Source organism: Pan paniscus, chromosome 11 (genome assembly GCF_029289425.2).
Source record: "Pan paniscus chromosome 11, NHGRI_mPanPan1-v2.0_pri, whole genome shotgun sequence".
Lineage (NCBI taxonomy): Eukaryota > Metazoa > Chordata > Mammalia > Primates > Hominidae > Pan > Pan paniscus.
The window spans coordinates 89,842,107-89,906,885 of record NC_073260.2 but is presented as its reverse complement, the minus strand read 5'-3'; the positions used below and the strand labels follow the sequence as shown (position 1 = coordinate 89,906,885).

The 64,779-nt window shown below is 44.2% G+C and overlaps 2 protein-coding genes and 1 long non-coding RNA gene across 3 annotated transcripts; 1 reads left to right on the top strand and 2 right to left on the bottom strand.

Moving 5' to 3' along the window:
• The first annotated feature begins 4,233 nt into the window (after window positions 1–4,233).
• On the top strand, window positions 4,234–35,720 carry LOC134728581 (uncharacterized). Its single transcript, XR_010109154.1, has 3 exons — window positions 4,234–4,332; window positions 5,731–5,815; window positions 34,334–35,720. It is a non-coding gene; the product is annotated as an uncharacterized LOC134728581 (long non-coding RNA).
• Window positions 11,789–20,636, bottom strand: CCL21 (C-C motif chemokine ligand 21). The gene is made up of 4 exons (XM_003829814.4): window positions 12,784–20,636; window positions 12,561–12,681; window positions 12,284–12,466; window positions 11,789–12,211 (listed from the first exon to the last, which is right to left on the bottom strand). The coding sequence occupies exons 1-4, from the start codon at window positions 12,848–12,850 to the stop codon at window positions 12,178–12,180; spliced, it is 405 nt and encodes a 134-aa protein (XP_003829862.1). The 5' UTR covers window positions 12,851–20,636; the 3' UTR covers window positions 11,789–12,177.
• On the bottom strand, window positions 24,336–34,322 carry LOC100978883 (SPATA31 subfamily F member 1). The gene is made up of 4 exons (XM_008955201.4): window positions 31,732–34,322; window positions 31,058–31,103; window positions 30,471–30,531; window positions 24,336–29,437 (listed from the first exon to the last, which is right to left on the bottom strand). The coding sequence occupies exons 1-4, from the start codon at window positions 31,873–31,875 to the stop codon at window positions 25,681–25,683; spliced, it is 4,008 nt and encodes a 1,335-aa protein (XP_008953449.3). The 5' UTR covers window positions 31,876–34,322; the 3' UTR covers window positions 24,336–25,680.
• Window positions 35,721–64,779: the final 29,059 nt, after the last annotated feature.

Here is a 64,779-nt window from a genome sequence, read left to right as displayed (position 1 = left end):
AATGTGTGCATGATTCGCCTAGGAGAATCTTATTAAACTGTAGATTCTATTCAGTAGGTCTGTAGTGAAGCCCAGGATGTTTCATGTTTCACATTCACAAATTTTTTTTTTTTGAGGTGGAGTCTTGCTCTGTCACCCAGGCTGGAGTGCAATGGCACGATCTCTGCTCACTGCGACCTCCACCTCCCGGGTTCAAGCGATTCTCTTGCCTCAGCCTCCCAAGTAGCTGGGATTACAGGCACACACCATCATGCCCGGCTGACTTTTGTATTTTTAGTAGAGATGGGGTTTCATCATGTTGGCCAGGCTGGTCTTGAACTCCTGACCTCAGACGATCCACCTGCCTCGGCCTCCCAAAGTACTGGGATTACAGGCCTGAGCCACCGCACCCAGCCTTCACGTTTCACAAACTTTTAAATGATGCTGATGCTGTGGTCCTTGGACTATACCTTGAATAGTAAAGTAGAGGAAGAGGTTCAAAGGTTAGAAATAAATGTTGAAATTACCTATTTTGTACACCTCCGAGGGGCCCAGAAAGATTCTTCTTCAAGGCACAAGAACACATTAGTGAGGGGAACGCCAACTCTTTGAAAAGCACTGTCTGGCTTCTTTAATAGGCTAGACATGAGGTTGTGAGATGCTCTCTTGGGACTGGGCAGCCTTATTTCAAGGTGAATGATGGAATTCTTGCGTGGTAGAGGACAGATGTTACCACCTAACCATGAGTGATAAGGTGAGTGAAATTACTATGAAATCTGTAGGGATGAGTGGTAATCATGTGCTTTGCCCCATAGGAATATGTGGTGGTAGCTAATTAATCATGGTGTTCCTAGTAATGAAATAGATGGACAGCTTACTAATGTTCTACTCGACCCATACAAGTGGAAAAATTCTAGACCTTGTAAACAGAAACTTGATTTTCAGGTTATATTAAGGATTTACAGTCTTACCCAGTTTTTGACTTAAGCCAGTTTCCCAGAACTGAATCCTCTTGATTGGGTGGGGGGCTGGGGGATCCTGGATCTCTTTCACAGGCGGATTCTATAAATCTTCCTCCTAGTCAGTGTTTTTCAAGATGTGGTGAAATTTCCAGGCTATGGAGATGGGGACAAGCTGAAAAATAGTCATCTAGGGCATAACGTTCCAGAGCATTTTGGGTTTTAGAGGCAATATATACTGTATTTATATGTACTACTGCAAAATGTACTGCAAAATGTACTACTGCAAAATGGCTGGATTATTGCATAAAGGCTCATAAAGATGACAGTTTGTTTTTGTTGTTCTTTTTTGAGACGGAGTTTCACTCTTGTTTGCCCAGGCTGGAGTGCAATCGCGCGATCTCGGCTCCCAGGTTCAAGTGGTTCTCCTGCCTCAGCCTCCTGAGTAGCTAGGACTGCGGGCATGCACCACCACACCTGGCTAATTTTGTCTTTTTAGTAGAGATGGGGTTTCTTCATGTTGGTTAGGCTGGTCTTGAACTCCTGACCTCCAGTGATCCACCTGCCTCGGCCTCCCAAAGTGCTGGGATTACAGGTGTGAGCCACCGTGCCCAGCCAAAGCCGATAGTTTTGAATGAGGTCCAGGCTCCAGGGAAAGTTGCCCTGCTGCTCTGGCTGAATGACCCACAAATCCAGTGAACTTCATGTCGTCTGTGGCAGATAAGGGTGTGCTGTAGGAGCCCTAGTAGGAGAGTTAAAGCAAAGAATCTTAGTGTAGTGGAGTAAGGCCATGCTTCTTCTGCTAACAGTTCTTTTCTATTTGAAAAGCAGCTCTTGATAGGCCTTGGGGCCCTGGTCTAAAACTCAGATTATAGTTCATCCAGTGACAACGTGACCTAAGGGTGCTATCTAAGCAAATCATATAGTTGGATGTGCACAGCAGCATTCATTATGAAATGAATTGTATATATGAGACCAGACCTTAGAAGTTTCAGAAGGTATGAATAAAGCATGGCCAGATGGCTTGGACTCCTACTTGTGTTGTTTTCTGCTTCTTCTTCTGATCACACTTACAGCTTCATGGAGATGTTCTCTACAAACAGTTAACAGAGGATCTGTAAGGTATGCTGGCATTAGCTGGAAGAGACAGCTGATTACAGCCCCAACCAGGGATGGTCCTGAAATACAGTGGTTAAGGGAAGTCCTCTCAGTGGGCAGAATTTGGGGCAGTACATTTAGTGTACACTTTGCCTAGAAGAAGAGATGGTCTGAGGTTTGGAGCTATACTAATTCATGTGCAGTGGCTGCCTGCAACAACCCTGCTCTCACCTCTGTAAGTGGTCCCTTCACTAAATTCTTTTCCATTAACCCTTTTTGAGCATGCCATTTGTTTCCTGCCAAGATCCTAAATGACACAATCGTATAGTGCAAAGCTGGCGGAGAGGTTTTAATTCAATTTCAATACCATCTGCCTGGAATGCCTGTTGGGAAGGACCCTGAGAATCAGCAGGAAAGGGTGAAATAATGAAATAATAATAAACAAGGCATCTGTTACACATTCATTCAATAAATATTTATTGAGGGCCTCCTATGTGCCAGACACCGTTCTTGGCACTGAGATACAGCAGTAAGCACAACAGGTACACGTTCCTGCTCTTGCAGAGTTGTTATGCTAATGAAAGAGACAAACAATAAGCAAACAAGAAAAATCTATACTATCTCAGATGGCAATAAGTGCTATGAAGAAAAATAAAGAAGGCAAGAGGGATAGGGAGTATTGAGGGAGGGGGTTATTTTAAATAAGGCAGTCAGGAAAACCTTTACTAATAACATTTGAGCAGAGAGCTGACCTGATGAAGGTGAGGGAGAAATCCATGCAGAGGTCTGTGGGAAGATGTTCTGGGTAGAGAAAACAGCAAGGGCAAAGAGTCAAGAGTGTATCTGAGGAATAGCAAGGAGGCCAAAAGGGGAGGGTGGTAGGAGATATACAGTCAGATAATAACAGGGGCCAGATAACACAGGGTTTTGTAGGCCACTGTTATATTCCGCGGAGTGAGATGGGGAGCTATTGGAAGGTATTGAACAAGTATGATGTGACATAAACTCGCTCTAGCTGTTGAATGGAGAGTAGATCAAACTGGTGCAAGAATGGAAGCAGGGAGACCAGGGTGGAGGCCGTTGCAACAATCCAGGGAGGAGATGATGGTGCATGGAGTTGGTGAGAAGTGCTCAGATTCTGGAAACAAAGTAGAGCCAATAGACTTTGCTGAGGGGTTCAGCATAGGATATGAGAGAAAGAAGAGGAGAGAATACTGCAAAATTTTTGACTTGAGAAACTTGGATATAATTTTAGTTAACAAGATGAGGATGATTGAAGAGGAGTGGGTTTGTGGGGAGATCAGGACCCTGGTATAGACTTAAGTTGAAGCTGCATGTTGGGCATATTAATGGCAATGTTAAGTAGGTAGCTGGGATGAGTCTGGAGTTCAGGGAAGAGATTCTAGCTGAAGACACACATTTGGGAGTAAATGGATGGTATTTAAAGGTATGAGACAATGAGGTCACCAAGAGAGTGAGTGTAGATAGAAGAGGTCCAAGTTCTAAGTCCTGGACCTCTCCAACATGAACAGATCAGGAAGAGAAACAGGAATCAGGGAAGGAGGTGGCAGTCAGGGTGTTCCGAAGGTACCCACTATCATGGCAAAAAGGGAAAGGACACAGGCCCGGTGGGTGAAGTGTTTAAGGCACCTACCCACAGCTGTTGGTTTAGATAATCCAATGGGGGTGGGGGACTGGAGGTCAGGGAGGTGTTTGAAACAGTTTCTGACCACAGGTACAGAGGCATCAGCGCTACGTGCTTCGCCTTGTTCACCCTCTTCCCAGCCAAGTCGTTTATACAGGGTTCTTGGTTCAGCCTGAGCCCTGGGAATCTTGTTCCAGCTCAGGGCAGATCAACCCATTCAGCCCAGCCTAGCCTCATCCTTTTTTCAAGGAGCCTGCCCAACTTTCGTGCTCCAGGTCTGGCCAAATCCCCGCCCCAGGGGTAGGAGATCCTGAATGCGCGCGTACTAGCCATTGGGGCGGGGGAGTCAACCAAGTTCGTGGTGGGGGTCGGGGTGGGTGAATGACTGTAGGGAGAGGACCCTGACTAGATGGTTAGTGTATGTCGCATGCATGAATGTGCGTATCCCGAACTGTGTCTGTGGGGCTCTGGGCGACCGGGGCATGTGTGCGGATGTGTGTCCGCGCCCGTGAGCGTGCCCATGCATCTCCCCTCCTGGGCCTGCAGGGGGCGCCCCGAGCCTGGGAAGGGAGGCTCTGGAGTGGGGCGCGGCTGCGGCAGAGGGGTGGGCGCATGCGGCTATGACCCTGCGAGCTCCTCAGAGAGGCTGCGGTGAGCGGGCGTCCGAAGTCCCTGGGCCTGGAACAGCCTCTGGCGCCCTCCCGGCTCCCTGGCCCTGCCGTCCCTGGGGTCCCCGAGCGCGGGCCGGGCGTATGGAGGGGAGGCTCGGGCTGTGGGTGGTGCCTGCGCATCCGATGACCTGGGCCGACAGTTACCCCGGGCCAGGACACCGCCGTCCGGCCAAACCCCTGCCACCCAGGCCCCCGAGCCTCGGGGGTCCTCTGCGGGGCCGGCCCAGCCCGGTGGCCGGGGGAAGGCCCGTGTTTGTCGGCGAATATGAAGCGTTTATCTTTCCCTCCCACGCCCCAAATAGTCCCGATTTACCCAGAGCCCAAGGTGTCCAATGTTGAAGTCTTGAAATAATTACTGTTTGGCTTAAAGGCTGAAGGAGGGTTCACATCACCTCTGGCACTTCGCTCGCACCCGATAGATATCTTACACCACTCATTACGGGGCCAACGCTAAGAAAGGTTTCCTTATTCCAAGGAAATATATTAGGCGCGAGGCTGGGGCTGGAGGATGAAGGGCTATAGCCTGACATGGGCGGAAAAGGAACTTGTCTTGCCCATAAGTGGACACAGGGAAACGCGCAACCTTTGGCCTAGAATGAGACACATGTGAGAACAAATCGTAAAAATAATTGAAAACAAATTGGTCCTAGAAAGATGAAGGAAATGAGAATGGAAAATTCAACCCCTACTCCTGTTTTCCTGTAGCAGACAGAGGACTGCTGCCTCCTGGTGGCCGAGCGGGGCAGTGAGCGCCTCCCAGCAGGCGGAGGCTCACACAGCGCAGGGGATACTCCGAGCAGAAGCTGGCGCTGGCTGCTTAGGCCTTCACAAGTGGTGTTCAGTTATTCTCTTAATATTGGATTGAAATTTATTATTACCACAACCCATGATTCTAAAGCAAAAGTCTCAAAGAATATGGTAACAGACTTTCTCTGGGGTGTTTTAGTTTGCTGCCTACTGAGAAATGGTTGTCTTGAAGAAAACAGAGCTTTCAGCTTCTTGACATAGCAATAGACGTAGGTCACCAAGGTCACAAGGTCATACAATTCCCCTTAAAGTAGGCACTACTAGAAGAATTACAAATATAGGCCTGGCACAGTGGCTCTTGCCTGTAATCCCAGCACTTTGGGAGGATGAGCCTGGAGGACCCCTTGAGGCCAAGAGTTGGAGACTGCAGTGAGCTATTACTGCACCACTGCACTCCAGCCTGGGCAACAGAGTAAGACCCTGTCTCAAAAAAAGAATTACAAATATAGGCGTTAGAAAAAAAGAGAGTTGGCAATTTCAGCATCCATAAAAATGGTAATCCAGCCCAAGACTGATGGCAAAGGATAGAAACGTTGATGACTTTAACAAAACAGCATTATTTTGTCCCCAGATACAAGGAGAAGTAACGCCTGGATGTGAGAAAGAAAAAGAACTTCACAAAGGATACCAGCTGAAGCTTAAGACATATTTCACAGGTAAGCGATTATAGCTGGGAAACAAATTAATGTCACCTTTCATAGACAACAAGTGACAGACCCCACCCCTCTGACTCCCACTAGGTCATTTGGCATGGTAGAGGATACCTAGTGTGTCATTCTGGTAGCCCCATAATTTAAATTTTTTTTTTTGAGACGGAGTCTTGCTCTGTTGCCCAGGCTGGAGCGCAATGGTGTGACCTCGGCTCACAGCAACCTCCTGGGTTCAAGCAATTCTCCTGCCTCAGCCTCCCGAATAGCTGGGATTACAAGCACCCACCACCATGCCTGGCTAATTTCTGTATTTTTAGTACAGATGGAGTTTCACCATGTTGGCCAGGCTGGTTTCGAACACCTGACCTCAGGTGATCCACCCGCCTCGGCCTCCCAAAGTGCTGGGATTACAGGCATGAGCCACTGCCCCCAGCCCATTATTTTTAATTTTTAAAAGAAAGGTATCAAAAGAAAGAACCCGACAGTTGTTGGTAATCACAGCCCTCTAAAAGGATATCATTAATAAGTAGGAACTGTGGCCAGCCAAAGTGTGGCCCACGTATCCTGAAGGGAGGGGTTCTTAAGAAATCTGATTGCTTACTCTTTAAGAGTTTTTTTGTAGGCTACTTTGCCTATGGAGTAACCATTCTTTTATTCCTCTACTTTCTTAATAAACTTGCTTTCACTTAAAAAAAAGTTTCTTGTAATAAAATGTAGAGACAGGGCCTTGCCATGTTGTTCAGTCTGATCTCAAACTCTTGGGCTTAAGCCGTTCTCCTACCTCTGCCTCCCAAAGTGCTGAGATTACAGGTGTGTGCCACCGCACCTGGCCAACTGCTTACTTTGGAATTGGTTTCAGGTTTATAGGACTAACTGAGGCTTGTTTGTTTTTCACTGCAGCCTCGAACTCCTGAGTTCAAGAGATCCTCCCACCTCAGCCTCCCAAAGTGCTGGGATTACAGGCATGAGCCACGGTTCCTGGCCTGAGATCTATTAGCTCTAATTTTTTGCTTTTTAAAGGTGGGGTATTGCTCCACTATGATCGGCTATGGTGTGATCATAGCTCACTGCAGCCTCGAACTCCTAGGCAATCAAGTGATCCTCCCACCTCAGCCTCCAAGTGGCTAGGACAATAGGCCTGTGCCACCGTGCCTGGCTAATTTTTTCTTTTTTTTTGTAGAGACAGGGGTCTTGCTTCGTTGCCCAGGCTGGTCTCAAACTCCTGGCTTCAAGCCATCTGCCCACCTCAGCCTCCCAAAGTGCTGGGATTATAGGCGTGAGCTGCCATGCCCAGCTAGCTCTAATTCTTTACTAGTCCCACCTATCCTCTATATCTGTATCAAAGAAGCCCTTAAAATATTGACAAGGAAGGAGTGAACTGGGAGAAGCAGGAGGAGATTCTGAGGCAACACTGACAAGTGGGAGTCAGCCCATGATTTCATTAGTGTGTGTGTGTGTATGTTATCATTTCGTGGAAGAGATAGTGGTGAAATTATTTAAAAACATGGTATGGCCAGGCACAGTGGCTCACGCCTGTAATCCCAGCACTTTGGGAGGCCAAGGTGGGAGGATCCCTTGAGCTCAGGAGTTTTAAGACCAGCCTGGGCAACATAATGAGACCTCGTCTCTACAAAAAATGAACAAAATTAGCTGGGCGTGGTGGTGTGTGCCTGTAGTCCTACCTACTCAGGAGGCTGAGGTGGGAGGATTGCTTGAGCCCAGGAGGTTGAGGCTGCAGTGAGCTGAGATTGCGCCACTCACTTCAGCCTGGGTGACAGAGCAAGACCCTATCTCAAAAAAGGAGCAAATAAAAACAACAAAAATACATGGTATTAGTAATTTTCTGGATGACACTGAGGAGGACTCATTGTTAGAACATAGTGATAACTCACTTTTAAAGCAATAAATTGCTTCTGTGGTTCTGTGATAAAGAAAAGTCAGGATTCCAGGGATTAAAATGAGTTTTCATGCTTAAGGAATGAAGATTTTGTAGATTTTAGAGATAATTCATCTTTAGGATTTTTTTTTCTTTTACATCTCTAGTAGAAGTCATTGTTTCCCTGTTGGATACTGGCATATGAATATTCAGTAAATATGAATTTTTACTGTATTCACGAATAAGACATTAGAAATCCTTCATATTTATAATTTGATTTTATGCTTTGTATCTATTTTTATTGAAATATTTACGTGTCTCAGCAGTAGGCTTTTGGAAAGTTACCTTTATCTCCTCTCCCATTTGGGCTCTTGTGGGTTTATGCTTTTATTTTATTTTTAAAATTAATTTATTTACTTTGAGACAGGGTCTCTCACTTTTTAGCCCAGGCTATATGGCTCCCAGGCTCAAGTGATCCTCCCACCTCAGCCTCCTGAGTAGCTGGGACCATAGGCACATGCCACTACACCAGCTACTTTTTTTATTTTTTGTACAGACGAGGTCTCATTGTGTTGCCCAGATTGGTCTCAAACTCCTGAGCTGAAGTGAGCGTCTTGGCCTCCCAAAGTGTTGGGATAACAGGCGTAAGCCACTGTGCCTGGCCTTGGTTTATGCCTTTACACGCATACATGCACCAAAAAAATTTACTGTAGTTTTAGTCGGGGCTCAGTGAGAAGTGAAAATAAAGGCATGTAATTAATTTTCCATCCCTACCCTGAACTCCGATTTGTTTTTAAATTTAATGGTGTTGATCTTTAATGATTTACATTTTATGGTTTTATGACTTGTTTAAGAAACTCTTTTTGGCCAAGCAGAGTGGCTCATGGCTGTAATCCCAGCACTTTGGGAGGCTGAGGCGGGTGGAGCGCTTGAGCCCAGGAGTTCAAGACCAGCTTGGGCAATATAGTGAGACCTGGTCTCCATTTTATTAAAAAAAAAAGTTATTTTATACCTCGAAGTTATAACCACATTCACCTATATTTTCTTCTACGTGTATCTTAAACATTATGTTTTGAATCCATCTCATATGATGAATAATTTGAAAGGCAATGTCAAGATAGAGGTATTTTAAAAAGGGAAGGGCATTAGAACCTTTAAGAAAAACAAAAAGATGAGTGACAAAGGAAAAGTGCACTACTTTTGTCTGCAGAGAACATTTATATAGTCAAAATAATGTAATATGTGATAATACATATTATGTAATAGTAATCCACAATAATATAAACTGTAATTATGATCTAAATATGGTAATATAATCATGATCTAAATATCATGGTATGACTATATTTAGAGGATGCAGTGACAGGAGAGGAGAGTTGGCAAGAGAGTTAAATCTTCACTTTTTATAGTAGGAAGTTATCTGGTAATGTTTAAAATAGGTAAATCAAGAAACAGAGGTATAGGCAAAGTACTTAGACATATGGCACTAAGAAATAGCATAGGAGTTAAAGTTGTAGGAAATGATGTTATTCAGAATAAACCTTTTGGTACTTTTGGATATATATTTTAACTGTGAGTGTGTATTATGTGATATTTTTTGAATTATGCATCAAGAGAATAAGAGAGAAAAGAGAAAGAACAGGACAATGTTGTCAAAGATGAAGGCAGACAAGGAGAGTGGCCAGTCATGATCTGATGGAATAAATAGTATATTGCATGCTTACTCAGAGCAGGGCTTGAGGCAAATACCAGGCATGCAGGTGTGGCAGGAGAATTTAGTGAAATAGAGAGTTTTGATTTTTCTGCCTATGTTTTTCTTTTCACTATAGAGTAGGCAAGAGTTTTGGCAGGGCTGGGAGTGATGTCCTGATGTCAAAGGGAGCCTGATGTCAAAGGCCTTTTGTAAATGTCTTACATCAGGGGAAAATGCCAGGCATAGAGGCTCACACCTGTAATCCCAGCAACTTGGAGCCTGAGGCAGGAGGATCCCTTGAGCCCAGGAGTTTGAGGTTACAGTGAGCTATGATCCTACCTTTGCACTCCAGCCTGGACTACAAAGCAAGCCTTAAAAAAAAAAGTCTTAAAAAAAAAAAAAAGTAAACTTGTAAACTTGGGGAAGAGGTTATGCCCTGGAGGGGCTGAGGAGAGGGAGACAATTGTTTAGGACTGCGAAGGGATTAGTGTGTACATCCAGCCAGAGTGGGCACTGGGCTCTAATTTCTGTCTGTGATGGGGCAAGTGACAGGACTGTTGAGTAGATGGCTTCGGGGGTATCTGGGGAGGTCAAGTCCAAGCCCAGAGGCTGTCATATCTGAATTCTTATGTCTCAAATGTGGAGTCTAGGACTTGAAGAGATATACCTGCTGGAACCACAGGGGTCAGAACACTCACTGGCGAGACTGATGTCCAATGATAGGATGGTGTAGGAGGCAGGTAGGAGGCCTCCCTTGGGCCTTGAGGTTTCTGTGACCTTTGCATAACCCTTGGCAGGTGGGATCCCACAAGAGTGCCTGATGTTGAATTTCTCATCAGCACTCTAGTGCAGTAGCTTGGAGTAGGAATTAAGTTCATTTAAGGAACATTTCAAAAGTAGTATTTCTTGCATATCTGAGTTTATAGATTAATTTCACACCTGCTGCCCTAGGACAGGTAGGGGAGAGGCCCTGTCTTCACCTGCTGCAAGAGGAGCAGACAAGCCAATACTTGAGGATGTTAGGATAGGTGGTAAGTGCTGTGGCATACTCAGGCTCCTACGGAAGGAAAAGTTGATGGAGCAGCCACTTCTAGCTTCTGAGGTTCCTACCTTTCTTCTTCTTCTTCTTCTTCTTTTTTTTTCTTTTCCTGAAATGGAGTCTTGCTCTTGTCGCCCAGACTGGAGTGCAATGGCACAATCGATCTTACCTCACTGCAACCTCCGCCTCCTGGGTTCAAGTGATTCTCCTTCCTCAGCCTCCCGAGTAGCTGGGATTACAGGCGCCCGCCACAATGCCCGGCTAATTTTTGTATTTTTAGTAGAGACGGGGTTTCACCATGTTGGCCAGGCTGGTCAGGAACTCCTGACCTCATGATCCGCCTGCCTTGGCCTCCCAAAGTGCTGGGATTACAGGCGTGAGCCACCGCGCCCGGCCTTGAGGTTCCTACCTTTCTTGCCCTTCCCCAGGATCTGTTCCCTTCTTTCTCACATTGTCTGGCCCAATCTGATGGCTTCTACTCTCCCCGCCTGGAGGTGAGTTGGGGAATAGAAGGGTCTTCACTCTGGGGAGGAAGAGGTAGAGGAGAGCCATCTGAGGCCTTCCAGGAGAGGAGACTGATTCACACCTGAATCGTGGGGTTCTGAAAACCTGCCCCAGGAGACTTATTCCTTGACTTCAGAGGGTTAAATGGGCTAAAGCAGTCTGGATCCCAGCCAGGAAAGAAAGGAGGGAAAAAAAAGGGAGGAGGTTTTTCCATCTGGAAGGAGGCTGAGCGAGTCCAGGGGCCCAGATAGGAATAGAAGGAGAGCACAACAGCCCCATTAAACAAAGAGGAGAGGTCGAGGCCCGAGCTTCACTGAATAGGGCTGAAGCAAGTCCCCTTGGGTCTTTGCCTCCCAGGGGCTCTCTCAGGGCTGGAACTGTGCTAGGGCAGGTTTCAATATAACTTGTGTTTGTCTGTGTTATAGATGGGCCCAAGCCACAGCTTCCCTCCTAGGGACCCTTCCAAAGAACCACTTGGAGGGTCTCATTGAATAGTTCCCAGGGAAAGGAGAGGAAGCCTCTGGGATATCTGGGGAAAGGTCTGAAGGTCATGGAAAAGATCCGAAGGTCACTCCTGGAGTTAGTGCAGGACAGAATCAGGGTCTCAGAGGTCTGCAGAGCTGTTGGGGGTGTGTGCTCCATGTCCACCATCTCTCCATTGGCAGGATGCCTCAGAAGACTGGGTCCTACCCTGTCCTTCAGCCTCCCTTTAACTGCTCAGGGGTGCAGGCACCTGAGAGGCAAGGAAACTCTTGGGGTAGATGGGAACATAGCATTTGTCAGCCTGAGCTTTCGGCTCAGAGTGTGTGACCCCACCCTGTAGGAACCTTGGCATCTCGGTGGACATAAACACATGGGAACAAGTACTTGGGTGGGAAGACAGAACAGCTTTTTATTCAGTTAGGTATAAATCATATTTACAAGGAAGAGGTGGGGTGTACTGGGGAGCCGTATCAGGTCCAGGGTCCTGATGATTCTCCTTCGAGGGGACAGTCCTGCTGCCTCCTCTCATGCTCCCTGGGAGACTCTCCCTCCTCGGTCTCTCTGGACCTGGCCTGCTGTGGGCAGCTCAGCCATGCAGGGTAGAGCTGGGAATGCAGATGGGGTGGTTAAAGCAGGAGAAAGAGTGTGGCAAGGCCAGCATGGGGTGGCTGCTCCAGGGCCCCTGAGCATAGCCTCCTTCTTGCATCTTGGGTTCAGGCTTCAAGCCCTGGTGAGGCTGGTGGGGTCTCCAGGGCTCCAGGCTGCTCACTGGGCTATGGCCCTTTAGGGGTCTGTGACCGCTCAGTCCTGTGAGGGCAGAAGAGGGGTGTGAGGGGCTGACTGAGGCTCCCCTTTACCCACATCCCTCAGGTTCCTCACCTCTTGCAGCCTTTGGAGCCCTTTCCTTTCTTGCCAGTCTTGGAGGCCCCCCTGTCCTTCCTGCAGCCCTGGGCTGGTTTCTGTGGGGATGGTGTCTTGTCCAGATGCTGCATCAGCTGCTGCACCCAGAGCTCCTTTGGGTCTGCACATAGCTCTGCCTGAGAGCGCTTGCGGGGCAAGAACCTGCGGGTGGGGGCTAGTAAGCCTTCTTAGTCTTGCCCACCAAGCCCTCCCCACCCCGTCACCAGCCAGTACCCACCCCTTTGTGTCCACTCACAGGATAGCTGGGATGGAGCAGCCTAAGCTTGGTTCCTGCTTCCGGTAGCTGCGGACAACCTTGGCGGGAATCTTCCTTTGGCTGTACTTGAGGCAACAGTCCTGAGCCCCTCCATCACTGCCTGCAGGGTGGGATTCACAGGGAGCCAGGGGCTGCTGGCAAGCTCCTACCCAGGCCTCTTGATCCCCTTAGCCCCATGCAAGGCCCCTCCCTGCCTTGGTACCTTGGGTCCTGGGGATGCCAAAGGCCAGAACCAGGATAAGGAGGCTCAGAGCCAGTGACTGAGCCATGTCTGTGGTAGAGGGTGAGTAAGAGGCCAGAGCTGAAGGTGAGGTGGGCAGCTGCAAGTTGGGGGTCTGTGCGTGGGCTGGGATTGGCCTGCTATTTATGTAGCTAGACACTTTCACTTCCCTTAACTTATCCCCACTCCTTTTCCTTCCTGAAAGCTGGATTTGCTGGCACCCAGCCCCACTTATCTCAAACTAAATGGACAGTCCTCAGCTGCCAAATTTTATGTCCTCATTAGTTGAATATGTCTGGGCCTGAGCCTTCCTTCTATTCCCAGCTACTGCTTTCATGCAGGCCTCACTGCCTCTCCCCTGGAACACCATGACTGTCTCCTCACTACGCTCCAGGATCCATACCCTTCTCCTCCTTCCAGCAAATCTGATTATTAAATTGTAAGAGTTCTTTTTTTTTTTTTTTTTTTTTGAGACAGGGTCTAACTCTGTCACCCAGGCTGGAGTGCAGTGGTTGATCTTGGTTCACTGAAATCTCCGCCTCCTGGGCTCGAGTGATCCTCCCACCTCAACCTCCCCAGGAGCTGAGACTACAGGCAAGCACCATTGCGCCTGGCTGATTTTTCTATTTTTTTTTTATAGAGACGAGGTTTCACGATGTCTAGCCCAGGCTAGTCTTGAGCTCCTGGGCTCAAATGATCTGCCTGCCTCAGCCTCTTGAGGAGCTGGGACCACAGGCACATGCCACTACGTCCGGCTACTGTTTTCATTTTTCATTTTTATTTTTTCTAGAGATGAGGTCTTGCTATGTTGCCCAGTCTGGTCTTGAACTCCTGGGCTCAAGCGATCCTCCTGCCTTGGCCTCCCAAAGTGCTGGAATTATAGGTATGAGCGACTGCACCTGGTCTGTAGCATAACCATTTTGATTCCCCTTTGCTTTCCTTTTCTATATATTTTGTAGTTATTTTCCTAATGGATACCTTGGTAATTATAATTAACATTCTAAACTGATAACAACCTAGTTTGAATAATACCAACTTAGTTTCAATAGTATATAAACATTTTGCTCGTATACATTTTAGTCCCTTCTTTATATTGTTATTGTCACAGATTACATCTTTATACATTGTGTTCCCATTGACATAGATTTATAATTATTGTTTAATGCATTTTCCTTTTAAATTATATAGAAAAAAGTGGAGCTACAAACTAAAAATACAATACTAGCTTTTATCTTTTTTTTTTTTTTTTTGACACAGGGTCTCGCTTTGTCACCCAGGCTGGAGTGTGGTGGCACAATCTCAGCTCACAGCAGCCTCGACCTCCTGGGCTCAAGTGATCCTTCCACCTCAGTCTCCTGAGTAGTGGGGCCACCATGCCTGGCTAATTTTTGTATTTTTTGTAGACACGAGGTCTCACTATGTTGCCCAGGCTAGTCTCGAACGCCTGACCTCAAGCAATTCACCTGCCTTGGCCTCCCAAAGTAATGGGATTACAAGTGTGAACGAGCATACCTGGCAATGTGGTTACTTTTTTTTTTTTTTTTTTGAGACAGAGTCTCACTCTTTCGCCCAGGCTGGAGTGCAGTGGCGCGATCTTGGCTCACTGCAACCTCCACCCTCCGGGTTCAAGCCATTCTCCTGCCTCAGCCTCCCGAGTAACTGGGATTATGGGCACCTGTCACCACATCCAGCTAATTTTTCTATTTTTTGTAGAGATGGGGTTTCACCATGTTGGCCTGGTTGGTCTCAAACTCCTGACCTCAAATGATCCGCTCACCTTGGCCTCCCAAAGTGCTGGGATTACAGACATGAGCCACTGCGCCCAGCCTGCTATGTTGTTATGTTTATCAGAGATCTTTGTTTCTTTGTGTGGCTGTGAGTTATTATTTTTTGTCCTTTTGTTTCATTCTGAAGGTCTTCCTTTAGCATTTCTTTGTTTGTTTGTTTGTTTTTTCTTTCTCCCGTTAGCTTTTCTTGTGGGCAGGTCTACTATTAATGAACTTCCTAAGTTTTGTTTATCTGGAAATGTCTTATTTCTCCTTAATTCTTGCAGCATAGTTTTGCTGGATATATATAATTCTTGTTTGACTTTTTTTTTTCTTCAGTCTTTAAATATATCCCCCATTGTCTTTTGGCCTCCCATGGTTTCTGAAATCAGCTAGTAATCTTATTGAGAATCTCTTGTACATAATGAGTTACTTCTCTCTTGCTGCTTTTAAAATCTTTGGGTTTCAACAATTTGACTATAATTTGTCTTGGTGTGGATCTCTGAGTTTATCCTTCTTAGAGTTTGTGAACTTCTTGGGTATGTATATTCATGCTTTTCATCAGATTTCAGATGTTTTGTCATTATTTCTTCAATTTTTTTAATGCCCTGTTCCCTCTATTCTCCTCCTGAGACTCCTGTGATGAGGTACATTTGATGGTATCCCTGAGGCTCGTTTATTTTTCTTCTCATACTTGATAATTTTAATTGTCTTATCATCAAGAATACTGATCCTTTTTTTTTCTGCTTAAATTAGTTGTTGATTGCCCCTAGTGAATTGTACATTTCAGTTATTGTATTTTTGCTTCCAGAATTTCTGCTTGAGTCCTTTTTTTCTTTTTACTAATTTCCATCTCTTTATTGATAGCTTCATTTTGTTCATACACCATTTTTCAGATTTCCCTTAACTCTTTGCCCATGGTTTTCTTCAGCTCTTTGAGCATATTTAAGACAGTTATTTTTTTTTTCCAAAAGGGCCATTATTTCCCAATTTAATTTGAGGTCATAATAAAACAAGCAACAAAGCAGTATTTGAGATTTCAGCTTCTCACCCTTATCATCAAACCTCCCATCATCAATATTTATTGAGCATTTACAGTAAGACAGTTAAAGTCTTCATCTACTATGTCCAATATCTGGGCTTCCTCAGGGATAGTCTCTGTCAAATTCCTTTCTTCCTGTGAATGGGCCATACTTTCCTATTTCTTTGTATTAGTAATTTTTTGTTGATAACTGGGCATTCTGAATATTACAGTGTGGTATCTTTAGAGATTCAATTTTTTCACTCCTTAGGGATTGCTGATATACACTTGTTGAGAACTCTGCCATCAATTTGTGGTGACTTTTTCAAACTGTTTTTTGCAAAGTGTGTATTCTTTGTTTTGTGGGGTTACTGAAATTTCTGTTTATGACCTGACAAAGGATTCTCTTCCTTCCCTGCAAAAAGATTCTGTCCCTTTAAATCTTCTGATATATGTGGCTCAGGAAGATCCTGAAGCCCAAGAGGGCTGAAACAAAGCAAGCCTGTCCCTTAGGGAACCAGAAGACAAACCCAAATGCAAAACCCCTCATTTTTGGAGGACAGGGTTCCCCCTGCCCACTCAGTGACCACCCAGCTACTTCAGGAATGTGGGCTGCTATCCCCACTGTGTTGGTTGGTAGCTAGTGCATGCATTATGCTCTCTTCTGAAAGACCAGCAACCTCTCCCTTCATCAAGTACCACCCCCCCCTGCTTGTTATAAGTGTCCAATCGGGCTCCAGACTTCTGAAAGAGTCGATTCCAATTGCTCTTTCCACCTCAATAGTTGCTTTGGTGGAGGGACCAACCCCTATAACTTCTTACTCTGCCATTTTGTATGATGTTTTTTCTGTAGTTTAATTTTTAACATTTTAAAATCTTTTATCCATTTGGAGTTTATTATGGTATATGATGTGTGAGGGTTATTGGGTCATACCTTAGAATCTATATTTAAAACTGGATTGGGACCTTAGAGTTGTAATCCTCACGTCAGAGCTGGAGAATCCATCTGGTTTCCAGAGTGCTAAACTCAGCAGCAAGCTCCTTACATCTTGTTTTTTGAAGGATGGCTTATGACAGGATAGGGAAACCATAGGAAGAGGAGGAAACGAGTGTCAGGAGAGATGTAGTCAGGACAGCCATGGCCAGAGACAGAAATATTGGGTTGCTCTTGGGGAAGGATGGGATGCAGAAGGCATGGGGTTGAAGATGGAGGTACTGTTGGGAGGGGGATAAAGAGGTGGTGTTTCATTCCAAGGTCCACAGAGTAGAGGGGCTGGAATTTGGTGGCCTAGAGGAGAAATAATTGAGCTCTTGAGTCTGAGATTTTCAGACTTAAGAGACCTTAAGGCTGAGACCTTAAGCAGGGCAGGGAGTGACTCTGTTGGCAAGAAGCTGGTGTTCCTGGAACAAGACTAGGCAAAAACAAGGAGATAAGATTTCTTGGATCTTTTACCTGGTCTAGAGGCAGATCCTGGAACCAGAAAGTTTTAAATTCCCAGCTCCCTGGTTTCCCCACCTGCCTAATGGGAGTGACTAAGAAAGTAGTGAGCAGCCTGTCTCTGAAGAATTCTCAGACAGATAGAATAGCATGGGCTTGGGAGGGGGCATGCAGATAATTCCGAAGTCATATTATATTAGTTTGCTTCCAAACTTGGCTGCACTTCAGAATCACCTGGGTGACTTTTTAAAAACAGAATTAGAAGCAACACGCCAGACCGCCTTAAATAGAATCTCAGAATAGAGCCAACGAATGTGTATTTTTACCAAGTTCTGCAGGTAATTCTAAGCATTTGGTGGGGTGGGGCTGGGAGAGCCACTTGGGCCTATTCTGCTCCCCATCCCACACTCTAGATTGACACAGAGCCGGTGAAAGGGAACAAAGTTGGTCTGGGGAAAGGAAAGCTGGAGTGATGCCCCCGCTACCTCCCCTGGAGGAGGAGACTTTCTGGCCTGGCACAGATTGTAGAAAAAAAGGGGAGATGGCAGGGAAGAGGAGGGGGCTGTACCTTTTTCTTTCCTAAAAGCTTAGGCTTGCTTTCTCTCCAAGATACCTGCCTGTCTCCCTTACCCTTATTCATGCCATGAAAGAAGCTTCTTGTTGTGTCAGATGGTGTGCACAACCCCCTAGGTCCCATCTCTGCCTGGTCTTCCTAGATGCAGGAATCTAGGTTGATTAGGCATCAACCCTAAGCCCCTGCCTGTGAACTTGAGCCTGCAGTGGTACAGCAGTCTCAGGGAGATGTTACATCCTGGAGATATTGAGGTCTGTCTGCTTGGTGCTGGAGCTTAGAATCAAGGTTAGGAGCCCTAAGGGAAATGAAGGAAGCAGTAGGGGCTTTTCTGGAGGTGGAAACCTGGCTGGACAAAATCCAGCGCAGAAAACAGCTGCCCTGAGAGTGAGGATGGGATAGCGAGTCCCTACCCCGTCTCCAGTCTGTGAGTGGACCTGGTGGCAGGGGTGGTGATAGGGAGGCACTGAAGCAGGGTAGAAGAGAGTGAGGAGCTCAGATGATGAGAGAGCCATTACCCTTTTCTGGGACCCCAAGTCTTCTGAGCCATTCCTCTGCCCTCAGCTGCTGGCCTGGGCTTATTGTACCCCACAGCCCCACTTGAACTGTAAGCTGGGTTTGGGGATTTGGAGCCTGCAGCTTTGACCCAAGCTCCTCTCAGTCCTCAGACCAGGCTGGATGCAGAGCTTGGGGAAGGGGACACAAAGACTCAGATGGCTGCACATCCGAGATGTGGGTTTCCACCTACAGTTCCAGTCCTCTGGGTGAAGATGTTGGCTTGGTGAGCTCCTGAGAGAAACTGGCTACTTTGTGACAACCTCTGGGATGGCCTAGGTGCAGAGGAGTGCTTCACTGGTACCTGGGGTGAAGGATAAAGGAGGTACACATGGCTGATTTCAGCCCTACCCGTGATGATGAATTCACCAGACTGAGATCCTGGGAGGGGGAGAGGAAGTGTGCTTATTCACACCTACCTCAGCAGGCCCACTACCTCTCTAGGACAGGCACCTGGAGTAGACATCCTAGGTGTGGGTGTTGCAAGAGTCTGGAAATCCCCTAATTGGAAAGGGCCACATTCCCTTCAGTCTCAGGCCCGTTTGCTCTTGCCTGGTGGGGTTTCCAGGGCAGCAGATGCTCCCAGCTTGGCAGGCAAGAGCCAGGGAGGGGTATGGCGGGAATTTCAGCTCAAGGGCTAGGCAAGTCCTGGAATAGGATTGGGGTGGGCTGGGGCCCATGGGCCTGTATATCCAACAAGGGTCAAAGGGCCTGGGTGCATTGCTGCTCCTGGGTTCTCAGCGGAGCATTGAGCCCTCTAGAAATAAGATGCCCTGTGGACTGTGCAGCCGTTACTGAAGGAGCTACTCAGTTTCTCGGAGTCATAAGTGTGCAAAATGTGTGTGTCTAGTGTAGTTGCATGCATTCATCAATGTGTAGCTCTACCAAGGGTTAGGGTTAGAGTTAGGATTATGCTTAGAACAGCATTGATGTTGTGGTTCCAAATTGGATAGGGCTGGAATCATGGTGATGTTAAAGTAGGATTTGGAATTGGGTGTGCGGTTCCTGTTGATAGAAACAGGCGTATCTCAGATGAGGATTGTGTTAGGGTTGGAGTAGGGCACTGCTTGCATTTAGGATTTGGATTAAGAGTGAGGAGATCTTAACCTAAATCCTAAATGATCTTAATCCGAGGAGATAAATTTTGTGTTGGAGGTTGCTTTTAAGTTTTCTCTCTCTCCTTTTTTGTTTTGTTTTGCTTTGTTTTGTTTTGTTTTGTTTTGTTTTGTTTTGTTTTGTTGAGACAGGGTCTAACTCTTGTCACCCAGGCTGGAGTGCAGTGGTGCAATCTCAGTTCACAGCAACCTCAGCTTCCCAGACTCAAGCTATTCTCCAGCCTCAGCCTCCTGAGTAGCTGGGACTACTGATGTGACCCACCATGCCCAGCTGTTTTATTTTATTTTATTTTATTTTTGTACATTTTTTTTTGTAGAAAGGGGGTTTCACCATATTGCCCAGGCTGGTCTCCAACTCTTGAGCTCAAAGCGATCTGCCCACCTCAGCCTTCCAAAGTACTGGGATTACAGGTGTGAGTCACTGCACCCGGCCTGGTTTTAAGCTTTCAAGCTAGTCTGGAGAGGGACTTACGCTTCTGCATAACGTGTGGTATTGATCTGATGTAGATGACAAGTCGTTGGCTGTTTTCCAGGACCTCCACAGGTGAGGGGCACAGAGTGGCCCCTGCAGCTATGATCCAGCTAGAGGAGGGAGGCATTCAGCTCCTGGGGAGAGGGCAGATCAGTTTTCTATCTCAAACTTATTTGGCCATGTAAACATTTTTGGATCACACCCACCAGCATTATCTGTCTGGGTACAGTTGTTCCCAGAGTCTTATTTGAAAAACTATGGTTTAGAGTTTTCTTTGGGAATGGGGTTGGAGTTGGGTTTAGAGGTATGGTCAATAAGATTGGGATTGTGGTTAACATGAAGTTTAGGCTAGAGCTACATATGAGATCATGTTTTGTGTAAGGGTTTTCTAACTGGGGAACCAGGACCTGGTTCTTCATGGTTTCCTGAGGATAATGTGGACTAAGTGTGTCTACGTGGTTTATTCTTCCCTTGTGTCTGCTATGTCAAAGAGTCTGAGAGTCAAGACCCTTCAAGGATGGAGCCAGCAGTAAATTGGGGGCCCTCGGGGAGATGGGTGTGTAGGTGAAGGATGAGGCTGCTGAAGAGGGCAGTGGGCTCTCTTCCTGACCCTGACATTCTTTAAGAGCACAGCCACATTGTTGAGACCAGGGGTATGCACGTGAATCCAAAGCTATCCTATTAAAGGACAAGCAATAGGACAGAAACGACAAACCAGAATTTAAAGGAGAGATGAACCTGGTCTGAGGTGGCCTAGAGGATTTATGGAGGAGAGGGTCTTTGCAGGATGGATTTGGACTGCATTTGTATCTGTGGGTCTGTGAGATAGGTTCTGTGTGCAAACCTGTCTTTGTGTCTGCATGTGTGTTTGTGCCCGTGTCTGCTCAGGCATGTCTGATGCAGGGTGTTCATGGGTCCATGTGAGTTTGTCTTCCTTGACGTGTTTGTCCTTACTCTGAACTAGTTTCTGAGTGGCATGGTTGACTTTTGTCTTTTTCTGTATGTACCTGTGTGGTGGGATGTCTGTGTCCATGTGTCTTTGACTGTGTGTATGTGATTCTTCCCTGGCCCCTTACTGTATCTTCCACCTCCCCTGACATACCCCAGCTGCTGGTACTATTTACCGCAAGGAGGGCTTCCCTTCCCGCCGTCTGGATTCCCATGGGTCAGTCTGCCTGCCCAGGGACCTGCCCCTGTGGCCTTTGTAGCAGGCCTGACCTTGGAAGTGACACATTCTGGAAATCCCCTAATATGCTACTTGCCTAGCCACTAGCTGAGTGTTTATAGTGGAGGAGAGGGACAAGGCAGAAAAGGGGGGCAGTTGGCAGCACTCACCCCTCCTTCTGGAAACTGGATCTCACTGGCCCCTTCCCAGGCCCCCCTCTCCCTCCCCATGCTCTCTCAGGGTCCTGGCCTCACTGTCTCTGGGCCTGAGAATGCACAGACCTCTGCAAGACTGGTCAGCCCTGTGAGGCATCTGGTCCTTTGTGTCCCCAAGCACTTTACATGCCTGCTTTGTGCTTACCTCTCATATTCCCACCTGAGCTCAAGGAAGTCCTTCCTTCTCTTCTGTCCCGGCAGAGGACACAGGGGCTATTCTGGCCCTTCCATCTATGGTAGGCCTGGCCTAGACCATGGGCTCCAGAGGCCAGGTAGAGTATTCAGCCCTGGTTAGCTGGTTAAGCAGCAGAGGCCCAGCCACCTCCCACATGGTGCAGGAAGCAGTGTCTCCATGGAGTCTATTCCTGTGTTCATCCTGTGTGCCTTGCCTTCCCTGCCTGGGCTGCAGTGAGCAGGTACAGAAGTGAAGCAGCCATGGTCCCTGCCCTCAACAACTCAGTGTTGAACACAAGTGATGTTGTGGAGAAGCCACCCTCCTCCCACTGCTGGTGGTCGGTTTCCTGAAATTCCCCCCAGCCAATTCTGAAGTGCCCTTCTGGAAAGCCCAAGAGAAGAGCTCTAGAAGGTCGGGGCCATTCACCATGACATGATGTTACCTGAGTGTGCCAGAGGTGAACCCAAAGATCCCAAGCAAGCACTGATGTATTCCTAGCATCTACCCCCAAACCTGAAGTAGTAAATTTTCTTTTTTCTTTTTTGAGATGGAGTCTGCCTCTGTCACCCAGGCTGGAGTGCAGTGGCACAATCTTGATCTTGGGTCACTGCAACTTCTGCCTCCTGGATTCAAGTGATTTTCCTCCTTCAGCCTCCTGAGAAGCTGGGATTAGAGGTGCACACTACCATGCCCGGCTAATTTTTGTAGTTTTAATAGAGACAGGGGTTTCACTACGTTGGCCAGATTGGTCTTGAACTTCTGACCTCAAGTGATCCACCCGCCTCGGCCTTCCAAAGTGTTGGGATTATAGGCGGGAGCCACAGCGCCTGGCCTGAAGTAGTAAATTCTTGAGTTTGTACTCTACATGTGAATTTTGCTTCTTGCCTCTCTTCACCCTGGGGAAGATAGAAGGTGGGGTTGTGCTGGGGTTATGGGATGGGATGAGCAAAGCTTCATCTGCCATCAGCATCCTGCATGAATCATAGGCTCTGACCCTGACTTTGCTTAGCTCTCAACTTTGCTGAGAACTCAGAATCCTGAAGGTATCAGTTCCAGCTCATCTTTGCCCCCAGTTCTGTCATGGGACTTTAGTTAGCAGCATGAGCCCATGCTGGCCTCAGGCAGGTGGGAGCCTGTAGGGAACCATGGGAGGGACCTGCTCCACCCTAAACCAGGATGTATGCACGCTAACCCCTGGCTTCCTACCTGATGCTGCTGTGACCCTCCTGAGTCAATTCCCTTTATTCTGGGCCTCCCTCTGTTCTAGCTGTGTGGCTGCCTGCCCCACTCCCACCAGGCAGGGAGGATGTGCCTGTCACAAGACCTCCTTTGATCTTTGGGGATGCTTTAGGAAAACATCTGTTGAATGTTGGTTCAGCAGGCCTGAACCTTGTGCTTCTCCATCCTGGAGACCATCCATGGGGTGGGCCCCCATCCCTTAGGCACAGAATCAGCATTCAGAGCAGGGACATATCCATGTTTCTTCCCATCCTGCCTCTTCTGTATCCAAGCAGTGGACACACTGTGCTAAATGCTGGGGTCCCATCAGAGGAAGCAAGTCCTGCCACCTCCTCCTCCTAGTGATGAGATGGTGAGTGATCCTGGGTTTCCTTAGGAACCAGGGGCATCCCACTGTCCCTCAAAACATGTCATAAAGAAGTCACAGCACTTCCTGCCCTTTTTCCAGCTCTTGGCTCCTCTGTGGTAGGTCAGAAGGGGAATGCAGAGGTGCCACCTCCTGAGGGATAATAGCTGTCCAAAATCGATGTCCCTTCCATCTTCTCAGGGCAGCTTCTTTGTCTTCCTGCTTCCCAATCCTCTCATCCCACCCATATAACCTCCCTGGTCCCTCACCTCACTGAGCACTAGGATGCCATCTCTGCCCTGTTTCTCCATCTCCAGCCTCATGCTCTTGTGCAGTCTCCATGCATTTAGAGCTTTCTCTGTGAGCTCTCCTGCTGGTACAGTGTTCCAAGAGCACCTGCTGCACAGATATCAGCAGCAGCTTTGATCACCTTTTCACCCACCTATGTACTCACAACCAACTGCTTGGGACCTAACAGAAACTTTCCATGGTAACTTCCAGAATCTTTCTCCACCTCCAGCTTTCCCGCTTTGGTTCTCCATACGGTTCCCCCTTCCCACAGACATGGTCCCTTCCCAGGTCCTCACTCATCCCTCTGGGTCTTTGCCCACATTCCCTTATATGTGGAGGAATCCTTTCTTCTAATCCATGAAGTCCTCCCTCATTAACTCTACCTTCTCTCTACCACCAGTGAAGTTCTGTATTTTTAGCCAAAGCCAGCCTGTCAACTTGGGGACTTGCTCCCATTCCTTCACTTCTGAACCACAACATTGTTCCAGCAGTTCTCCCCTTGAGCTCCTGCATCATTAATTTATCCATCTCCACGGGATGTTTTCCATTAACATCCACCATGCTATGTCTCCAGTCTTTTTTGAAAAGCCATTTTGGGTTCTAATGCCTCACATTTCTGTATCTTTATTTGAACAGACCTCTTTGAGGAGTTTATATTACCCTTTCTAACACTAATTGCTGTCTTTCCATTCTCTCTCTCTCTCTCTCTCTCGATGGAGTTTTGCTCTTGTCGCCCAGGCTGGAATGCAATGGCACAGTCTGGGCTCACTGCAACCTCCACCTCCTGGGTTCAAGTGATTCTCCTCAGCCTCCTGAGTAGCTGGGATTACAGGTGCGCACCACCACGCCCAGATAATTTTTGTATTTTTACTAGAGACAGAGTTTCACCATGTTGGCCAGGCTGGTCTCGAACTCTTGACCTCAGGTGATCCACCCGCCTCGGCCTCCCAAAGTGCCGGGATTACAGGTGTGAGCCACTGTGCCCAGCCGTCCACTCTCTCTTGAATCCACTCCAGTCACACCTTCATCTCCATCATTCACCTGAGGCTGCTCCTGTTAAGGTCATGAATGATCTCTGTGTGGCTAAATCTAACATGCCTCATCTTAATTGGCTGACTGGCAACTTTTCATGCAGTTGATCTCTCCTTGAAAAACTTTTTTGTTTGGCTTCTAGTATTCCACACTCATCTTGTTTTCCTTCCATCTCACTGGCCACTGCTTGTCAGTTTCCTCTGTTTACTAGTCCCTCCTTTACTTTCCAGTTTCTTAACATAGAAGAGTCTCAGGGCCCACTCCTTAGATGTCTCCATTTACACTTAGTTGTTTGGTGTGTTATCCAGTTGCATGATTTTTTCTTTCTCACTCTCTCTGTATTATCTGAAGCCAGGACCCTCCCTGAGGACCATCAGGCTTCTGTGTTGAGGATAAACTGTTGGTTGAATGGTCTCAGAATGAAATGGGGAGGTTAGTTATGATGCTACTGGAGTGATGGTAGCAGTAGAGAGGGTGAGAAGTGGGCATTTTCTCGATGCATGCTTGAAGGTAGAGAGAACAGGATTTACTGTGGGTTAGGAAAAAAATCAAGGATAACACCATTGTTTTTGTCCTAAATAACTGGAAAGATGGAGCTGCCATTCACTGAAGTGAGAAATATCGTGAATACAGTGGGTTTGGTATGTGTGACTGAGTGGTGGTGAAGGGTAGAAAACCAGTTCATTTATTTTTGTATGGTTTGAGATGAATATTGGACTTCTAAGTTTATAATTTGACTGGACAATTTGGGAGTAATAGACTGTCGACCCCATGGGATCATGAGCTCCACTGGGTCAAGGCCTGTGTCATGTTCATTGATGTGTTTTGCATAGTTCTTGGCACGTAATAAACACTCAGATATTTAATTGTTGAAAACAAGATGCTTCTCAAAGTAATTTTTATTATGGGTTCCTCCTCACCAGCTGATTGCTTCCTCCTGTGGCACTACCACACACCTCATAGCCCCATTACAATGATCAATGCTTTGTCTGTCTCCACAGCCCTGACTTTGGATTCAACTAATGTAAGGTCTTACTATGCATTAGCCACTCTCCTAGGCCCTGGAGTTATGGGACAGTGGAAAATATTCTGGTGGGATGGATGGTAAATGTTCAGAAATCAAGCATGACCTTTAACTTCAGTGCACTCTAGATAAAAGCTTTTCTTCTTTGATGTGGAATGGTGACCCATCTGAAAGGTAAGTTAAAGCTCCTTCCCTAGACAGGAAGGACTTTTTAGCCTCCCTCACACCTTCCCTTAACACAATACAGCAGAGACAAGGAGCAGACAGACAATGTATTGCTGAGAAATATAGAGTGTATTTCTAGTGGCATCTGTCCCACCTGCACATTTATGGAAATGACAATACTGGTCCTCTGGAGGGCTGCAGCAGTTGGGGAGCCTATAAACTCTTTTTCATGGCTCTGCATGTTCTCCTTGAGCGGACCAATATTTCTATCTGAGGTGAGGGTCAGGAGCTAGGTTGGGTGCCCTGGTTTGGTGGCACAAGCCTCTCGAGGACAGTGACGAGGGCAGTGGCGGGGGTAGCTCAGGGCTGAGGCAGAGCCAGGTTGTCTGGAGTGTAGCCAGAGCTTATCGTCTAGGGATTGGGGACCATCCAAGAAGGCTGGGCCCACCAGCTTCTGAGCAGGACGAGATTGGGCCCTGGAGCAACCTGTTGGCTTCTCCGTCTTACTTCTCCCCACAGGGCTCTTGGCTGGAGCCAGGCTCTTCGCAACATTTTCTTTTCTGGTTTTGGCCACCTTCGCAGCGGCTGAGAACATGGAGTCCTCATGCCCTTTACCTTTTGTCTTGGGGTTAATATGCTGCAGAAAACATTTAATTTTATTTCTGAAGCTAGACTCTGGAAGGCTGGGCTTCTTTTGAGCATGGGCTGGCGTCACCAGCCCATGCAAAACCTGGCCTTGCAAAGTTTGGCCCTGCAAAGGCTTAGCCTGAGTTGGTTGGCTCAGGAAAGGCTGACCCTGTGAAGCCTGGGGCAACACAGTCTGGGCATTCTCAGGAATTGTCGCTGGTTCAAGGATGACAGTTAGCTTGGTTTGACTGTCTTGCAGGTCCTTCTCAGACTCTTTCTCCCCAGGGACTCGTGGAGGTAGCTGTGGGAGCTTAAGCTGAGGGTGATGCTGGGGGCTGTGTTGACAGGGATCAGCAAGATGAAAGCTACGGCTCCATCGCCAGGACCCTCGGGGTGTCTTGTTTGGAAGCATCCCTGCTGGCCTCTGGTCTTCAGCAGGGCGTCTCTCTTCTCTGGTTGAGGAGCACCCAAACCCCGCATCCCCTTCTCTGTGGTCCCTGGCTGCTTTGGTTTCCTCTGGGTCCTCTCTGTTTCCTGCTAGCATGGGGACATGGGCTGGGTCCTTGCTCTTGCCAGGGCTTTGAGGCTCAGGGCCCCAGAGTTCCTCCAGGCTGGGTTTGTTCACATTGGCCTCTACCTGAACACAAAGCATGTGGGCCTCTGTCATGTCCCCACTGGGTTGTGAGATCTTGGAGACTGAGTGGGCAGAACCCTGGGGTACAGCTTTGGAATTGGATTGCTTTTGGTTCTGCTGCACTGCCTTCAAGTCATTGGCCAGCTGTTCTTTAAGGTGAACCCCTTCTGGATTAGGGGCAGGAAGAGTGTCTGGTAGGATGGGCAGTTCCTGGAGCAATGTCTCCCCTTGGTGGTTTAGACTTTCAAGAGACTTCTGTGTGCATATGTTCTCTGGTGCTGCAACAGTTTGTTCCCTGGACTTCCTTGCCCTAATGGGAATTCCCCATTGTATCTCTAGGACCTTTTTTCTCAGGTGGAAGTTTAGTTTGGTCAAGATATGTGTCTGGAGTGAGTGGGGGCTAGTAGGATGTGTCTGGCTTTCTAGAGGCAGTGTCTCCATTGTTCCTTTTACTGGCACTGCAGGCTGGAACTCTTTTGCAATGTCTGTACAACTCTCACTGTTGCCTTGAGGGCATGGCCCAAGACTTATACACTGTTCTTCAAATGAAACCATCTGAATCAGAGGCTCTGCTGGGATTTCCACGGGACTAGGCACCATCTCTGTGATGACAGATTGGCTAGTGACTGCCGGGGCCAGGGCCCTGGGGAGCGCCACATAATACAGAGCAGGCAGCCCTGACAGGAAGGCCAGATGCTTGTGCCGTAAAGTTGTCTCCAGTTTCTCAATGGCTTCCACAGACAAGACTCGGAGCAGCTTAGGGTGTTCAGTGACAGTACCTGGTAAAGCCTGTTGCTGCTGATCAAGGGCCGTTGGCATCCAGGGCATAACTTTGTGATGCAGGTCTGGGTCACTTGCTGTCTGCAGTTCCAGGAACTGGCTTTCTGGAATGCAGGGAAAAGGAGCCACTGCCAGGACCCCAGAAATTCTGCAGTCCCAGGACCTATGTACACAGGCGGGGATCTTGCCCTGGTGGATTTGTCCACATTTGGAGTTGATGTGGTTCTGCAGTATTGCCTTGACCTGAGTTAACAAGTGTGGCCTGGGGATGGACACTGGGGCCGCAATGGGTGACAGCACATCGCAAGCCCCGTTGGCCTCTAGGGCTACAGGCTGGGAGATGCTCACCTTGGCCAGGGCTGTGCTGCTGCAGGACACAGTCTGCTGGTCAGTGGAGGTAAGGAGCAACTGGATGGACTGCTGGATCTTCTGAGGCAGGCCCCAGCGATGGTGAATCGACTGTTTCTGGATGTGGAATTCCAGCAGCTTCCGGGCATGCTCCGGGAAGAAGAGTAGTTCCCTGGTGAGCACTGAGATGGACTTCCCTGTCTGGGAAGCTGTCGTGGTCTCAGGAGACTGAGCTTTGCTACAGGGCTCATGCTGCATGAGGCACTGGGTGTGCTGAGACCTCTGGAGGGCAGCTGGCCAGCCCCACTGAAGCTGGAGTTGCCTCTGTAGCAGGTGCCACTCCAAGGCTTCATACTCAGCCAGAGTCAGAAATGGGACATTGATCTGAGCTCGTTGATGGTCAGATGGAGACACCCAATTTGGGGAAAGTGGGGAAGAGGGTGGGGCTGACTGGGGTGAAGTTTTAGGGAGCAGTTGGGGGAAGGAGAGCTCATTGAAGAGAAAAGGATCCTTCAAGGGGGGCTTGGGCACATTTTCAATCTTGGGAAGGCCTTGAGATCCCGTGAAAGTGGCAACCAGGGACTCACTGTGCAGAGAAGGGAGCCCACAGAATAGCTGGCTGTATTTCTGCTGGAGATCACTCCCTGAGTCATTATCTTGTCCCCCAGACTGTGGATGGGGGCCACTTAGGGCTTGAAGGGCTGGAGAGGGCAAGGCTAGAGCCATAGGGTTTGGACTTTGCTGACAGTGGTGTCTTTGTTCTGGGTTCATTGTGGACCATTCAGAAACCCAGAAGGTCTGGATGGGCTGGCCAGCCACACATGAATACCAGGTCTGGAGGGAAATGGTCTCAAATCTGTGAAGAGAGACCTGAGGAGTATTCTTCAGGTTGAAAGAAACTGGCTGGTCATTTCCAGGTTGGTAATACAATGGTGGGTTTGGCATAAGCTGCCTCAGGGACTCCTCCACACGCCTTGGGAGCCCCCACCTCTGGAAATGCATCCATTTTTTAACATGTACCTCAAGAAGCCTCAGCACTTCAGGACTGAGAAATGGCAGGTGGGCAGGGAGGACCATATGCAAGGCTATTGGATGCATCCGGTTCAGGGTTTCTGGGTTCAGGGACAGCAAGGAGACCTGGGAATTCAAGTGATGCTGGCCTTGGTTTCCCTGGACAAGGCTGGGGTTGCTCTGCATCATCTCCTCCTGGTTCAGTGGAGCCCTTGGCTTCTCAAGCCTTGAAGAAGCTATGGTGTTTGGGCCCCGGAGCACATCTGGCACTTGAAATTCCTGCCCTAGCTGGAGGTGATCAGCCCAGTAATCTTGTATGCCATCTGCATACGTTGACTGGGCAGCTGACTGGGTTAAAGATTTCTGATCTGTTAATTGTGACAGTGTTGGGGTTACAGATGACAGTGAAAGCTCTCTGGTGTGCCAGGAATGAAACTCCAGACTCTGATCTAAAGACATACTAGACGTAGACAGCATCTCTAGGCAAGAGGAGCCCTGCAATGGCCCCGATAAAGTCAGGGAGATCTGGTTGTTCTCACCCACCAGCAATTGCTGAATCTCCAGAGCCACAGAATTGCAGATTTGGCAGCAGGGATCTGCACACAGGATTCGCCGCACACTTCCCTCCAGAGGAAGCCAGCCCTGGCTAGGAAGGGAAACACGGCAAAATTAACGATGGGGTGACATCTGCCTTCTTGGAAGAGTGTGGGCTGGAGTGGGCACTCTCCTTTCCCAGTCCTGAAAACCCTGGGGCCTATACCATCTTGTTGTCTACCTGTCTGCTTTCCTTGCTAAGAAAATGCCATTTGGCAAGGTGTGGTGGGCTGGGCTGATGGTCTGGAGCTTGTTGGGCAAGGCCTCAGACAACCCATGGGAGGGCATGGCCCTCAGAGAGGGCTGGGAGTTGGAGTCAGTTCTCTGTTGACCTTGTTGAAAAGCTGAACTAGGAGAATGGAGCTAGGCAGTTAGCTGATGGGGCATCACCAGGAACATCACCAGTTAGAACCCAGACCAGTCTTATTTGAGGCTAAGAAATCCAAAGCCTGTATTCAGTACTTCCAAGCTGTAGAAAATGAGGTCCTTGTGGGACTCCTGCATTCTGGGGTATTTGGTACCCCTAATGTTATACCCAGTATCTCTTCGGAACCAGTCCTGTTCTCTAGAGCTCTTAAGGAGAGGATAATATAATAGACTCCTATCTAAGGAGTGTCCCAAGTACTGGCCTCACTGAAGACAGAACCGGAGGAGGTCATGTCAGCAGAGTCTAGCCAGAGTCAGGTATTTTCCCATGAAAGGGTATAGCTTTATTCCCTTGAAAGAGTATAAAGAGAATAAGACAAGGATGACTTCCTTATTCAAAACCCATTCTCTTAACTGGGTAACTTATCTCATGGCTGAGTGCAGCTCCATGTAATATGTTTTATGAATTATACACTAGTAAAATCCTGAATCGTAGAACTGCTGTTACCCTAGCACAGAACTGAACTGGGCGGCTCATCTCTCCTGAGACATGTGAACCCCACTCTTCCCTGGCAACCCTCTCAACCAGTGTCCCTGCTTCCACTGTGTATGTCTCCCTCCCAGCCATTATCTTTCTCCTTAGTCCTGCCCCAGGCCAAGCCAAGAAATCATCATAGGCCAGGCTGGTTGTTGATAGAGTGCAAAGAGCAATAGATCACCTTTTAATGATGGAGAGCAGCTTCTGTGGCTTCTCAGCTTCTTCCCGGGAACGTCTCCTAGCTGAGGAACGGGGAGACAGTGTTATATGGCATGGGATAATTTCATAGGCATCCTATAGGAAGCTGAATAGTAAGGCCTTTGACTTTCATCAAGAAAAGACTACAGTCCTGAAAAGTCCGTACTCTAAGGCATGTCTGAGTACAGCATCGCTGTAACACAATGTCCCATATCTAATTTCATTTGATTTTTACAACCACGATGTGATTGAGGCAGGATTGTCAGTGTTTTGCTCATTTTGTCTATAAGAATGAGAGATGAAATGACTTCCACAGGGTCATAAAACTAGTAAGTTATACAATTAAGAACATCTGCTCTACTTTCTTAATTCTTCATTTCCAGGGCATTGAGGTACAGGATTTTGGAACATTCTCAAGTTATGATTTCCCACCCATGGAAATTTCAGTCTGGGGAACTGGAGTCTTCAGTGGCAGAGCACCTGGCTCTTGGCTCCAGAGGTCACAGAGGGACAGGATTCATGGGAAACACCCACAGTGGAAGGGAGTCAGAGGAGAGATTGGGACTTTACCTGTTGATGCTGCATCTCTAGCTCTTTGCCTGACTTTTTGGTGACACTTAGAAGACAAAAACATTAGAATGTGAAGCTGGGACACCATTTTCTTCCTGATGTCCAAAATGAGACAAAACTTATATACATTTTCCACTCGCTTTCTATATATCTATCTGTATTTTATACACTCTCCTGGACTTCCTTTGCCTATTCCACATTTTACCCCATTTTCCTTCTCTGCTTATTTTGGATTCACTTGGAGGCTTTTCCAAATTCTATACCTCCCATCTGATTCACAGAGAAGTCCTGCTGGATGCTGAGGATGACACAGGAGGAAAAGCAGAACAGACGAAAGGGTAAATGGTTCTAACAACCAAAGGACTTCTGCTTACAAAGCCCACCAACCAGAAAAATCCCCCATATTCAGAGATCTTCCGAGATCCAGCAAGATAGACTTCATATTATCTAGTTCTCAATCCAAGCCAAATAGAGAGGTTCTTGGCTTTTCAATCAGAGTATGTTGCGGGAAGGGCCTGGTAAGGAATTATAGTCTCTGAGAAGAAAAGTATTACACAAAGGTAACTGAAAGTATGCTATAAAAATTCTGGGGTGGGGATTATAAGGGAGCACGCTAAGAACTTATAGGCTTCTTATCTGAGGCTTAATTAGTTCAGTTGGGATCACAGCCCTACCCGGCAGCAGCTCCTTTTAGGTTCTGAACTCAATTCATGGTGGCTCCTTTTCACTTGCCAGATAATTACAATAACGATGAAGATGGAGCCATAGATGTATAAGGGATATCCAACTTCCCACAGAACAAAAGTAGGGCTCAACATGGTCTAAACTTCATTAGCATGAGATCAGCCATCCCTCTATCTCAGAATTCAGGGTTCTGGTGCCTAATGACTCCCAGTGCTAGGCCTTGTCATGTCCACCTCACAGAGGACGGAACTAGGCCACCAGACTGCATCACAAAGCCCTCCTGTTTCATAAGGTACATGTAGTAGGGAAGCTCATGTGGTGATTCAGTCTGTAGATGAGGGTGTTTTGAGCCTGGGACTGAAGGTGCCACAAGCAGTGTCTATTTCCTAGTCTGTCTTCACTTTCCACTCCCTATACCAGCCTGATGTCTCGGCTCTCTCCTTCACAACTGTATGGTCACCTGTCCTCAGAAAACTGAGTGCTTTGGCACAGGTGTCACCTCATAAGAAGGGGTGGATAGGCCAGAGGAACCTCCACTAACTCTCCCACTAGTTTTGGTAATATACCTGAGAAACACACATGAATTTAGGGAGGGCGGAGTCTGGTTATGGCTTGGAAATGGAGATCTTTGATGTTTTAGGCAATGGGTGATTGGTAACAGAGGTGCACGAAGGGGACCATGGCTGATGTGGTAGGGTGGTAGGGAGAGGCCAAGGTGGTTGTACGTATCTGGTCTGTGTGGCCTCAAGCTTGCAGATGGGTTGGGAGAGACTGTAAATGCTACCTTCCATGGAGGCACATTCATGCTTAGGGAGATGAATGCCTGCAGAGATGGGTTAGTGGCCGCTTCTGACTGTGGGTCACAAGTGACTAGTTGCTGTTCATGGTTGGATGTATGCTGTTTGCCTGAGGATGTTTTTTTTGTTTGTTTGTTTATTTTTCTCAAATCCGGATTTTGTAAATTTTTAGGCAGGGCATGTGTTTTCCAATTCAGCTTCAGGACCCATTACTTCCATAGCCAGACTATTGATTTACCTGCCTAGCTTTTGTAGATATTGTGATATGCCACCAACACCTCAGTATTCCTGAATTTCCTTGAGAGAGTTCTGCTCTGGTAATGGTGGTCTCAGGCCAAGAAACCTTTGGGCTGAAAATCTCTGAAGAGGCTTTGGTCCTTCCTCAGTATCCAGCCCACCCAGCAGATGTGGTAAGCACCCAATATGTGCTCAGCCCTAAGCTGGGGAGTGTTGAGGATACAAAGACATTTGAGCCGCATTGGCTTTCTGCTTTCAAGATACTTAAAAATGTAGTTTCAAAGACAAGACTAATTCATACAAAGCAAGAGCCAACAATCACTACAAATAGACTTATATACTCATTTGTAAGGCTCTGGCCACAAACATTCCATTTCAGAAAAGAGAAATCATAGTGAGGATCATGGTCATCAGAGAGGGCTCCTGGGTAGTCGAAGTTAAGTTTGACAGTGCAGGTTGTGGGTAAAAGGACTCTTCCTGGTGGGAGAAAAACTTACCAGCTCATGCTGAAACTAGGGAATGGGCCATGGAGTTCATTTGGCAATAAGAAATGCAGTGTATCTCTAGGAGAATATAGAAGGGTGGACTGGAGAGCAACTGTGAGAAGGATTGGAGGATCAGGATAGAGGCCTCTTGATGGAGGGAGGGCCTTTGTATCTATTTTATTTCAATCCCTAAGACTATTTTTTTTAAAGTAAGTATACTTACACATGTCACAAACTTTAAAAGGCAGAAGAGGTGTATAGCTGTCTCTTTCTCATCCCTGTCTCCTCCTATTTTTCTTCCTCATGTATCTCTCTTTTAAAAAATGTTTTATTTTTATTTTGTATGGGTACATAGTAGGTGTATCTATTTATGGGGTACGTGAGATATGTTGATACAGGCATACAATGCATAATAATCACATCAGGGTAAATGGGGTATCCATCACCTCAAGTATTTATCCTTTCTTTGTGTTACAAACATTCCAATTATACTTCTAGTTATTTGAAAATGTACAATAAATTATTATTGACTGTAACCACCCTGTTGTGCTATCAAATACTAGGTCTTATTTATTCTATCTAATTATATTTTTTGTATACATTAACCATCTGCCCTTCTCCCACCCAAACCCCCACACCTCACCCCGCTACCTTTCCCAGCCTCTGGTAACCATCATTCTATTCTCTATCTCCATGAGTTCAATTGTTTTAATTTTTAGCTCCCACAAATGAGTGAGAACATGCAAAATTATTTTGCCATTCCTGGCTTATTTCACTTAATGTAATGTTCTTCAGTTCCATTCATGTTGTTGCAAATGACGGGACCACATTCTTTTTTTATGGCTGAATAGCACTCCATTGTGTATATGTACCACATTTTCTTTATCCATTCGTCTGTTGATGGACATTTAGTTTGCTTCCAAATCTTGGCTATTGTGTAACTATAGGAGTGCAGATATCTCTTCAATATACTGATTTCCTTTCTTTTGGTTATTGGTTATATACCTAGCAGTGGTATTGCTGGATCATATAGTAGTTGTACTTTTAGGGTTTTTTTTTTTTTTTTTGGACAGGTTTTTGCTCTGTTACCCAGGCTGGAGTGCAGTGGCGTGATCATGGCTCACTGGAGCCTCAACCTCCTGGACTCAAGCAATCCTCCTGCCTCAGCCTCCCAGGTAGCTGGGACCACAGACATGCATCACCACACTCAGCTAATTTTTGGATTTTTTTTTTTTTTGTAGAGATGAGGTCTCACTTTATTGCCCATGTTGGTCTTGAACTCATAGGCTCAGGTGATCCTCCCACCTCGGCCTCCTAAAGTGTTGGGATTACAGGTGTGAGCCTATTTTTAGTTTTTTTGGGGAACCTCCATACTGGTCTCCATAGTAGCTGTACTAATTTACATTCCCACCATCAGTGTGCAGGGGTTCTCTTTTTCTCCACATCCTTGCCAGCATTCATTATTACCTGTCTTTTGGATAAAAGCCATTTTAACTGGGGTGAGATGATATCTCAGTGTAGTTTTGATTTGCATTTCTCTGATGATCACTGACATTGAGCACCTTTTCAGAGACCTGTTTGAAATTTGTATATCTTCTTTTGAGAAATGTCTTCTTTTGACAAAAGATCTTTTGTCCATTTTTCAATAGGATTATTAGATTTTTTTTTCTAATGAGTTGTTTGAGCTCCTTATATGTTCTGGTTATCAATCCCATGTCCAGATGAATAGTTTGTAAATATATTTTCTCCCATTCTGGGCTTGTCTCTTCACTTTGTTGATTGTTTCCTTTGCTGTGCAAAAGCTTTTTAACTTGATGTGAGCCCATTTGTCCACTTTTGCTGCTTTGGCTGTTTGTGCTTATGGGGTATTGCTCCACAAAGAAATCTTTGCCCCTAGACCAATTTCCTGGAGAGTTTCCTCAATACTCGTGTATCTTTCAGAATTAATTTAGCATGGGAAGCATAAATAAATTGATATATTTTCTTCATAAATGGAAACATGCTAGATACTGTTTTCCCTTTTCTTTTACTTTTAATTATTGTGAATATATCTTCTGTATATAATTTTCTTTAATGTTTGTACAGTCTTCTTTGGTAAAACTATAACATGACTTATTTTCAATCCTATATCTGTGGATATTTCTTTAAAGTTTTTTTGTTCTACCAAATAACACTGACATGAACCTCATGTGTATAAGTTCTTGTACACTGGTATGAGTATATAACTAGGAGAAATTCCTAAGAGTTGAATTAATGGGTCAAAAGGTGTGTGTATTTTAAATGTTGATATTGCATAATTGCCTACCAATTGTATGAATTTGCACTCTCACCAAAACTCTGTAAGGGTGCCTCTCTTCCTATGCTTGTTGACTCAATATTATCAAATTTTTGATCTTTGTCGATATGAGAAGTGCAAATTTGTATTTTACATATTTATAAATGTGTTTCAATGTATGATAATCACCTTTTTGCTTCTTTTCTGTGAAATATCTCTTCCTATTCTTAGCTCACAGATTATTGGGCAAAAATCACTTATTGATGTATAAGTGTTTTTTAATATTAAGAAATTATATATGTATCAGAAATACTTTTTCTCAGTTTGTCATTTGATATTTATGATGAGTTTTTGCCACACGTAAATTTTTGGATTTTATGTAGTTGAATTTATTAGTCTTTTATTTTATGGCTTCTGTGGGTCTTTTTTTTTTTTTTTGAGACGGAGTCTCACTGTGTTGCCATGATGCTGGATTTCAGTGGTGCCATTATGGCTCACTGCAACCTTGATCTCTTGGGCTCAAGCGATCTTCCCACCTCAGCCTCCCTAGTAGCTGGGATCACAGGCACATGCCACCATACCTGGCTAATTTTTATTTTTATTTTGTAGAGATGGGGGTCTCCTGTGTTGTCCAGGATGGTTTTGAACCCCTAGTCTCATGCAATCCTCCTGCCTCGGCCCTCCAAATTGCTGCTATTATAGGCATGTACTACTGTGCCCGGCCATGGCTTCTGTGTTTTAAGTCACACTTAGAAAGGTTTTTCTCTTCCTGAAGTTATAAAAAAGTTACAATTCTTCAGGTACTCATGGTTTCATTATTTTTGATAAATGAATGAAGTTAGAACCTGTATTAGTTAAGAATTACACTGAGGTACATCTAACAGAGATTCAACTACAAAATAGGGTTTCTCGGGCTTCTGGATTCCTGAGAAAGGAAAGTTGGAAGTAGCATTACTTTCACTCTTACAACAAAAGAAATCACACATACAAGAAGAAAAGAAATCACAAGACACTCTGTAAATTCACAACTTTTCTTGAATTTGTCAGCAAGCTGAAGTTCTAGGTCAACTCAATTAACCTTAATCTAAGGAAAGACATCTTGAAGGAGATGTAGCACAGGTATACTTGCTTATTTGGAGCCGACTCCCCCACTCCCCTCCCATCAAGCTTGTAAGAATCCAGATAAAAGTTTTAATGAATTGCTAAAGGCCAACTGTAGCCCAGCGTGAGAATACAGAAATGCTGGGACTTACAAGTACAGGGAGAATTCACACTCACTTGCAGGGTCCTTTCCACGAACCTTAGTGTGTATTCACAAGAAAGACTGGGGGTAGTGTGAGAGTCCTGAAAAAATATCACTCGTGGTACAGGCCTGGGGAAAAGGAAGAGCAGCTGCTGAGGGGAAAGGCACCAAGCCCTTCCCAGATTCTTCTCCCTTCTCTTCGCTATGGAAACAAAAGCCTTAAGTTGCTAGATGAAGAGCAGTAAGTCCTGTCGTGAGGCCGTAAATCACGTATAGGTGAAGACCCATTGCAGCTGGAAAAAGGGAAAAGAAAAAAATCCTCTACCTTTGTAGGCCCCAGACCATCAGAAGTATTCCAGCTGGGGGTGGCATAGGATCAGGGAGAAGGCCCTGTCCTGAGATTCAGGGGCACAGTGCCTGTCTAAAACTGAAGCTGAATCAGAAAAACAGAATCTCCCCACCCTGACCAACCAGGCTAATAAGCATTAAGTAACAACTGCAGTCTACTGCTGAAATACCATCAAAAGCATGGAGGATGACATTGAGCAAACCTCTGGCAAACCAGCCTCAACCGTAAACACAAAGTAATATTAGAGAAACCTGGAGCCTGTTATGCACTGACAGTAACATAGCAAGAACAAAACCCAAACACAGCTCAGCTCCTGACCAGACTGAATCAATCTCCCATACTAAAGTCCTAGCAGAAGGAAAGGGGTGATCATTTTCAGGTATAAAAATGATTTAACTCAGTCTACTCTCTTACAATAGATGTCCAGCTTTCTTTTTTCTTTTTTTTTTTTGAGACAGAGTCTCACTTTGTCGCCAGGGCTGGAGTGCAATGGCTCAATCTCAGCTCACTGCAACCTCCGCCTCCTGGGTTCAAGCGATTCTCCTGCCTCAGCCTCCCAAGTAGCTGGGATTACAGGCACCTGCCACTATGCCCAGCTAATTTGTTGTATTTTTAGTAGAGATGGGGTTTCACCATATTGGCCAGGCAGGTCTTGAACTCCCGACTTTGTGATTCGCCCACCTCGGCCTCCCAAAGTGCTGGAATTACAAGCGTGAGCCACCGCACCCGGCCCAGATATCCAGCTTTCAACAAAATATTATTACAAGGCATATGAAGAAGCAAGAGAAAATCACCATACTATAAAGTGACAAAGCAGGCCGGGCGCGGTGGCTCACGCCTGTAATCCTGGCACTTTGGGAGGCCTTGGCCGGTGGATCATGAGGTCAGGAGTTCAAGACCAGCCTGGCCAATATGGTGAAACCCTGTCTCTACCAAAAATACAAAAATTAGCTGGGCGCGGTGGCAGATGCCTGTAATCCCAGCTACTCAGGAGGCTGAGACAGGAGAATCGCTTGAATCCGGGTAGCGGAGGTTGCAGTGAGCCAAGATTGTGCCATTGCACTCCAGCCTGGGTGAAAGAGTAAGAGACTCCCTCTAAAAAAAAAAAAAAGACAAAGCAATTAACATAACCAGACTTAGATATATGATACATATATTGGAATTATCAGAAAGAGAAACTTAAGGAACTATGTTTAATATGTTAAAGGATCTAGTGGAAATGGTAGACAGCCTTCCTGATCAGATGGGTAATTTCATCAGAGAGATGGCAACTCTAAGAAATAATAAAATGGAAATTCTGGAAATAGTAAGTATAGTTACACAGATAAAGGTTGCTTTTGTCAGGCTCACCTGTAGTAGTTTTTTTCCTCCACAGTGGAGGAAAAAATAAGTGAACCTGAAGATAATTCCATAGAAATTATCCGACATGAAACAGAAAGAAAAAAGTGAAAAAAGCAAAACAATACCAGAACAGAGCATCCAAGAGCTGTGGCACAATATTAAACAAACACACGTATATGCAACTGACATCCCAGGAGAAAAGAAAGATGATGGAACAGAAGAAATATTTGAAGAAATAATGGCCAGGGGTTTTTCAAAAAAAGAAAAACAACTTTTTTTTTGAGACAGGGTCTCATTCTCACCCAGACTGGAGTGCAGTGGCACAATGATGGCTCACTGTAGCCTCGACCTCTCAGCCTCAAGAGACCCTCCCATCTCAGCCTCCTGAGTAGCTGGGACTATAGGCATGCACCATCTCACCCAGTTAATTTTTTATTTTTTGTAGAGATAGGGGTCTCCCTATGTTGCCCAGGCTGGTCTTGAATTCCTGGGCTCAAGTGATTCTCCCACCTTGGCCTCCCAGAGTGTTAGGATTACAGGCATAAGCCAACATGCCTGGCTGAAATTTTCAAAACTAATGATAAATACCAAGCTAAAAATCCAAGAAGCTCAGAGAATACTAACCAGGGTAAACATTTAAGAACAGACCTAGACATGTATTATTTGAACTGCTGACAAAGGAAGACAAAGATGCTAAAGGCAGCTTGAGAAAAAAGGAAACATTACATAAAGAGTAACAAAGATAAGAATTATAGTAGACTTCTGATCAAATCTATGTAAGCTAGAAGACAGTGGAGTGGCATCTTTAAAGCACTGGAAAAAATGTGTCAGCGTGGAATTCTATACCACGCAAATGATATATTTCAAAAATGAGAGAGAGATAAATATGTTTTTCAGGCCACTAGGGTTTCTCTTCTTCAAAAAGTTGGCTGCCAATCATTTATTCTCTCACTTCTTCCTAGCTAACTGAACCCGTATTTTAAAAATTAAGGTAAAATTTACATGTCATAAATTCACCATTGAACTATTTTAAAGTGTGTAATTCAGTAGGTTTCAGTACATTCACAACATTGTGCAATCATCACCACTAATTCTAGAACATTTTCATCACTCTCAAAGAGAAACCCTGTATTTATTAGGCATTCACCTACTATTCTACCTTCCCCCTAGTCCCCAGCAACCATGAATCTGCTTTCTGTCTCTGTGGAATTTCCTATTCTGAACATTTCATATAAATGGAATCAGAATATGTGACCTTTTGCACCTGACTTCTTTCACTTAACACAATGTTTTTAAGGTTCACCCGTGTTGTGGAACCTATTACTACTTTATTTCTTTTTATGGCTGAAGAATAATCAATTATATGGACATACCACATTTTGTTTACCCATTCATCATTTGGATTATTTCCAGTTTTTGGCTACCATGAATAATGCTGCTATGCACATTTGTATACAAGGTTTTGTTCCTGTTTTCAGTTCTCTTGGGTATATACATAGCAGTAGAATTGCTGGGTCATGTGGTAATTCTATGTTTAACTTTTTGAGGACCTATCAAACTGTTTTCCATAGTAACTGCACCATTTTACATTTTCACCAACAATGTATGACGAACCCTAATTTTTAGTTAGAGCTGCAGAACCCTGAGAACACTGCAATTCCCAGTTCCCCAGGATGAATTGTGATTTCTAAAAGCCAATTGAGGCATATTATATTTTCCAAAAATTGCCACGATATTTATAGTCTGACATGCTTTTACTGTAACTTGTCACTTTGTCATCATGAGATGGTGTCTGTTTCCTCTCCTCTTGACACTGAACAGATCTTTGTGACTGATTTAACAAATAGAAGATAGTGTAAGCGTTGTTGTGTCATAAAAGGCAATATGGCTTTTGTCTAGCTTTTTTTTTTCCTCAGGATACGTGCCCTTGAATCCCTGAGTAGCCATACAGGAAGTCCAGAAGATTATGCAGAGAGACTACATAGAAATAGAGTGAGATGTTCAAGGACCCCCAGTTGTTACAGCCTCAGCTATTTATCTTCTCAACCCAGGCATCAGATATGTGAATAAGTGAGTCTTCAGATGATCCAGCACCAGCATTATCTGACCGCCACTGTGGCCAGATCCCAAACAAGACTGCCTAGCTGATCCCAGTCAGTCCCACAAACAGAGATAATAATATTGTAATTGTTTTTTAAGCCACTCACTTGGGGGTGATTTATTAATCAACAATAGATATCAAAGCAATTGGTCCCCTTTGTCAGATTCCCAATTTTTAGACTTTTTAAAATTTTTTTTTATTTTTATTGAGACAGAGTCTCGCTCTGTCGCCCAGGCTGGAGTGCAGTGGTGCAATCTCGGCTCACTGCAATCTCTGCCTCCCGGGTTCGAGCGATTCTCCTGCCTCAGCCTCCTGAGTAGCTGGGATTACAGGCACCTGCCACCATGCCCGGCTAATTGTATTTTTAGTAGAGATGGGGTTTCACTGTGTTAGCCAGGATGGTCTTGATCTCCTGACCTCATGATCTGCCCGCCTCGGCCTCCCAAAGTGCTGGGATTACAGGTGTAAGCCACCACGCCCTGCCTAGACTTCTTTACATCTAAGGATGGACATGGGACCCAGTTCTGACTAAGAACATACGGGGAAACTTTCTGGGAGGACTTCTGGGAAGGAGTTTCTTTCTAATATAAGAGATGGGATATAGGAGGACTTGCTTACAGCTCCCCAGCTTATGCTCCCTTGCTTCCTGCCCTTCGGTAAGAAGTATGGACATCATGCTTATACCTAGAGCAGCCATTTGTGGTCCTGAGGTGATGGGCCAGAGGTTAAAACATCAGTATTTGAGGATGATGGAGAAGAACGGACAGTGTTAGGATGTCCAATGACATTAATCTCTAAAGGAACCCTGGAACCTCCTGAGTTTGAGTACTGTTTCTGAGCCAGAACACTTCTATTTCCTCTACCTAGTTTTCATTTTCATGTACCATGATTCTGGGTTTTAGCTGTTTCCTAGTTTCATTCAAGTTGCAGTTTTCTATTTTTCTTGTTGTTTTGAGGTGATTTTCTAGAGAAGGAGTAAGAAACCTATTTATTCATTATCTTGAAACTGATCAACTTTATTCATAGTAAGAAAGTTCAAGTTAAAACAAGATCTCATTTTCATTTCACGTTGACAAAAATAATATTTGATTATACAATATGTTAGGAAAGGTATGGGAAAGAGACACTCCTATATAATGCTGGTTGGAACATAAATTGGAACAAACGTTTGGAGTGCCATTTAGGGGTACTTATAGAAATGTGAAATGCACATAGCCTTTGATCCAGCAGTTCCCCTTCTGGGAATTTACCTAATAGATAAACTCATATATTTCCACAAAGACATATGAAAGGATAGTCACTGCATCATTATGTGTCCGGAATTGGTGGGTTCTTGGTCTCACTGACTTCAAGAATGAAGCCGTGGAGGCTCACGGTGAGTGTTACAGCTCTTAAGGTGGCGCGTCCGGAGTTTGTTCCTTCTGATGTTCGGATGTGTTCGGAGTTTCTTCCTTCCAGTGGGTTCGTGGTCTCGCTGGCTCAGGAGTGAAGCTGCAGACCTTCGCAGTGAGTGTTACAGCTCATAAAGGCAGTGTGCACCCAAAGAGTGAGCAGCAGCAAGAGTTATTGCAAAGAGTGAAAGAATAAAGCTTCCACACTGTGGAAGGATACCCCAGCGAGTTGCCGCTGCTGGCTGGGGCAGCCTGCTTTTATTCTCTTATCTGGCCCCACCCACATCCTGCTGATTGGTAGAGCCAGGTGGTCTGTTTTGACAGGGCGCTGATTGGTGCGTTTACAATCCCTGAGCTAGACACAAAGGTTCTCCACCTCCACACCAGAGTAGCTAGATACACAGTGTCCACACAAAGGTTCTCCAAGTCCCCACCAGAGTAGCTAGATACAGAGTGTCGATTGATGCATTCACAAACCCTGAGCTAGATACAGGGTGCTGATTGGTGTGTTTACAAACCTTGAACTAGATACAGAGTGCCGATTGGTGTATTAACAATCCCTGAGCTAGACATAAAGGTTCTCCATGTCCCCACCAGACTCAGGAGCCCAGCTGTCTTCACCCAGTGGATCCCGCACCGGGGCTGCAGGTGCAGCTGTCTGCCAGTCCCTGGCCATGCGCCCGCACTCCTCAGCCCTTGGGTGGTCGATGGGACTGGGTGCCGTGGAGCAGGGGGCGGCGCTAGTCAGGGAGGCTTGGGCCGCCCAGGAGCCCACGGAGCGGGTGGGAGGCTCAGGCATGGTGGGTTGCAGGTCCTGAGCCCTGCCCCGCGGGAAGGCAGCTAAGGCCTGGCGAGAAATCGAGCGCAGCGCCGGTGGGCCGGCACTGCTGGGGGACCCAGTACACCCTCCACAGCCGCTGGCCTGGGTGCTAAGCCACTCATTGCCCGGGGCCGGCAGGGCCAGCCAGCTGCTCCGAGTGCGGGGCCCGCCAAGCCCACGCCCACCTGGAACTCCAGCTGGCCCGCAAGCGCCTCGCGCAGCCCCGGTTCCCGCTGGTGCCTCTCCCTCCACACCTCCCTGCAAGCTGAGGGAGCTGGCTCCGGCCTTGGTCAGCCCAGAAAGGGGTTCCCACAGTGCAGTGGTGGGCTGAAGGGCTCCTCAATTATTTAGAATAGTGAAGCAGTGGAAACAACCTAAGCGTGAGACTCATTAAATAAATTATTATATATCCTTACAATGGAATATTATGCTACCATTAAAAAGGATGAGGTAGATACATATGGTCTCGTATGTAAGTGAAACAAGTGTATATAGTGTCCTCTCTTTCTCTCTCTTTTTTTTTTTGGTGGTGGAGTTCCACTCTTGTCGCCCAGATTGGAGTGCAGTGGTGTGATCTCAGCTCACTGCAACTTCTGCCTCTCAGGTTCAAGCAATTCTCTTGCTTCAGCCTCCCGAGTAGCTGGAATTACAGGTTTGTGTCACCATGCCCGGCTAATTTTTGTATTATTAGTAGAGACGGGGTTTCACCATGTTGGCCAGGCTGGTCTTGAACTCCTGACCTCAGGTGATCCACCTGCCTTGGCCTCCCAAAGTGTTGGGATTACAGGCATGAGCCACTGCGCCTGGCCTGTGTCCTCTCATTTTTGTAAAAAAAAGTTTAGAAACACACACACACACACACACACACACGTATATATATGGATCATTAAGGGCTATCTTAAAGGCTGGCTACTAGACAGGTAGATGAGTTTTCTATTTTCCACTTCTAACAGATTGTTACAAGGCAGTATTTCTTTTCTTTTCTTTTCTTTTTTATTTTTTCTTTTTTTTTTTTGAGACGGAGCTTCACTCTTGTTGCCCAGGCTGCAGTGCAATGCTATGATCTTGGCTCACCGCAACCTCCACCTCCCAGGTTCAAGTGATTCTCCTGCCTCAGCCTCCCGAGTAGCTGGGATTACAGGCATGTGCCACCACGCCCAGCTAATTTTGTATTTTTAGTAGAGACGGGGTTTCTCCATGTTGGTCAGGCTGGCCTCGAACTCCCGACCTCAGGTGATCCACCTGCCTTGGCCTCCCAAAGTGCTGGGATTATAGGCATGAGCCACCGCACCTGGCCTGGTAGTATTTCTCTATCGCCTGTCCAGCGATGTTCTGCATGGCCAAGTGACGGCTGGGCTGGCTGTGTAATGTACTACCTTCTATTTGCTTTCCATCCTTTCCTGTCTCATGTCCCTTTTCCTTGACTGTCCTTGTGAAGAATTAGTACTTAAGCTTTGCCTGGCCTCTGTTTTCTAAGCAGATGGAACTAAGACAAACAGTGCAGCTTAAGTATTTCATCATACTAGTTTTAAATGGGGGGGTGGGGAGAGAACAGGAAGTGCTCTCAGGATATGCGATTCTCAGTGTGTTCCATATCAATGTACTTGTCGAGAAAACTCTTGAAAGTACAGAGGGAATAGAAGTCATAGTATAAAAGATCTGCCAGTGAGTACTGAACCTTTGGAGATTCCTTTTCCATTTAATTTGTTTCTCTTCAAAATCACAATTGAAATGCCCAAGAGAATATAAAAATAGAACATCTGTATCTGTATTAGAAGGACATTTATATTTTGTGAAATATCAGCAAGATACAGCGCAAATATGCCCAGATTGAAGGGAATATTAATCAGCTTTTAATTTCAGGAATGTAGAAGAAAAACTCACTTGGAAAATAAGTAGATTAAAGTCTCCCAAAGAGGTCCCCTCACAAACTCAAGTTCAGAGGAGCAGAGCTGGGAGTGAGAGTGGGCTGTGGGATAGCATGGGGAGGGGACCAATGACCTTGGACTCTGACCGTGGCCCAGTCTTGGAGCAGCTCTCTCCTTGCTCACTCTCAGCATTTCCTCAGAGTAGATACCTCTGGGCACTACTACAGTACCATTGCTGCAGGCCCCCCAACAAAGAACTGTGCCTCAACTAACTTACGGTTGTCACACCATCACAGAAAAAAAGCAACTGCCAGCTATGTCACCAAATGTGGTGTACCTACTCTTTTTTAAAATTTATTTTTATTTTTTATTTTTTTTATAGAGACAGGGTCTCTCTATGTTGCCCAGGCTGGTCTCAAACTCCCTGACTCAAGAGATCCTCCTGCCTCGGCCTCCCAAAGTGCTGGGATTACAGGTGTGAGCCACAATGCTCGGCTTCTTTTTTTCTTTTTTTAAACGGTGAAAAATTATGCACTTTATTTATACAACTTTGCATTAAACACTTGCATTTTAGAGTAGTCACACTTTAACAAGACAATTACCTATAATAAAGTCATGCTTCATGAACATGTAGTATAGTTCAGGTATTGAACTGCTTGTTTTTGTAAATAAAGTTTTATTGGAACATAGTCATGCCCATTTGTTGATGTATTGTCTGTGGCTGCTTTCTCACTGCAATGGCAGAGTTGGGTATTTGGAACAGATGCCTGCCAGTCTAAAATATTTAGTATTTCACAATGTGGCTTGCAACAACACTGTAGTTAAAAGCAGCCCATGATAAATAGCTTCAGTAACAGTATATTCTCTCACTTGAACATTTTCCCCAAGCCCTAGTACAAGCATGTCCTATAGGCTCAAAGACCTTTTATCTCTAGATATAAATGCTGTATAAAGGCTTTTCCTTTATAAAAAATCATGTCTTTTAGAAACATTTTAATCCTAACCTACCTGATACGTGGTGTTACAATTTGACAAAGTAGTAAACTCTATAAAGCACCTTTAGGTGAGGACCAGTTTTCTACTGAAAGGGGACACAATTTAATACAGAATGAGAAAATTTGGACTTCAAGCACAGAAAGGGTTAACCCCTCTAGAGCGTCTTCTTCCATTTCAGAGGATTATTTACAACCATAGTAAACCCTAAAGTTCATATTCACTTCTCCAGATAACTGCAGAAAGGACTATTTTAGGCTATTTATTTCTAATTCACCTACATCTATCTCTTGGAAATATGAGGACCAGTAATTGTTTTAACTACATGGGATTTTGGGAAGAACTCACGATATTAGCCATCATTATAATTTCAGGGAGCATGACTCCAATATCCTAGGAGTGTCACTTTTATATTTACAGCTCTTCTTGAGTTTGTGTGAAAAATTTACATTCCCATGTGGGTCCTATATAGGTGTCTAATAACCATACCATTTTCTCCTTTTGGAAATGGTTGGTCCCTTTCCCACCCTTTCCCTATGTCTTAGTCTGTTTTTGCTGCTCTAACAGAATACTTGAGACTGGATAATTTATCATGAACAGAGATTTATTCAGTTCACAGTTCTGGAGGCTGGGAAGCCCAAGCACATGACGCTGGGATCTGGTGAGTCGTCCCATGGTGGAAGGCAGAAGGCAGAAGTGAGTGCATGAGACAAAGGGAGGCACTAGGGGCTGAAATCACTTTATAACAACTTACTCTCATGGTAACTAACCTGCTCCTGTGATAACGGCATTAATCCTTTCATGAGGGCTCTGCTCTTGTGACCTAATTACCTTTTATTAGGCCTCATCTCTTAATACCTTTGCACTGGAGATCAGGTTTCCAACACATGAACTTTGGGAGGCACATTCAAACCATAGCACCCTGTTTCTCCCGAGCAATTGTAATTCCAAGCTGGCAAAAGTACTCAAGATTAGGGGCTGAAGATAACGACGGACCATGGGTGGTGGTCAGTGGGGAACAAAGCTCAATTGGATATCATCAGTGGCTTCACTGGAGAATAAATAGGCTTAGAATTTTGAAGAACCAATAAACTGCTTGTATGTAAGAGTGAGAAAGATGTAATGCACAAAAATCATAGAGCTGTAAGTTCAAATTTGGGGTAAAAACTATAACAAAATTGGCTTGCTTATGGCCAACTACAAAGTAGGTTGCAACCTGGCTCAGTGCTGCATACTCAGAAGGTTCCTAGTAATTGCTTTCTGATGAGGAGGTGAATCACCACAGAACAGTGGTTTTCAACCTTGTTCATTTGTCACTAAATATTGTGCCAAAATATTTTAATGTTTTACATGATGAAAGAATAAAGGCAACTTAAATTTATCTCTATAATATGCTACTTTTACTTTCATTCTGCAATGCTTTGCTGAGGGAGAGAAAGGGGTAGAGTTACAGCACATATGCTGGAAATTGTGCACTGGGTAACACTGGGCACTTGAATATCATTTCCCAAATGTGTCAGGGTGTAAAAAAGGTTGGGAGCTGCTGCTCTAAAGAATAGGTCTTGCCAAAATCAGGTAATCTTTAATACAGAAACATTCCAAGTGGATGGAGGTGGAGATATCACCTGTCATGACTTGGCAAGATTTAAAAAAAAATCCAGGTCCATGACATACTCATTAATCATCTGCTCCACCAGCCAGACAGGTGTTGAACAGGAAGCCAGGGGTTAGTTACAGCTTGACAGGAATATTTTAGCACAGAATCAGAAGAGACAATATCATTTCCTAACTAGAAGGCTTGGGCAGAAGCTGCTATCCTTGCTGGGATGGATGCTAAAGGAGCGCAGGGGTGTACTGAGTACACAGGAGCAGAGGAGGGATTAGAGCAAGGAGCAGCCAGCTGGCAGACTATCCTCCATGACTCAGAGCAGAGAGGTCAGGAAGGAGCTGAAGTAGGCTGACTACAAAGTCCCCACAGCTGGAGTGTTGTTAATTCTGATCAGCCTCCTGATTCTTGCTGCTCCATACTGGCTTCTTGGATCCACAGCTATACTGGCCAAGCTTGGTGAGCCATGGTCAAGAGGACCAACAGAGTGGGCTACTCAATTTTCCATCCATCAATCAGCTTCACTTTATAGGCTAGCTGCTTCACTGGAGTGTGAGAAGTAGCTGTAGGTACTCTCGTAGGAGAATGAAAAAAGCGGTGGGGAAAGAATTTACTAGCTTTTCAAGAAGAAATGATATTTACAATAAGAGGTAGGTAGGTAAAATACTGACGGGAATAATGTTAAAGGAAAAAAACCAGCATGTGAAATTATTTGAGCACTAAGAGTATATAACCATGCAAAAATGTGTCCATGAGAAAAAAGACCAGAAATACCCCATACTGATAGCATTATTTATTATGGGGGGTAAAGTTGTGGGTATATTTTTCCATTTCCCATTCAGAATTCTGAAAATGGAAAAATATACCCACAACTTTACCCCCCTAACAAATAATGAAGATGCACTATACTTCTATAGTTTAAAAAAGCATTTCAAAAGTAAACAATTAGGGCACTTTCAATCCAATGATAGATTAAGTTGATTCAGACCATTTCTCCTGCCAAGAACAACTAGAAAATAGTGACAAAATATTTTTAAATAATGTTGAAAGGCATTGTAAAACCTCAACAAAAGTTTGATAAAACTATCAAAAATTACTTTAAAAACTTTGGTAAAACTACCAAAGCACTGAGGAATTATGGGGTCAAGATTCAAGTGAGAGGGAAAGCTTACTGAAATGAGCCTGACATTTGGGGCTGTTCTTCCTCTTAAGGTCAATGACAAGGGCTAACAGGCTGAAAAACTGAGCAGAAAATTTGAAAGATTTATAGGTTAAAGGGAACAAAACTTGGAATTTGCTTGATAAGAAGGAGGGGTTCTGGTAAAAACCACAGGCTTTTGGTCAATCCTGAAGAGCTGTACCATAGCAGTAAGTATGAACTGGAAATAGATAAGCTGTCACAGGAATTGAATCTACTTTGAATCCTCTCAGTCTCTGATTGAACTATGGTGATCTGGAATTGCCAGTGCCTCTAGCTTAGCTACCAGCCATGAGATACCAAAGCCTGACAACTATAGTAAGAGAAAGGAAAAGTGCAAGCTAGTTTCATTTATGAACGTAGATATTAGCAAACTAAACAAAAGATTACCAAACTAAATCCACATATAAAATCAGCAATACACTATGAGTGAATTGGGTTTATTTCAGGAGTACAAAGCAAGTGTAAGATTGAAAGAGCAATCACTGCAATTCACATTAAGAGAATTAGGAATAAAAATTGTATGATAATATTGATGTAGAAAAATATTTTGATAATATTAAACATTCATTCATTAGGAAAACTTCTCTCAAACAAGGAATGGATGAAATCTGATAAAGAATACTAAGCAAACATTAAAAACTGTGAGTCAGTCTCCTTTCCTTGCTCAGTAAAGCCATTTTGGCAGCTTGGGAGGCATGCCCTGCTCCCAGAGACCTCAATTATGTGAGTAATAAACCTTTTTATACCCTCTTATTGTGTGTGGCATCATCAGTCTTGATATTCAAACCAGATTTTGGGTGTGGGCCCATCCTGTTGCTTTAGGGTGGTCAAACAAATCATAAAGCTTTTAGAATATAACATAGAAGACTATCTTCATTACTTTGAGGTTAGGAAAAATTTCTTAAAAAGGACACAAAAAGCACTAATCATAAAGAAAGATTGACACATTGGACTACATTAAAATCAAGATCTTTTATTTATCAAAAGATGCCTTTAAGAGAGTATAAAGGTAAGTACAGAAGGGGAAAAATATATATACAAAATGTTTAGCCAACAAGGCGGTTGTATTCAGAATATATAAAGTTCTGCAGGACATAGTGGCACACACCTACAATCCCAGTGCTTTGGGAGACTGTGGGTTGGGGGGTGGGGGTTGTTTGAGGCCAGGAGTTCAAGACCAGCCTGGGCAACACAGCAAGACCCTGTCTCTACAAAAAATTTAAAAAGTTAGCAGGGCAGAGTGGCCTGTGCCTATAGTTTTAGCCACTTGGGAGGCTGAAGTGCATGGATCGCTTGAGCCCAGGAGCTCAAGGCTACATTGAGCTATGATTACACCACTGCACTCCAGCCTGGGTGATAGAGCAAGACCTTGTCTCTTAAAAAGAAAAAAAAGTTCTACAAATCAACAAGAAACAGACAGACAACCCAACAGACAAATGAGCAAGGGACCAGAACAAGCATTTTACAGGAAAAGATAACTATTAATAAATTGCTAACAAATGAAAAGGTTTGCAAACTCACTTGAAATCTCAGAAATATAAATAAAGCCACAATGAGTTACTAATATAGGCCTACCAGAGAATATAAAATTTAAAAAATTGTCAATGCCAAGAGATGATGAGGATCTGGAGCAACTGAAACTCCCAAACACAGCTGGTGGCAGTGTAAATTGGTACAACCACTATAGAAAACTGTTTGGCAGGATCTGGTAAAGCTGAATATGTGCATTTCCTGATGACCCAGAAATTCCACTGTTAGATTTATACTCAAGAGAAACACACACGTGTTCACCAAAAGACATATATTTGAAAGTTCAAGGTGGCATCATTTATAATAATCTCAAACCAGAAGCAAAAAAAAATATTGTACATCAGCAGTAGAATGGATAAGTAGATTGTGACATATTCATATAATGAAATGCTAAACAACAATGAAAATGAATGAATTACTCCTATATGTAACTGCACAAACATAATGTTGAATAAAATAGTATATACTATATAATTCCATTTGCAGTTCAAAAATAAGGATGTTAAAAGGATAGAAATTACCTTTGGGGAGAAGGGAGGGTAGGAGGTGATTAGGAGGGGATACAATAGAGTTTTGAGGTGCTAGTAACATTATATTTCTCAAATATCATAGAAGTGGATAATTTGGTGTGGTCCCTTTGTGCTAATTCATCAAGATGTACACTTGAGATTTGTATATTTTTCTGTATGTATGTTATACTTGGATATGGTTTGGATCTGTGTTCCCACCCAAATCTCATGTTCAATTATAGTCTCCAGTGTTAGAAGTGGGGCCTGGTGGGAGGTGATTGGATCATGGGGGCAGATTTCTCATGAATGGTTTAGTGTCATCCCCTTGGTACTGTCCTCACAATAGTGAGTGAGTTCTCATGAGATCAGGTCTGACCCAGCACAGTCCCAGTTGTGGTGGCCACAGGCTTGCTTGTTTCACCACAGCCCCAGCCTCAGATGGCTCAGCACAGAGAGACTCTGTTTGGGAGAAAGTAAGGGAAGAGAACAAGAGTTTCTGCCTGGTAATCCAGATAATTCTTCTGGATCTTAGCCATAGAGTTACCAAGGTGGTTGGGGCGTCCCTTAATGCAGATATGGCTACAGTGATCAAAAACATAGTATCACAACACCCAAATACCTTTGAATAATTAGAAAGTCTTCCCAAGAAGGATGGGTATGAACAAGCCCAAACTGAGGAGACTACAATAAATACCTAACTCTTCAATGCCTAATGCACTGGTGAACATTTGCAACCATCAAGACCATCCAGGAAAACATGACCTCACCAAATGAATGAAATAAGGCACCAGGGACCAATCCCAGAGAGACAGAAGTATGTGACTTTTCAGACAGAGAATTCAAAATAGCTGTTTTGAGGAAACTCAAAGAAATTCAATATAACACAGAGAAAAAATTCAGAATTCTATCAGATAAATGTAACAAAGAAATTGGTATAATTAAAAAGAATCAAGTAGACATTCTCAAGTTGAAAAACACAATTGACATACTGAGGAATGCATCTGTCTCTTAATTGTAGAATTGATCAAGCAGAAGAAAGAATTAGTGAGCTTAAAAACAGGCTACTTAAAAATACATAACCAGGGGAGACAAAAGAAAAAAGAATGAAATACAATGAAGCATGCCTACAAGATCTAGAAAATACCCTCAAAAGGGCAAATCTAAGGGTTATCGGTCTGAAAGAGGTGATAGAGAGATACATATAGAAGTTTCTTCAAAGGCATAGTAACAAAGAACTCCCCAAACCTAGAGAAAGACATCAATATTCAAGTACAAGAAAGTTATAGAATACCAAGCAAATTTAACCCAAAGAAGACTACCTCAAGGCATTTAATAATCAAACTCCTTAAAGTCAAGGATATATAAAGGATCCAGCCAGGTGTGGTGGCTCACACCTCTAATCTGAGCACCTTGAAAGGCCAAGGTGGGAGGATTGCTTGAGGTCAGGAGTTCAAGACCAGCCTGGGCAACACAGCGAGACCCTGTCTCAATTTTTTTTTTTCTGTTCAGTTCTCTTGTTATTCATTCTTTTTTTTTTTTTTTTAATTTTACTTTAAGTTCTGGGATACATGTGCAGAATGTGCAGGTTTGTTACATAGGTATACATGTGCCATGGTGGCTTGCTGCACCTATCAACCTGTTTTCTAGGTTTTAAGCCCCACATGCATTAGGTATTTGTCCTAATGCTCTCCCTCCCCTTGCCCCCCATCCCCCGCTGTCTCAACTTTAAAATAAAAAGGAAAGGATCCTAAAACACCAAGAGAAAAGGAACAACATGTAATGGAGCTCCAATATGTTTGGCAGGGCAGCAGACTTTTCAGTGGAAACCTTACAGGGCAGGAGAGAATAATATGACATATTTGAAGTGCTGAAGGAAAAAACTTTTACCCTAGAATAGTATATCTAGCAAAAATATCCTTCACACATGAAGGAGAATTAAACACTTTCCCAGGCAAACAAAAGCTGAGGAATTTCATCAATACCAGACCTGTCCTACAAGAAATGCTTCAGTCTAAAAGAAAAGAACATTAATGAGCAGCAAAAAATGATCCAAATGTACAAAACTTACTGGTAATTGTAACTACACAGAAAAACACAGATGAAACAATCAAAAATAATAACTCCAACAACTTTTCAAGACATAGTACAATAAGAAATAGAAACAACAACAAAGTTAAAAAGCAGGGTATTGGTGGATCACTTGAGACCAAGAGTTTGAGACCAGACTGGTCAACATGGTGAAACCCTGTCTCCACTAAAAATACAAAAATTGACTGGCTGGTGCATGCCTGTAGTCCCAGCTACTTAGGAGGGTGTGGCATGAGAATTGCTTGAACCCAGGAGGCAGAGGTTGCAGTGAGCCAAGACTACGCCACTGCACTCCAGTCTGGGTGACAGAGCGAGACTCTATCTCAAACATAAATAAATAAATAAATAAATAAATAAAGTGGGGGTATGAAGTTAAAATACAGAGTTTTTGTTAGTTTTCCCTTTGCATGTTTATTAGCTTATTTATGCAGTCAGTGTTATAATCAGTTTAAAATAATGGGTTATAAGATATTATTTGCAAGTCTCACAGTAACTTAAAATCAGAAAAACATACAATAGATACACAAAAGACAGGAAGCAAGAAATTAAAACATACAACCAGAGGAAATCATTTTCAATAAGAGGAAGACAGAAAGAAGGGAAAAAAGGAAGACAATACCACAAAACAACCAGAAAACAAATTTTTTTAAAATGACAGGAGTAAGTCTTTATTATGGACTTAGTATTTTACTATGTTATTATCCATAATAACATTGAATGTGAATGGACTAAACTCTTCAATCAAAAGACATGGAGTGGCTGAATCAATAAAAAAACAAGACCCAGTGATTTGTTGCCTACAAAAAAACACACTTCACCTATAAACACACATATGGGCTGAAAATAAATGGATGGGAAAAGATACTCCATGCAAATGGAAACCAAAAAAGAGCAGGAGTTGGCTGGGTGCAGTGGCTCAAGCCTGTAATCCCAGCACTTTGGGAGGCCAAGGAGGGTGGATCACCTGACGTCATGAGTTCAAGACTAGCCTGGCCAACATGGTGAAACCCCACCTCTACTAAAAATACAAAAATTAGCCAGGCATGGTGGCAGGTGCCTATAATCCCAGATACTTGGGAGGTTGAGGCAGGAGAATCACTTGAACGCAGGAGGTGGAGGTTGCAGTGAGAAGAGATTGTGCCATTGCACTCCAGCCTGGGCAACAAGAGCAAAACTCTGTCTCAAAAAAAATAAATAAATAAAAGAGTAGGAGTAGCTATCCTTATATCAGACAAAATAGATTTGAAGACAAAAACTGTAAAAAGAGACAAAGAAGGTCATTATATAATAATGAAGGGGCCAATTCAGCAAGAGATATGGCAATTGTAAATATATATTCACCCAATACTGGGGCACCCAGATATATAAACAAATATTATTAGAGCTAAAGAGAGAGATAGATTCCAGTATAATAATAGCTGGAGACTTTAACACCCCACTTTCAGCATTAAACAAATCATCCAGACAGAAAATCAACAAAGAAAAATCAGACTTAATATGCACTATAGACCAAATGGACCTAATGGATATTTATAGAACATTTTACCCACTGGCTGCAGAAGATACATTCTTCTCCTCAGCACATGGATCATTCTCAAGGATAGATCATTTGTTAGGCCATAAAACAAGTCTTAAAACTTAAAAAAAATTGAAATAATATCAAGTATCTTCTCTGAGCACAATGGAATAAAACTAGAACTCAATAACAAGAGAAAATTTGGAAATTATATAAACAGATGGAAATTAAATAATATGTTCCTAAATGACCAGTGGGTCAATGAAAAAAATAACAAGGAAATTATTATAAAATTTGAAACAAATGATAATGGAAACACAACATACCAAAACCTATAGGATACAGTGAAAGCAATACTAACGGGTAAGTTTATAGCTATTAGTGCCTACATCAAAAAAGTAGAAAAATTTCAGATAACCTAATGATGCATCTTAAAGAACCATAAAAGCAAAACAAAACAAAACCCAAAGTTAGTAGAAGAAAAGAAATAATAGAGTTCAGAGCAGAAATAAGTGAAATTGAAATGTAAAAAATACATAAGATCAATGAAATAAAAAGTTGCCTTTTTGAAAAGATAAACAAAATTGACAAACCTTTAGCCAGGCTAAGAAAAAAGAGAGAAGACTCACATAAAATCAGAGATGAAAAAGGAGACATTTCAACCAACACCACAGAAATTCAAAAGACCATTAGAGGCTACTAGGGGCAACTATATGCCAATAAATTGGAAAACCTAGGAGAAATGGATAAATTCCTAGATACAAACAACTTACCAACACTGAATCATGAAGAAATCCAAAACCTGAACAGTTCAGTAACAAGTAATGAGATCAAAGCCATAATAAAAGCCTCCCAGCAAAGAAAAGCCCAGGACCTGATAGCGTCACTGCTGAATTTTACCAAACATTTAAAGAAGAACTAATACCAATCCTACTCAAACTATTTTGAAAAATAGAGGAGGAGGGAATACTTCCAAAGTCATTCTACAAGGGCAGTGTTACCCTGACACCAAAACCAGACAAAGACACATCAAAAACAGAAAACCACAGGCCAGTGTTCCTGATGAACATTACCGGAAATGTCATTAACAAAATACTAGCAAACCAAATTCAACAATGCATTGAAAAGATCATTCATCATGAACAAGTAGAATTTATCCCAGGGATACAAGGATGGTTCAACATATGCAAATCAATCAATGTGATATATCATATCAACAGAATGAAGGACCAAATCATGTGATCATTTCAATTATTAATGAATAAGCATTTGATAAAATTTAACATCCCTTCATGATAAAAACCCTCAAAATACTGCATATAGAAGGAACATGCCTCAACATAATAAAAGCCATGTACAACAAAACCACAGCTAGTATCATACTGAATGGGGAAAAACAAAAAGCCTTTCCTCTAGATCTGGAACATGACAAAGATGCCTGTTTTCACCATTGTACTGGAAGTCCTAGCTACAGCAACCAGGTAAGAGTAAGAAACAAAGGGCAAAAACATCAAATTATCCTTGTTTGCAGATGATATGATTCTATATTTGGAAAAACCTAGAAACTTCACCAAAAAACTATTAGAGCTAATAAACAAATTTAGTAGTGGTGAGATACAAAATCAACATATGAAAATCAGTAGCAATTCTATATGTAATAACTATCTGAAAAAGAAATCAAGAAAGTAATCCCACTGATAACAGCTACAAGTAAAATTCAATACCTAGGAATTAACCAGACAAGTGAAAGATCTCTATGATAAAAATTATGAAACATTGATGAAAGAAATTGAAGAGGACACAAAAAATAAAAAGATATTCCATGCTCATGTATCGAAAGGCTCCATGTTGTTAAAATATCTATACTACCCCAAGCAATCTACAGAATCAACATAATACCTATCAAAACACCAATGACATTCTTCACAGAAATAGAAAAAACAATCCTAAAATGTATATGGAACTACAAAAGAAACAGAATAGCCAAAGCTATCCTGAGCAAAAGAACAAAACTAGAGGAATCACATTACCTGACTTCAAATTATACTACAGAGGTACAGTAACCAAAACAGCATGGTACTGGCATAAAAACAGACACATGGATCAATGGAACAGAATAAACTCAGAAACAAATCCGTGCATCTACAGTGAACTCATTTTTGACACAGGTGCCAAGAAAATATGTTGGAGAAAGGACAGTCTCTTCAATAAATGCTGCTGGGAAAACTGGAAATCCATATGCAGAAGAATGAAACTAGATCCATATCTCTCACCATATACAAAAGTCAATCGATTGGGTCTAGATTTTATATTTTGATTTCAAAATGTATTAAAGACTTAAATATAAGACCTCAAACCATGAAACTACATTGGGGAAACTCTCCAGGACATTGGACTGGCCAAAAATGTATGGAGTAATACTCTACAAGTACAGTCAACCAAAGCAAAAAAAGATAAATGGGATCACACTAAGTTAAAAAGCTTCCGCACGCAAAGGAAACAATCAACAAAGTGAAGAGACAACCCGCAAATGGAAAAAATGTTTACAAACGATCTCTCTGACAAGAAATTAATATTTGCAAACTATTCATCTGACAAGAGCTCTGGAATATATTAGGAGCACTCTATAGGAAACAAATCAAATAATCTGATTTATAAATGGGCAAAATACCTGAACTGATATTTGTCAAAAGAAGACATACCAATGGCAAACAGGTCTAAGAAAAGGTGCTCAACATAAGTGATCATCAGATAAATGAAAATCTATCTGAATGAAAATGAAAATGAAAATCACTACAAAAAGATATCGTCTTGCCCCAGTTAAAATAGTTTTTATCCAAAAGACAGGCAATAAAAACAGCTGGCAAGGATGTGGAGAAGGAACCCTTGTACACTGTTGAGGGAATGTAAATTAGTAAACCATTATGGAGAATAGTTTGGAGGTTTCTCAAAAAACTAAAAATAGAACTACCATATGACCCAGCAATCCCACTCCTAGATTTATAGCCAAAAGAAAAGAAGTCAGTATATCAAAGAGGTACCTGTACTCCCGTTTATTGCAGCGCTATTCACAATAGCCAAGATTTGGAACCAATCTAAGTGTCCATCAGCAGATGACTTGATAAAGCAAATATGGTACATACACACAACAGAGTACTAATCATCCATAAAAAACGATGAGGTTCTGTCATTTGCAACAACATGGTTGTAACTGGAAGTCATTATGTTAAGTGAAATAAGCCATGCATAGAAAGACAAACTTTGTATGCTCTCACTCATTTGTGGGAGCTAAAAATGAAAACAATTGAACTCATGGAGAGAGAGAGAGTAGAATAATGGTTACCAGAGGCTGGGAGGGGTAGTTGGAGGGTTGGGGGAAGTAGGATCGGTTAATAGGTAAAAGAATAGAAGGAATGAATGAAATCTAGTATTCGATAGCACTTCAGAGTGACTATAGTCAATAATAGTTTAATTGTATATTTAAAAGTAACTTAAAAAGCATAACTGGATTATTTGTAAGACAAAGGATAAATGCTTGAAGTGATGGATACCCCATTTATCCTGATGTGATTATTACACATTGTATGCCTGTATAAAAATATCTCATATATTCCATAAATATGTACACTTACAATGTACCCACAAAAATAAAAAATGAAGAATTCGCTTTTCTCTGCATCCTCATCAGCATTGATTTTTTTTCTTTTTGATAATAGGCATTCTAACTGGGGTGAGATGATACCTCATTTTGGTTTTGATTTGCATTTCTCTGACAGTGCTATTGAGCATTTTTTTGTATATTTGTTGTATATTTTTTGTATATTTGAGAAATGTCTGTTCAGATCATTTGCTCATTTTTAATTGGATTGTTGTTGTTTGCTGTTGAGATGTTTGAGTTCCTTGTATGTTGTTTTTAATTTTAGTTATTATTATTAATATTTTAATTTTATTATTTTTAGAGACAGGGTCTTGCTCTGTTGCCCAAGCTGGAGTGTGGTGGAGCAATCATAGCTCACTCTAACCTTGAACTCCTGGACTCAAGCAATCTTCCTGCCTCAGACACCCAATAGCAGCTGGGATTGCAGGTGTGTGCCATTGTGCTCAGCCTCTATAATCTGGATATAAATCACCTGTTAGATGAATAGTTTGTTAATATTTTTACCCATTCTGTTGGTTGTCTATTCACTATGTTGATTATTTCCTTGCTGTTCAGAAGCTTTTCAGTTTGGTATAATCTCATTTGTTTATTTTTGCTCTTGTTGCCTGTGCTTTTGAGGTCTTATTCATAAAACGTATTACCAGACCAATGTCCTGAAACATTTCTCATGTTTTTTTCTGGTAGTTTTAAAGTTTTGGGTCTTACACTTCACCCTGTAATTAATTTTGAGTTGATCTCTTTCTCTCTTTCTTTCTCGAAGTTTTGCTCTTGTTGCCCAGGCTGGAGGGCAGTGGCATGATCTCGGCTCACTGCAACCTCTGCCTCCTGGGTTCAAGTGATTCTTGTGCCTCAGCCTCCCGAGTAGCTGGGATGATGCAGTGCACCACCACGCCTGGCTAATTTTGTATTTTTAGTAGAGATGGGGTTTTGCCATGTTGGTCAGGCTGGTCTCGAACTCCCGACCTCAGGGGATCCAACCACCTTGGCCTCCTGAAGTGCTGGGATTACAGGTGTGAGCCACTGTGCCTGGCCCGATTTTTCTGTATGGTGAGTATTCATTCTTCTGCATACGGATATTCTGTTTTGCCACTTAAGAAGAGAGTGTTTTTCCCCCAGTGTATGTTCCTGGTGCTTTTGTTGAAAATCAGTTGGCTGTAAATTCATGGATTTATTTCTTGGTTCTCTAGTCTGTTCCATTGGTCTATGTGTCACCTTTATGGTAGTGCCATGCTGTTTTGCCTACTAGAGCTTTGTAGTATATTTTGAAGTCAAGCAGTGTGATTCCTCCAGCTTTGTTCTTTTTGCTCAGGATTGATTTGGCTATTCGAGGTCTTCTATGGTTGCATATAAATTTTAAGGTTTTATTTTCTATTTCTGTGAAGAATGTCATTGGTATTTTCATAGGGATTGCATTGACTCTGTAGATCACTCTGGGTACAATGGTCATTTTAAGATATTAATTCATCCAATCTGTGAGCATAGAATGTCTTCTTATTTGCTTTTATCCTCTTCAGATTCCTTCGTCAGTGTTTTTCTTTTTTTTTCTTTTTTTTTTTGAGATGGAGTCTTGCTGTCTCACCCAGGCTGGAGTGCAGTCGCGTGACTTGGCTCACTGCAACCTCGACCCCCAGGTTCAAGCAATTCTCCTGCCTCTGCTTCCTGAGTAGCTGGGATTACAGGCACCCGCCACCACACCTAGGCACTTTTTGTATTTTTAGCAGAGACGGAGTTTCACCATGTTGGCCAGGCTGGTCTCGAACTCCTGACCTCATGAGCCTCCCACTTCGGTCTCCCAAAGTGCTGGGATTACAGGCGTGAGCCACTGCACCCTGCCCATCAGTGTTTTTCATAGATTTCTTTGTAGAGATCCTACACTTCCTTGGTTAAATTTATTTCTAGTTTTTTTTTTTTTTGTAGCTTTTGTAAATGGGATTGCTTTCCTGATTTCTTTTTCAGCTAGTTTGTTGTTCACATATAGAAATGCTACTGATTTTGTATGTTGATTTTGTATCCTGCAACTTGGCTGAATGTGTTTATCATCTCTAAAATTTTTGGCAGGGTATAGTTTGGGGTTTTCTATGTATAATATGTCATGTGCAAACAGGGATAATCTCCTTTGGAGATTTCATATTTCCTTGCTTTTTCATGTTTGATGTGTCCCTATGTTGAGTTCTATGAATCTGGTGGAACAGTCACCTTTTCTCATTTTATGGGTTAGATTTCATAGGGAAAGGCTTATTCATATGGATGGGTCTTGGGGTGTTGGTTTGGTGAAGTGCATTGGCTTTGGTTCTAGGTGGATGCAAAAGTGTAGTCTCTATATAGTTTCATCAGTTGTAATCCATGCTAGTGATGTTTGCATGTGTCTCAGTGGGCTAGGCTGTAATAGTTTATGGAAGTGGTGGTGCTCCTTTGCTGGGGGTAGACTTGCTGGGCTGTTTCTCAGGTTAGTGGTGCATATATATGCACATGGTGTGTTGGCCAGTTTGGGGTCTGGCTTGCTGGGGTTAGGGCCATAGGGCTATTACTCTGGTTAGGAGAACATGTGTGGTTGCTCAGTCTGCCTTGGGGTGTACCTGGCAGGGGTGGTCCATGGGCTATTTCTCAGGACTGGGATATAGCCATATTGTTTCTTAGCTGGTTTTGGTGTATGTCTGCTGAGGGCAGCCCACAGGGCTATTTCTCAGGTCCAAGATGACATCGCAAGTCTGCTTGGCTGGCTTGGGGATATGTTTGCTGAGTCTCCCATGGGGCTATTCATCAGGCCAGGAGCATAGGCACAAGGCTGCTCAGCTGGCCTGGGTGCATCTTTGCCAAGGGTAGCCCTGCAGGGATGTTTCTCAGACCTTGATAGCAGGCATGGAGCCTTGGGCAGGAACAGGGTAATGGACATGGGGCCTGTTTCTCAGGCTCTGGGTGTGGACGTGTAGCTACTCCACCAGCCTGGGGGCATATCAGTTGTTTGGTGGTTTGGGGACATCTCCTGCTTGGGACAGGACACACAGTGGCTTGGCTGGCTTAAGGGCGGGTTCACCAGCTTAGGAGTGGGTTTGCCCTGGGTGAACTGGCAGACTGTTCCTCTGGCTGGAAGTATAGGCAGCAGGGGTTGCTTTCCCTGCTGTGCAGGACCCAAGTCACAGCTGATCCTGGTCCCAGGTTCCATGCACCTGGGATTGCGGCATTCAGCAACCCTTGTGGGCTTGGCATAATGAAGATGGAGCCACAGTGCTAGGGAGGTGCAGTGGCTACTGGCCCCCAGAGCAGGGTACACTTCAGAGGTGGCTTTTGTCTCAAGATGGCACCACGCTGCAGCAGCTTGGCTCACAGGGGATTGGCGGGGGATAGGCAGTACACATCTTGCTCTTCTAATGCAGGGCAATGTACCTGTGTGAATATTAGGCAGCTCTCTATACTGGGCTCAGGACTTGTGAGGACTGTGGGATTCTCCTGTAGTAAGGACTGTGGGTGTTCGCAGTGGCAGTGGGCACTGGCGAGCATCTTCTGCTTACCTTTTCCCCACAAAGGGAAGTCCTACCTGATTCTAGGCTAATCCAATCTGGCGAGGGAGGTGGGGCTTCAGAGGCTGGGTGCCTCCTCACTGCTCCCGTCACCACAGGTGCATCTCCACTCCTCCACTGCACTCCACCGCTCTCCCCTCAATACTGCAGTCAAATCTTAGCTGTTTATTCATCGCCTTGTTCCTTTTTGTAGTGGACACAAATGCCAGGTGTTTCTAATCAGCCATCTTGCTGCTGTCACTGAGCTGCCCTGTAAGTATTATTAGGCCTAAAACAGGCTGCCTTGATGTCTTAGAACCTTAAAGGACTCCAAAGGCCTAACCATGAGTTCACCAGCTCTGCCCAGTTATGTTCACCCCCACTCACTAGTTTCTCTATCAGCTGGACCAGCTGTACCCAATCCATAGAATTGTTCAAACAAGCCAATCACATCCTCCCTGAGGCACCAACACCTCATCATGTTATTATAAAACCTGCCTCCTATGGCCCCTGTTTTTTCACTCTACTCCTGAGTGCAACCTCATGCTGCCCTGCATAGTGTGTGGAGTCCTCCTTCTGTGAGTGGTGAATGTACATGTGAGTAGTAAAATGCTGTCAATCTCTTCTGTCCAGTGTTGGGTGTAGGGTGTTCAGCCATCCCCAGAATCCTAAAGTGGGACCCTCTTCCTCGCCAATAAGTTGAAAAAGAGGTGAGCAGAGCACCATATTACCTATCCAAACAGCTCCGGCTCCCTGCAGCTGCTGCTGCCCTCTATGTGGCTGTAACAGTTCTATCACCCGTTAGCCTGACCTCTTGCCCCCAGCAGAATCACCATGTTCTGCAAATCCTGCACCTGCTCCTGCCGGTGCGCTACTTACCTCACAGATAACCCACAGCCACTGCCCTCCCACCAAATCATTAAAACCATCTGCTGCAAACTCCTCTCCAGCAACTTGCCTGGCCCTTGCTCCTCTGCCTCAGAGCTCAGCCAAGGGCTGAGCCAAAAATAGTCTCATGTGTTTTTGCAGGGTAGGCCTTTAGCATACGTTTATTTACTGGTTTGGGACTCATTGATGAAGGGTGCTTGTGCGGACAGGACAGTGGGATCAGTGTCTTCCTGAACAAGGGCGCATTCATGTAATGATCACAGCTAAGCCTGGCATTTCTCACGATGTGGGCATGGATCATCACATTTGCCCTTACTGCCTCGTGGTTGAGAGCGAACAGCAAACGAGGGAGATGAAGTACACGAAAACCCTCTGTGGACGCTGGAGGGCTGCACAACTATCAAGGATTCTTCTTCATTTGTTTCTAGAAAACTTGCTTTAAGCCAGACCCTGCTTTCATTATAATGCTGCAGAGCCACAATGATTGCAATAGAATTTCTTCAAGGAACTGTTCATGGCTACCAATTCATACGTACCCATGAGTCCTATCGCCTTGTAAAGAAACATGTGACTGACATGCCACTGGTGTGAGACTTGTCCCTCCACACAAGCCTTACAAAAGAGCTTCGCTGTGTCTCATACTCAGAAAATACTAATGAACATCTCAAATATACCAAGGTGCCGGGGACAGAGATGCATAGTTGCTGCGACTCAGCGGCAACACTTTTACAGGTGAGCACCTTTGTTAATGCCCAAGAGCTAGAATTTCCAAGAAGTTGGGCAGGAAGCCCCAGAGTAGTGCAGGCAGCAAAACCACCGGAGCTCACACAGCCGGTTACCGCCCGGTGCAGAAGCGTGGCGGGTAGCGGTAGACGGCAGCCAGAGACACTAGAGGGCAGCACGCTCCCACCCAATACTCCTAGTCCTGCGACGTCTCGGCCCCGCCAGGGGTCCTGGGCCAAACGCGGTGGCTCACGCCTGAAAGCCTAACACTTTGTGAGGCCGAGGTGGGAGACTTGATTCAGCCCGGAAGGTCAAGACCAGCCTGGGCAACATGGCGAAAACTGTTCTTTACAAAAATTACAAAAATCAGCCGGGTGTAGTGGCGAGCGCCTGTAGTCCCAGCTACACGGGAGGCTGAGGTGGGAGGATTGCTTCAGCCCAGGAGGTAGAGGCTGCAGTGAGCCGTGATCGCGCCACTGCACTCTAGCCTGGGTGACAGAGTGAAACTCCGTGTCAAAAAAAAAAAAAAAAAAAGTAATCTGCTCCAGTGGTTCTCAATCCTGCCATTACATCAGAATCTCTGGGAGGCTTGTTAAAAACAGGACTAGCTGTAGAATATGTGGTGCTTGTAAAATGAAAATGTAGGCCTTTTGTTCAAAAAGTAGGGAAAAAATGCCATTAAGAGTATTAAAATATAATTCTTTTCCCTTTTTACTTTGGTCTCTCTCCTCTCTCAACTTCTGGTGTTTTTTGTTATTTAATGTTGTTCTAAATAAAGGAAAATTGAAACTTTAAATAATCGGCATGAATTTTACTATTCATCTTTATATTGCACATTGTCAGTTTTTTTTTAATAGATGGGGTATGATTTATTCATTCATCCAACAAATTTTGACCCCTTCTGTATGCCAGACACTATTCTTGATACTAGGAGTACAGAAAAGAACATACTGATATAGAGCTTACATTATAGAAAGAGAGCAGATGATAAATAAATGGATAAATACCGTAGTGTCAGGGAGTGATAAATGCTATGAAGAAAGATGAAGTACCTTCTCAAATCTCTGAGACTTGGTAAGGGGAAAAAGATGTAGAACATATATGGGACACTTACTAGAATTTTTTAAAGACTTTGTGGTTGGTTGCTATTAGAGACTGGTGGTCAGGGTATGGCATGGTAGAGAGAGAGCCCTACTCATACACTTTTGTGCTGTTTGATTTTTCTAAATTTTATTATTATTATACGTTAAGTTTTAGGGTACATGTGCACAATGTGCAGGTTAGTTACATATGTATACATGTGCCATGCTGGTGTGCTGCACCCATTAACTCGTCATTTAGCATTAGGTATATCTCCTAATGCTATCCCTCCCCCCTCACCCTACCCCACAACAGTCCTCAGAGTGTGATGCTCCCCTTCCTGTGTCCGTGTGTTCTCATTATTCAATTCCCACCTATGAGTGAGAATATGCGGTGTTTGGTTTTTTGTTCTTGCGATAGTTTACTGAGAATGATGATTTCCAATTTCATCCATGTCCCTACAAAGGACATGAACTCATCATTTTTTATGGCTGCATAGTATTCCATGGTGTATATGTGCCACATTTTCTTAATCCAGTCTATCATTGTTGGACATTTGGGTTGGTTCCGAGTCTTTGCTATTGTGAATAGTGCCGCAATAAACATACGTGTGCATGTGTCTTTATAGCAGCATGATATATATAGTCCTTTGGGTATATACCCAGTAATGGGATGGCTGGGTCAAATGGTATTTCTAGTTCTAGATCCCTGAGGAATCGCCACACTGACTTCCACACTGGTTGAACTAGTTTACAGTCCCACCAACAGTGTAAAAGTGTTCCTATTTCTCCACATCCTCTCCAGCACCTGTTGTTTCCTGACTTTTTAATGATTGCCATTCT

Coding starts and splice junctions, on each gene's coding strand:
- CCL21 (XM_003829814.4), bottom strand. CDS start 12,850: ATGGCTCAGTCACTGGCTCTGAGCCTCCTTATCCTGGTTCTGGCCTTT. Junction 12,682..12,783: donor TGGCATCCCCAGGACCCAAG/GTACCAAGGCAG, acceptor CCCACCCTGCAG/GCAGTGATGGAGGGGCTCAG. Junction 12,467..12,560: donor TGCTCCATCCCAGCTATCCT/GTGAGTGGACAC, acceptor CCCCACCCGCAG/GTTCTTGCCCCGCAAGCGCT.
- LOC100978883 (XM_008955201.4), bottom strand. CDS start 31,875: ATGTTGAGCCCTACTTTTGTTCTGTGGGAAGTTGGATATCCCTTATAC. Junction 30,532..31,057: donor TAGAGATGCAGCATCAACAG/GTAAAGTCCCAA, acceptor CCCGTTCCTCAG/CTAGGAGACGTTCCCGGGAA. Junction 29,438..30,470: donor CTGCTCTCCATCATTAAAAG/GTGATCTATTGC, acceptor TTCCCTTCCTAG/CCAGGGCTGGCTTCCTCTGG.